Source organism: Coptis chinensis, chromosome 3, assembly GCF_015680905.1.
Source record: "Coptis chinensis isolate HL-2020 chromosome 3, ASM1568090v1, whole genome shotgun sequence".
Classification (NCBI taxonomy): Eukaryota; Viridiplantae; Streptophyta; class Magnoliopsida; order Ranunculales; family Ranunculaceae; genus Coptis; species Coptis chinensis.
Genome location: NC_141458.1, coordinates 26,726,195 through 26,798,283, shown reverse-complemented (window position 1 = coordinate 26,798,283; position 72,089 = coordinate 26,726,195). Strand labels below are relative to the sequence as shown.

The following is a 72,089-nucleotide window of genomic DNA, read 5'->3' as shown; positions in this document are numbered from 1 at the left end:
GTTAGATGTCAGGTTAATGCGTTGCTAGATGAAAACATTCCAGGTGCATCTAATAAATTTAAAGAAAAGACACAGGATATAATTGAACCACCTATATTAATGGAACCACCTAGGCGTGAGTTAAAACCTTTACCTGCAAACTTAAAATATGTGTTCTTAGATGAGGCAAAGGAATTACCCGTTGTGATAGCTTCAAACTTAACTAATAAACAAGAAACTAAACTAATAGAAATTCTAAGAGAAAACAAAGAAGCTATAGAATGGTCCATAGGTGACATAAAAGGGATAAGTCCTTCAGTTGTCCAACATAGAATTCACCTAGAAGAAAATGCCAAAACTTCTCACCAACCACAACGACGTCTAAATCCTAACATGAAAGAAGTGGTACTTGCAGAAATAATGTAACTTCTAGATGCCGATATTATATACCCAATATCAGATAGTAAGTGGGTTAGTCCAGTACAAGTAGTACCAAAGAAATCAGGTATAACGGTTTAGCCAACAATCACAATGAGTTAGTGCCTACTAGAGTGCAAACCGGATGGAGAGTATGTATTGACTATAGAAAGCTAAATAGTGTTACTAGAAAGGATCACTTTCCTTTACCTTTCATAGATCAAATGCTAGAAGGATTAGCCGGCCAAGCATATTACTGTTTCTTAGATGGGTACTCTGGATATAACCAAATCCCTATTCATCCTGACGATCAAGAGAAGACTACATTTACATGTCCCTTTGGAACATTTGCTTATAGGCGTATGCCTTTTGGCTTATGTAACGCACCTGCTACCTTCCAAATTGTATGATGAGTATTTTTAGTGACATGGTAGAAAAAAATTTCATAGAAATCTTTATGGATGACTTCTCTATTTTTGGACCTACATTTGACGATTGTCTACACCATTTATCTTTAGTCTTAAAAAGATGTCGTGACACCAACCTAGTACTTAACTGGGAGAAATGCCATTTTATGGTAAAACAAGGGATTGTTTTAGGTCATTCCGTGTCTGATGCGGGTATTGAAGTGGATAAAGCAAAAGTTGAGTTAATAGCTAAACTCCCTGTCCCAAAATGTGTAAAAGATATTCGAGCCTTCTTAGGACACGCCGGTTTCTACCGTAGGTTCATTAAGGATTTTAGCAAAATTGCACGACCTTTAACAAATCTCTTAGTCAAAGATAGTGATTTTGAATTTGGGGAAGACTGCCTTACCGCATTTGAACAACTTAAGCATGCACTCACAACCGCACCAATTATCAAACCTCCTGATTGGAGATTACCTTTTGAAATTATGTGTGATGCATCTGATTATGCCGTAGGAGCTGTTCTAGGCCAAAAAGTGGACAAAGTACCTTATGTAATATCCTACACGAGTAAAACACTTAATGATGCTCAAAGAAACTATTCCACAACTGAAAAAGAGTTGTTAGCTATCATCTTTTCCCTTGACAAATTTTGTTCGTACCTTATTGGATCTAAAGTTATAGTTTATACTGATCATGCGGCGCTTCGCCACTTATTAGTTAAACAAGATGCTAAGACACGTTTAATTCGTTGGATCCTTCTTTTACAAGAATTTGACTTAGAAATCCACGACAAACAAGGAAAGGAAAATGTAGTTGCTGACCATTTATCTAGGCTAGTGTGTGAGTCTCTCGTAGAATCCCCACCTATTCGAGAAAACTTTCCTGACGAACACCTCTATAATATTTCACAAGTACCATGGTATGCTGACATCGTGAATTATTTAGTGACAAATCAAATCCCATCTCATTGGACCAAACCCGGAGAAGGATATTTTCTTCATCAAAGTAAAAGATTATTTTTGGAATGACCCCTACCTATTTAAGTATTGCCCAGATCAGATAATCCATAGATGCATCCTGGAATTTGAGCAACAATCTATTCTATCTTTTTGCCATGACCAAGCTTGTGGTGGGCATTTCGGTTCAAGAAAAACCGCTGCTAAGATTTTGCAGTGTGGATTTTATTGGCCCACCATGTTTAGAGATGGTATAACCTATTGTAAAGCTTGTTCTAGATGCCAACATTTAGGAAAAATAACCAAACGAAATGAATAGCCCCAACAATCAATTCTCATATGTGAAATTTTTGACGTATGGGGTATAGACTTCATGGGCCCTTTCCCTCAATCTAATGGTTTTCTATACATCCTAGTGGCAGTTGATTATATGTCCAAATGGGTAGAAGCCATAGCAACAAGGACCGCTGATCATAAAGTGGTCATAGATTTTCTTAAAGCATATATTTTACCTAGGTTCGGAACTCCTAGAGCTATAATTAGTGATAATGGCTCGCATTTTTGCAATCGGGTATTTGGAAATCTAATGTCCAAGTACGGAATAACACATAAAGTTGCTCTTCCATACCATCCACAAACAAACGGGCAAGCCGAAGTTTCGAATAGGGAGATAAAAAATATTCTAGAGAAAACAATTAACCCTTCGAAGAAAGATTGGTATTTTAGACTTAATGATGCTTTATAGGCTTATCGTACTGCATTCAAAACTCCTATAGCTATGTCCTCTTATCGTATTGTCTATGGCAAGACTTGTCACCTACCTGTCGAACTAGAACACCGAGCCTATTGGGCTGTTAGAGCCATGAACTTCGAATTAGATAAGGCTGGAGAACAAAGAAAGCTACAGCTAAACGAGTTAGAAGAAATACGGAGTGACGCCTATGAAAGTTCAAAGAACTATAAGAAAAGAACAAAGCTAGCCCATGATAAACAAATTTTAAGGAAAGATTTCTACTCAGGTCAAAAAGTTTTACTCTATGACTCTAGATTAGAATTATTTCCAGGAAAATTGCGGTCTAGATGGTCAGGTCCTTACTTTGTAAGAAACGTTACACACCATGGTGCAATAGAGTTAGAGGATCCAAAACGAGGTACTAGTTTTAAAGTAATGCACACCGTTTAAAACCATTTTTAGAGCTACCCTACACACGATATATAGAGGAAACTTTACTTATAGAACCAATATACAAAGACATACCTGATCCGGAAAACAATCTATGGGATAAACTACCCACGGTGTTGCAAGATTATATCCTTGTACTAGCAGAACCAGTTACAATAAGCTCCATTCATTTCTTATTTTTTGCCGCTAGAAAACGAAAGATAGAGCAAATCAGACCATATTAGAAGATGAGCCTAATTTAGTTAGGGGGGTAAACTTAAGTTTCCCCCTCTGTGTCGGCTGGCGACATTAAACGTAGCGCTTATGGGAGGCAACCCAAGTAGTTTAAATAGATAGTATCTCATGACAAGAAAATCGAACAAAAATAAAATAAAATAGATGCGTACCTGAACCTGTGCTGAAATATAAAGCTAAAGAATTCGGTGAGTTGATGATTCTTGAGCTTTTTATATTTCCAACTGTGAATAGCTTTCTCCAAATCCAATTCAAACAATGATAGAGGACTTAGGATAGTCCAACATAACCCAGTAAATATTTTCGGAAAGGAAAAAGGGGGAGAGTCGCGATAGATTTTGGAATTCGAAGAAGATAGGAGTTGAAATCTACCCAAAGATCGAAAGTCAGTAGCTTCACGATTAGGACTAGTAACGACGTGGAACACTTCTGAAAATTTTCCTATAAAGCTATATTTTGTAGCGTCTCTTGCATTCACTACATCAACACTTTCTACATCTCTGTATTCTCTATCCAATCACCACAAAAGGTTCGGGAAAGAGCTTTAAGTATCAAGAGCACGGAGAATTAATCTATTTTTACTCATTATGGTATAGTATATAGAAGAGTTTACGTAGAAGTTAATTTTATTTTCTACTGTCATGGGATTAGTTGTTTTTAATTTCTTAAAATATCAATAGTTTATGGAGTGAGTGGTTAGTTTTTATGAATAAGAATGAAATTGATATGAGCTTTGAAGTGTATGCGCGACACATATATATGTTAAGTTGTGCTTTAGTAAGGTGGAATTCTTCTCCATTACGGACTAGATCTCTGTTCCTGACCAGTAAGTTAGAATCCCACTTTGTTTTAAATCCCAATCCTAGTCAAATTCTCTAAAATCGATTTTGGGCCTAAAAACTCAAAAAAGCCCAACAACCAAAAAAAAAAAAAAAAAAAAAAAAAAAACGACTTCTTCTTCCAAACCGCACCCTTCCACTTTTTTTTCTTCTTCCGGACACACTTCCAAACTTCCATCACAATTCAAGTACACCCATCACCAGGCTGCAATTCCCAAATTTCTATCCAAAACGTTCAACACTTGCTCACCCGGTGAAGATCGACCCGTCGGTCAATTACCAATTTCGACAAAGATGCTTTCCATTTTAACCGCGATGATCCTGCGTATAACCGCTTAGTTTCGGTCATGGGTGGTTGAAATTCGCGATTTGAATTAATTTTGCAGTTTTTGTTGGCTGTTGATTGAGGAGAATGGGAAAAACATGAAGGTATTAATGGGTGTTGAACTGTGAAGAAGGAAGGGTGTTGTAGTTAGGCTTGAAAAATTCTAGAGAAACAAGTTTTTTTTGTACAGGACGATTTTTTGTTTCTTGAAAGCAACCGCTTTGCGTTGTTCTTCGATAGTGTTGTTGTGTTATTTTACCCTCTGTTTGGCCATACGCATTACGAAAGCTCGAGGATAAGTTCGCAAACAGTTGGACATGGCAGCTAAACGATAAATTCACGCAGAACTCTGTTAAGGAGAGTTGTTTGATAACAATGCCATGAACTGAATTTTTTTTTTAAAACAAGAATGCGAAAATCGGGGTTGGGACTGTCTCTTTTATTCTAAGGGTGACAAATGTCCTGAAGATATATTGTTTGATGTTTTTATGATTGTCGAATCGATTATGAGAAGGCGAGGGGCCTGGGAAAATGGAGTTGTATTAGGATAATCAATCCGAGCTTATTAACTGATTTTCTGGTAGAGAAATTTGGACTCTCGCAGTTCCGTATTTTCTTAATAAATATTTTTGATCACTCGTGTACTTGATTGTCTAATATGGCTTTATTTATTTTAAGACAAAGACAAATCTTGTATCCTGTGCAACAATGAAACTATTGATTTATTATTATTATTATTATTATTATTATTATTATTATTATTATTATTATTATTATTATTATTATTATTATTATTATTATTATTATTATTCATTGTTTAATTTTTATTTTTATTTTTAGTCGTGGCATTTGTACATGTGACTCTTACATTCCACTCTAGTACCTTTTCTCTGTCTTTTTGGAGACGTATAACTCTATGGACATGTACATGACAAATATTTAGTCGTTGTAGTAATTTTATTCCTCACGAATCAGTACTCCTATTTCTTTTGTTAAGGATATAAATTCTACAGATTTGAGCGGATGTAATTTTGCATGCATTTAAGGTAATATCCCTCATTTTCTCTGATTATTTCAATTATGGTAAGCTTTCAGTTATTTTATTTAGTCATTGAGGACAATGCCTAATTTAGTTAGGGGGGTGAGAATTAAAATTTTGCAATATTTTAATTACAATATTTGGAAAGTTTATATGTGAATTATGGTGATTCTAGGTGAAAAGTATATTTTTATCGTTTAAACTGGCTAATGAAATTGGAAATTATAAGTCATGACCAGGATTAGTAAGACTTTTAGACTAAGTTTCTATTACTAGAAATAGATCTCACTGATAAAAGTCTTAGTCTAGAGTAAGTTCATATAATACACCACTAGAGGAATTTCAAATGAAAAGCAACTTAAACTTCTACCAAACTAGAGGATTAGTACGAGACTTAACCTCATGGAGACTTGAGCCTTTCAATTTTAATTTCTTGGAGAGTCTTTACGTAAATCTAAGTCCAAGTTGACTCAACCATTTTTCAGTGCTTAAATTCGTTGTGTAGTCTCATTTATTCTTGATTTGGTCAATCACGAGGTGGCATCAACTGGGGAGATAGCCATTAGGTCTTGTAGTCTATTCAAAGCGAATATCATCATCGATAAGTCAAGTAGTGAACCAATCAGCCTTTATCCCACCTAGTAGGATTATCATATTAACCACTTTTGAGCCTTATATATTAAACCTTTTATTCTTAAACCAATCATCTTAAACCTAACTCTAGATAAGGAGTATATCCCATATTATTAGCCTTATCCATATTTCTGAGGATTTCTAAAGAACTAAAGAGAAAGCTAAAACGAAGAAGATTTTTGAAGGAAATTTTACCAAAGACAAATGAAGAAAATCATTCCTTTTGCTCAAAAAAAAAAACAAAAAAAAGAAAAGAAAGAAAAGAAATATAAATAATTGAGCAGAAGTAGTGATAGAGTTTAAGTGTTGCAGTCTACAAGTGAAGAAAATCTCCAAGAAGGTCAAAAGCAAAAAGTCTTTAGTATATTCTCAGAAATTTTTGAATCCTTTTTACCCTTTTCTTGTTAACCTGTTCTAAGCCCCGTTTTAATACCCAGACTTATCACTAAAGTATGATATGAAGTTTAGAATAGGTGAGAGGATGCTAAAGTGAAGGACCCGACACTTCAAATATGATTGACATTCTTTCAATGAGACTTTATTTATATATTTGCAAATTTCCGTCTTTCTGACAAAATATGTGGGATGTTCTACTTTTTACTCATTTCCCTGCATATGGAAGTAAAATAGAAAACTTATATGAGAAAGATTTCCTTGTGAGTGTATCAAATGGTGAGATTTGAAGTCAAAATACTAATCCAAAGATGAGGTAGAAATTCTGTTGCTTGGAAAAGAGAAAGGAATCAAAATGGTTAAAAATGAATAAGCTCTAGTTAGGATGATTAGTCAGTCTTTTCTATCTTTATGAATAGAACCTTAGCCTAATGTTTTATGATCATGGGTATGATAAGTAATAACTTTTTGATTTAGACATTTTAACTGAAAAAGTTGTTTTCTCTAGATTTCACCATAGTTCATATGTAAAATTGATTTTGTGGGTATATCAACTGAAAACCCTCACGAGGCTATAACTCGTCCTTTAAGGGTAACTTAAAGGTTTAAGGCCTTGTTGCATATGGTAAATGCAACCGCGATGCCTGCGAAAGTGAGTTAGTTTATTATTTAATTAGTATTGTTAGCTTTGAACACTTCTCTAGTATAACATATATTTGCTAAGAGACTAGCAAAATGCTAGTTGGGGGTTGTGATAAGTGCTCAAAAGTAATGATTTATAACCCCAATTATGTGTATGTTAGTCTCCATTTTATATTTAAATATTCTAATATGATGCAATTTGAGTTTTTGCAGGTCAAAGAACCTAAATGTGAAATATGGAGGGAAAAGAAGTCAAACAAGTCAAAAAGGAGTCATTGGGAATTACAGCTAAAGGCCTAGGGCAAAAATGTCATATTTGTCTCCATAAGTGCCAAGCCTAATGGGACTCTAAAAGAGGATAATAATTGAGTTAGAAGAGTCTTCAATCTAATCTCAAAGCCTTAATTTCGACTTCATAGGAAGATGAGATCAACATGGAAAAGAAGTCAGAGTTTCACAAGAATTAGGAAACTGAAAGCTGTCAGAAGCTGCAGCTTGGGAAATAGCCTGCAGGGAAAAGTGGGCCACGTCCAACTTTGGTCCAACCGAATTTAACTTTTCTAGGATTGCTTCTAGAAAGATTACAGAGAGTTTGACACCAAATAAACATAGGATTCGGATCTCTATCCAGACGAGCATGTAAGCCAATATATAAGGCACAAAAATCTCAGTTTACATCATCTAGGAAATTTAGTGTTTGCATCTTAGATCTAGAATTAAGAGAGAAGAAAGTTCAGACCTTTTCACCATTAATAGCTATAAAGATTATTCCTTTTCATATTGTGTTCATAGCATAGTATGAGAGGCTAATCTCCCTTCTCTTGGGAGGGGAGATGAAGCCATTTTCGTATGTTTTAGTTTAGTTCTTCTTCTATCATGTTTTAATTTAAATCCCTCATTGAGTTTCTTCTTATTCATCCATTGATCTAATGCTCCTGTGGAGGTTAGGTCTTAGGGTAATTTAAGATTGTGTAGAGCCAAATACCACAAACCCTAGATTCTTTTCTTCTAGTTTTTAGTGTTCTAGTGTGATGATTGGATTCTTTATGGCACCTCAATTAGTTGTATGGTTAATGCCACATGTGGATTTTCCATGGCACCTAGAGTTGTATATTGAATGCCACTTAAAGCACAATTTGGTTAGATAGAAGATATCATTGGAGATTGAAGAAGTATTTAATGGAAAGATAGAAAGCACGTTAAAAGCCACATATTATCATCATGGTTATGAGCATAAGGTTTGTAGGTATGGTGAGTTTCTATTGGTGATTTATATTAAGCATGATAGGTAGATCTATTAGACTAATTCTATGATTTTGGTGGATTCATCTCTCCCAAGATATTCTCTCTCTTGATTCATATTTATATATTTAATTTAGTTTATCTTATGCATAGTTTAAATCTCAAACTAAATCAACTATATATTCTGCATTACTTAGCCACATCTTTTACTTGCATCCATTAGAGTAATTTAGATTAGGAATTTATATTATCATCACTTAGCTATTTAGAGTAGGATTGATACCTTGCTAGCCACTATACTAATCAATATATATTAGGCTAAGTAAGATTTGCAAAAGATACGTAACACAAACAACGACACAAATAATTACGTGTTGCGTGCTTTTTCACTGAGCAGGATAAACTTCGTCATCACCCCATTGCTCCCTCAAGTTGGGATTCGTCTTGAGGATCTGACGTTAAAAGACTTACTTTCGTCTTGAGGATCTGACATTAAAAGACTCAACATGTATATACTCATGTATTTTATTTTTCCCTTTTCACTAAGCATTGTGCACAAAGAGATTCGTGATGTGCTCCATCGGATGTTCCCTAATTCGGATGGGCAATGGATTTCACCAGGCCAACCCCTAGCTGTTTGCTATTTGATTTCATTTCGGGGCAGTTTGAGGCTATACCATATGTACTAAGGGTAATATTATTATTAAACCATTGCACAACGGTCAGGGATGGTACCGTCCTGCACCCTAGGCCCCCAAAACATAAAAGTTAAGCCACAGTCTAGTTGGATTGGGTTCGCTCCAGAGCCGACATGACAGTTGCCTAATTTTACTGTATGTGGTGATTATTTTGGGAAAAAAATGCATAGATGGGTAATGAACTATACTCTTAATCAAACATTGGGGTTTAAACTTTTTTTGAGCAAGTTTGGGTATCCATGTCTATCACGTTTTGCAACGTTTGGTTCTGTTTCACTTCTGTCCCTTTTTTTCACATGTGGCACACCTTTTTTTTATTATTAAATTATTTTCCTATTTGGCTATGTAAAAGTTGCCTTGTGGTATGCTGACATATAGAATCCTCCAAAATCGACATATATCGATTATTCGGCAGATATCGCCATAGCAACCTAGTGAATATTTCAGGAAGAAAAAATATTATTTCGATCCTTCAAGCTTCTCTAATGGCAAAAAGAGAACTGACGACGGTTTAAGGTGGCGGCTTCATTATTTGAACTACCCCACCATCTTTTGCTTTCAATTTATTAGTTTCCGAAAAAAACATGTGATGCACTATCAAAAAAACGAAAAAACATGGCGATAACAAAAGTTGATTAGTTTAGATAAAGCTATCACTACCCACAATAAATCATCAACTCAAAACTTTTCCGATTCCAATTAGAGATTTGGGTTTTCAATTTTTATTTTCCGATTCCAAAGTCCAAACTATAAGTTTGAAAAGAGGAATCAAGAAAGAAATAACTTTTAAGTGTTTGGGATTTGGATTTGTTTTTATTGGTAAATGTTTGGGGTTTAGATCTTGAATAACTATTTAAGACGCCACCTTTTTCTCAGATCTATTTTTTTTTTTTTTTGGGTCTTCAAGAACCGGGTTTTAATCGGGTTACCGGAAACCAAAACCGACAGAATGCCCGACCTGACCCGAATGAACACCCCCTGCCGTGTGGCAACGATGTGGCAAGTTTTACATAGCCACATAGGAAAATAATTAGAGAAAATGAAAAATAGCATGCCACATGTAAAAAAAAATGGACGGAAATGAGACAGAACCAAACATTGCAAAACGTGGTAGACATGAATACCCAAACTTGCTCAAAAAAAAGTTTGAACCCCTAATGTTTGATTAAGGGTATAGTTCGTTACCCATCTATGCATTTTTTTCTTCTTCTGGACGTCCGGTGTTGTTAACACATTAATATATATATATATATATATATATATAATACATGACTCAACCCCTTAACATATTATATATTCTTCTTCAACCTTTTCAAAAACAAGTTTGAATGTGCCCTTACCATATCCCATTGGATGACATTTTTAATGCTGATCATTTTGGCGCCTCATTTGTTCCATTTGGAGTTGAAATGAATGGAGATTTTAAATTGGATGTGTCGGACATTTCGGGACATAATGGGAATTTTTTGGTTTTCATTTGGGCTTGGGCCAAAAATTTGAAACCGACCCAAGTCGCGAGCCCAGCCAATAAAACCTTCACGCGACCCATACCACGCGTCAGCCCCTCCCATTTTGTCCCCCTAAAAAACCGAATCTTGTTCCCAACTAAAAAACTCGCACACGCAGTACCAATACCCTACATTGACTCGCGCCACGCGATAGTAATCTCACCGAATCAAAATCTTTTCATACAGCGTCTTCTCCTCACTTCGTTCACCTAATATACACCCTCAGCGAACCGATTCGATCTCGTTATAGCTGGAAATAGCCGAATCACAGTAGAACAAAATTTTAAAAATCTATATGATGCCAACATGTTTTACCCATTTTTTGATGCATAAATTGCAAGTAGGGAGTGGGAGTATCTATTGCACCTAATTCCAGAACACTACTCCGAAGATTTAGTGTTGAAGTTCTATAACAATGGAGGTTTCTTGGGAAATGAGTTTTGGATTACGACGGATGGGATGGAACGTGAACTCACGTTGGAGTTATTGTCAGTTATAATGAATATTCCGATCAACTCTGATAGTCCAACCCTGTTGATATCAGAGTATCCTAACACTATGGAATTAATGTTCGACACGCTACTCGAGGGAGAATACAACGATGGCTCGAGATGCGTGTACCAACACTCCCTCTGTTGGAACCAACTTGCAGTCACTTAATGGTTGGCTTACAATGTGATTGGTACATCGAAGAAGTCCGACGTCAACAAGACGTTCTTGCATTTGTTGTGGATCCTCCAGGAGAAGAATGACACATTTTGTATGGTCCATTTCCTTGGCCGTGTCCTTACTACTGCATTCGACAGGTCAACCCCTCTTACTGTTCTTGTTACACAGATTATGATTAATTTAGGGTTCCATTCTGCTACTCTATTAATGGAAATAAGGTCATTCGAAAATTTAGGGATTTTCTAGACTTGTGTCCTGGATCACTGGGAACCTATAGCAAGAGATGATGTTGAGCGTGATAATGTACCTCCTCATCCTCTTTCGCTCACCCCTTAATTGTTTTAATGAGGATACCATGCGTAGAATCAATCATCCCATGGAAGCTTTGAGAACATTGAACACTAGCATGCGCAACATGTTTACTCGCCAAGAGTGCATGGAAACTTCCATAGTTGCTTTTCAGCAACAGATGCAAACTTCCATGGGTGATTTTCAGCAAGAGATGTGTAATCGTCAGAGCCGTTTCCAGTACATGTTAATGGCTAACCAGCATCAGTTTCAGGAACAAGTGGTTCACTCTTTAGGCAACATACAAGACCAGTTAGCTAACTTAGGAGTTCGCAGTGACCGTCGTCATTGGAACCCTGGTTCCTCTTCAGCTAACCCTGAAGATTCACAGTAGCAACTTCCTTCTTTTAGTTTAAAAATTACTTTGTCATTTGTTTCCCTTACATATTGCATTTTATTTATCTAGTGATGTAAAACAGTATGTCGATTAATTTCTCATAATTTTGTATCTCCAGACGGACATAATGGGAAATTATTTATGTTATAAGAATATTGTCTTCCTACTATGAATATATTAGTTTGTTCCTTTATGCATTGGGCGTAATCTTTAAGTCCAACGGACTGATTCAAATAGTAAGTCCATCGGACTTATCCAAAGTAGGCTCAATGGTCAGATACCCCCAACGGTCAGATATCCACAAACAGCCAGATTTTCGCCTATAAAATCCGACACTCCTCATAAAACTTCACTCATCCCATTCTCTCACTCTCCACAACTTAATCTTCACGAATTCTCATCTTCTTCAACATAATGGATCCGATCGAGAAATTCGAAAAGCAGCAACGTGATGCGGCATTCAAAGTCTTCCTGATAACAATACTTATTGTTGTGATACTGTTAATCATGCATAACATCCTCCAGAATATCTAGATCTATGTAACCTACATCTCTTTTTCCCTTTGTCGCTTTCTATATTAGTGTGGCGTGTTAAATAATTCTCAAACATTGGTATGGTTTACGTATTAAATGGAGAAGTCCCCTATTTATTATTTGTGTGTATTAGTTGTATTTTTACATTATCATAAACATAAAAAAATCGTAAAAAACATAACAAATAAATAAAATCAAGAACTCACAAAAATAAACCAATCTCGACTTATTGTGTTCATAGAAAGTCGTGCACGCTACACGATAGGCCTAACACATGTCGTGCATGCAGCTCGATCATTCTATCCATCTGTCATTATTGAGGTTTGCTACATCAATTCAGAATTTACCTGTAAGTCTAACTATACTATGGCTACTTCACCTCTGTATGTTCTATCTTTTTGCATACCTCAGTAACAGTCTTACGGATGTTATTTTCAATACCTTATTTGATAACTCATGATAGAAAATATGTGTTGGTCTAACTGCCATGTGAAACCTTCCTTCGTATTTTCTAACATTGTGAACACCTCATTAATTGTTTTGGGAATCTGACATGAAATGAGCTACTATGGATACCCATAGTTTCTGTTACATAATTATGTGTAACAACGACACATGTTTCACTTGTGTTTTCCACATATTAATTCTGGATCTAACTACACTTGCCATCCTGATTCATAATGGCTCATATATTGGCTATAAATCTCTTCTTTTCTGCCATCTTCATTTCACGCATTCTTCACTATCCTTCCCTCACTTATACTTTCAAATAGATCAACCAAGAAAAATAGTGCCCGAGAAAAATTATTTGAATTTTTTTGATGAAAGCCTATTTTCTCCATATTTTGACACAGAAATTGTACGTCGAGGATGGATGCCTCTTCTATATCATTCAGAAGATGCTATTCCAGAGAATTTATTTTAATGGTCTACCAATTTAGCGGACCTGAACGTGGAAAATTATATTTCCAAGACCATGGACAACGATTTGAATTGACTAGAGAAATTATCTCCGACATACTTCAAATTCTAATAAATAACCCGAAGTTCCATATTCCAGAGTCACCCTTTGATACCGTAAAACAACTACTATAGGCCATTGTCTCTCGTGGCAAAATCGGAAACAGACATCACGTTGTTCTTCAACGCTCTTTGAAACAGAATCAACGAGTTATGCTCCACGAGTTAGGACACAATGTGGCAGGTACATCACAAACATCTGAAATGACAAAACCTCAACTCTACCTAATTGGATTATGCAAAATCAAAGGGATGATTTTTGCATAATCCAACTCTCTGGAACTTGATCACCAGGCCTAAAAAAAGGTTAGCACCTATGCCTACTTTAGTCAAGAAAATTATGATGTGTTGGGGTTATCTAGTTATTTATCCATAAATACCTCTTCAAAAAGCGGCCCTTACTGTAATTCACACAGACTGCACCACTGGTTTTTGGACTCCAGATACTCTGACAGATGAACAAGAAGACCAAAGCTCATACTCTGCACATTTCTTTGATGAAAATGTCATGCAGAACATTTTTAATCCTATGGAAGGCATTCATTTTCTTCACCAAGGCATGTGGGAATTACACGCACGCTAGGAAATCATCATCAAAAGTCTTATTGAATTCCAAGAACATCAAGCAATGTACGACACTGAACAAGAGGCAATCTTGGAAAATCACTCTCAGTCCTTGGAAAATCACGCTCTCCTAATGGAGAATCAAACTACGCTCTCTACTAACCAGGGGGTCATTCAACTTCAGCTCAGCCAACAAATTGATGAACTAAATAGTATGGTGCACGATCTGCGTCCCCATACCCATCATCATCGTCATCCTGGTCCATGATCTTCCCTTCTAAAAAAAAAAAAAGTAAATAAAATAATACTAATAATAATGATAATAAATAAATTATTACTTAAGTTTTTCGTCGTGTGCTCGAATAATCAAAAATTTGTTGTTATCTTTGTGTCTTCTTCTATCAGCAATGTTTAACGAGTATGCCTACCGGGATTGTCATAATTCAAGTTGTTATTAATATCCAATAATCAAATTTTAACCTATGATTTTAAATTTGATTACCCCTATCTTCTTCCATACTATTTTATCTATCCAGTCATACTTTATTGAACATTTTTCTTCATATATATCCTTATCCATTAGGCGTAGGCGACATATTTGATTTCCTTTTGATAGGACCTTCACGTTGCTTTACGCAATGTGGCTACATAATTTTGGACGTTTCCTCACACTGATTGATAGTCTGCCAAGACTCTCTGCCTTCCCTCTCTCTGCTCCTACTGAATTTTCTTCATCAGGCATGGATACACTTAAAATCATTCCTGAGCAATCATTCCAGGCTATGATGGATTCCGATGCTTACGACATTTATTTCCGTGATTACATCATTAACATCGGGTGGTCTTCCCATGTTCTTTGACTGGACCAAACTTACTCTCCAAGTTTGGCTGTATATTTTTATGCCAATATGGGAGACACACAAGCATTCAACTATGCTCACGGCTTCTCCTTAGATGGGTTCACAATCCAAGTTGGTGGCACACACCATATCTTTTCTGAGCCAACGCTTACCCTAACTTTGGATCTTCCATATCACGAGCCGGCAGCAACATGGCCATACATCATCCAGAACTCTACTCGTTCCTTTTCATGGCTTGCTTTTCGCACAACATATGGCGATGGTCTTGCAATTAAAGAAGAAGGAGATGCACCTGGCAGATGGCCAAACATCACCATTCCCTTAGCAAGCATGACCATGAACATGGGAAATGTGATTTTGTTTATCTTTCTGAATATCATGGGAGATTGACATTTTTCTACTGCCAATGATACGACCTGTGTAGTATTCAATGCGCTTGCTCAAGGTCATACATTATTTGATATCTTAAACTGTGTTATCTCCAATCTGAAAAGATCTCGCACTGTTCGGCATCCATATCTACTTTTACCTGTAATCGCTTGTCGAATTATGAGAACACATTTCCCATAGTTCTCGGCTACTTTTCATGACTGGGTTAAAGTAGACTCTATGTGCCCAGCAAATAGAATAATTTGTTCATTAAGGTTTCGACAATGGCGACGTCCTTCACGGTACTTGAGGCATGTTCGTTGTTACACGAACGATGACAAAATGTTGGCACATTTTAATGAATCCGGAGAACAAAAATGGAGCACCATTTGGCAAACCATTATCTTTTGGCTCGATGCTAAGGAAATGCATTTCACGTGGGATGACGCGAGAACATCAGGACCTACTGGATGGTAAATTTGATGATGGCTAATGTAACGCCCGTATTTGTAATCTGTATTTATTTATTTATTTATTTTTATTTTAAATTTGGTTGGATTGGATTTGGGATATGTGGGCCTAATTTCTGGGCCCGAGTCTTTGTTGGGCTTAGGTTTCAAACCCAAGTATATATTCATATTTTTCCAGAGAATAGGGTTTTTAGATAAAAATAAAATAAAATGGAGGCGGAGATAAGGAAACTCGATTGCTAGAGAGTGGAGCGCAACGATTCGAACTATGATGGATTCGTGAAGCTTTTAATACATGTGAGTAATTATGTTTTTCTTTTTCATTGAAACTAGAGTTTTACGTCTACGAATAAAAATCTTTACTGCCGAGTGTTTCCGATCAGTTTTTCTACTTATTTATTTCTATCGATATCTTTTAGTTTTTATTGAAAACTGTTGAAATCCGTAATTAAACTGTTGGAACTCGGAAGAGGTCGGTAATGGTGGCGCGAGCCCCAAACATCGTCCTGTCCTGTATGTTTATTCTGGAACCGTATTTTGTTGTGTTGATATATGGTTTTGAACTGTTGTATTATGTTATGGATGGGGTAAACTGTTGGTGGTATGGGAAGATTGTTGGTTTGATGTTGGGGCTATTGAAGCTTGGAAATGGCGTTAATGGCATCGAACGCCATTGGCGAGCAGTGAGGGTTTTTGGGTTTTGAGTATACCCTAAAGTTTTGCTTGTTGATGGGGATCAAAACCCAATTGTTTGGTGGTGATTGTAGGCTGGACAATGGTGCGGCTGAAGCTCCAGAGGAGCATTAATGGCGCCGACCGTGAATTTTGAAGAGTGGGGAAATCGAGTTTTGTTGGTATCGGAAGTTGGGGTTTTTCAATAAGGTCAAAACCGCTGGGTTGAAAATGGGGAAGGAGGAGAGTTGGTGGCCGAAATTTGAGCTGGTGGTAAAGGAGAAGTGCTGGAGATGAGGGAGACAACTTGGTTCTATTCCTGGTTGGGCTTGGGCCAGACTAGTTTGGTTTAGTTCTATTTTGTTTGGTTGGGCCTAAACATTAGTTAGTGGTTTGGGCCATTTTCAGATTCGGTTTTGGGCTAGTTTCTATTTTGTTTTGGGCTGAAATCTATTAGTTGGCTTGGGCCTTAGTTGGTTTTCTTTGGGGCTGATTTTTAGTTTGTTTCTTTGGGCCAGTTTCTAATTTGGTTTTGGGCCGGTCCATATAACTTAACATATATCCAAATGGGGTATTTAAATATTTAGACTTTTGGGTTTTGGTTTTGAGCTTTGATTGTGGACTTTTGACTGTTTAATTGTGCTACATTTTATGTTGTAAATTGTATGGACAAATCAAATGCTAAAATGATGCGGAAGCCTGCATATTTGGTTAGTCATTATCTAAGAAAGATTTGACGTTGATGTTGTGTAATTTTTGACACGTGATGAGATAGAAATTTTAGGAGACATAATCTTCCTAAAACGCTATAAAAATGTTATGCAGTACGTTTGGAGAAATTGTGACGTTATGTGGTATGTTGATATTGTTGTTCTGTTAAATGATATCATATCTTAGGATATCTATTAAATGCAATATCTTTGAGAAATTAATATAAACGCTCCATTTTTATATATGTGAGATGTTATTAGGAGGTAGTATAGTATTGGTGGATATTTTCCCACGGGATTATGGCTTAGTGCAATAATATATTGGCACGTGAAAGAATGGAAGGTGTTATGAGATGTATTGAGATATTTCTAAATAGTGTGGCTTAGTGCAATAATTAATTAGCATGCACGTGATATAGTGAAATGATTATGAGATAAAAATGTATGACACTGGAATAAATTACGTAACGAAAATCATAGAACCTAGCTACCACAACTCATGTGATTGTCCCATGAGAAGGGCGTATGTGATATGATTGGCCCTTCTGGTGTTTCAGTGAATCTGAATGGCCCTTCTGGCGTAAGTAATTTGATTGGCCCTTTTGGCGTTTCAATAAATTTGAATGGCCCTTCTGGCGTAACCGAATAGTAGCTTGATTATTCCGTTTGCAAAATTAGAACGAGACGCGCGATATTTTATGCCGAATAGTGGCAGTACTCACATAATGGCTTTCGTGTGAGGGTTATCTGGTATGCGATATCCCGCTTAGGGTAGCTGCGCATGGAGTGGTTCATTATGTGAGGGGAGGCATGTGGATGTACATGTTCGGCGTTGGAAAGTGATTGTGGTAACCAGGGAAACTAGGTAAGACATAGAGACAACATGATTCTAGAGACACTTGAAGAAACTCTAAACAATAATTGTGATGATATATTAAAGTGTACTTTAAATCTATAGTAAATTATTGATGGTGGTTGTGAAATTGGTTCAATGAGATGATTGGAATTATGTATATGATATGTTTGTTTTATTGTAATTTATGTTGCATTTACAAAGGTTTTGCAGAAGGGTGGGTTGAATTGATTATTTATGTAGGTGTGACCCACTTTGTGATTTGGCTTACACCAGTGTAAGTATAGAGTAAGTTTTAGTTTGGTTATTCTATTATTAGATACAGTTGATCTAGTACGGTTTGAAGTTAAGGCGCCTCAGTGGAAGAACTAAATGCCTTATTATTATTGAGTTGGAAGCTAAGGCGCCTCAGTAGAGGAACTACCTGCCTTAATTATTGTAATTAAGAATGTTGTATTAGTCGTTGGAAGTTAAGGCGCCTCGATGGAGGAACTAACTGCCTTATGGATTGTGTATATATATGTATAAGTATATGTTGTATTTTAGGGCTACTCACACCAGCATTGTTTATAATGCTGACCTGATGTGCATGTTTGCTTATCGGGTGTGTTCATTAAATGAACATAGTTGATAAGTCTTGGTAGGATTAATATTGAAGAAGGTTGGTTGATGCTTGTGGTTTGCATTAGCGTCGCATTCAGGATATGTTTTGTTTTTCCTTAAGGTGTAATAGATTTTAGTTGAGAGAAATGTTGTTTTGTATTTTCAGTTGTAATTATAATTAAAGAGGGTTGAAAGGAGATTTGTAACTTAATCAGATTTGTGAATTTTTGTAATGAAGAGGACTTTTGTTTATTTGAAAATTTTTATTGGTTTTTAATTATCCGCGTATTTAAATTGATTATGGTTTTTTGGGAGTTGAGAGTGCATCACACCTCGAAAATTGAAGAGTCAGAAACAAATATTGTTTTTCTAAATTCTGTCGAAATTCGGATTGTGACAGCTAATGTGTATATAAATCTAATTGTCTATATTAGTTTTTCCTATGTTATTGTTGTTCTTTGTTATTTCTGTATAATATATTATGTTATAATAACTTTTTGTTCCAACAATCCAGCCCTAATTTTGCTCACAATTCTCAGGTCATTTCTTTCTTTATCTATTGATACTTCGAGGACTGAGCATCATTATGTTTGGGGGTGTTTTAAACCTGTAGCAAAAAGTAGGCAACTTGTAGGCTGTATATAGTTTCTACTTTCTTGTTAGTGAATGTACTTAGTGATAGTCTTGTTTCCTTTTCGATGATAAAAATCATCAAGAAATCTCACATTAGCATTCGAATTAGGATTTGTTTTTAAGAAACTTAAGATAATATGTACGCAATAGTTTTTACATCTTTTCATGAGCATTCATGCACTGAGTATCATCGATTGTACATAGCAGTAAGTTTCTAGAACCCACAGTTAGTTTACTTAAATTATCAATCCAGTGAAAATCTAACCAAAAAGTCTCGATTTGTGTGATATGTGAGTAATGACACAGAGGAGTAGTTCTTCCAAATAGAGAAAATCACGCGTCTACTTACTTGATCACCATCCGAACCCTAGGCGAGAATTTAGGCCGTCTTTGGATTGACATAGCCAAAAATTCATACCTGTTACAAATTTTAACGCTAGTCACTCCACTGAACCTTTCATCAAAACTCACACTTTCACCAAAAATTCCTTACTCATCTATTAACCTCAAATAAAATAACCTACCTACAGGATGAGTATGAGAAATAGGATGGAATGTAGAAAAATAAAGAGAAAGACTTGTCCCAAATAAAAGTTAGTTACTTGCTTCAGGAAAGAAAAATAGAATTATGTTTCTTAAGATTTTGAAAAAAAAAAAGAAAAATCCAAAGGCTTAAGAGCAAAGTAGGAAAACTTAGGTAGAAGCAGGAAAAGAAAACAAAGATTTCTCTAGTGTAAATATCATGAAGACCTTATTCTCTCATACTTGTCATTTTTAATTTTCCATTTCCATTTTCTTCTACACCACCACCTAAGCCCTATAATACCTAATAAAGACTTCTAGCTCAATTACGAGTAGGATGGTGTGATAATAAGTAGTAGATGTGATTGATCGACCTCGGATACTCTGACTGTTATCAAGTATGTGAGGAAATGTGTGCCCACTGCACAATGGAGTTAGCGAAACCTGGGTGGAAAAATTATGAGTTGTGTTTCGACACATACTTGTGAGAACCCATTTAGGGACGCTCTCCAAAGGATCCAGAAATGGCCCTGCTTGTACAGTTCTATATAAGATTCACTGTATGCATGTTCATATATATATATTTTAATTATTGTATGCATATTAACTAGAGTTTTAAAAGAATTATTCCTCGTTCCTCGCTAGGGAGATATATAGATATTTGAGCTTAATTTAGGAAACAAGCTTTTGTTACTGAGTCATTGTAGTATAGATGAAGTTTGTGAGTATCTTCTCTGGAAAACTCTCACGAGGTTATAGCTCGTCCACTACGGAATTCCTAGTGGTTTAAGGCCTTGTTGTATACGGTCAATGAAACCGCACTCTGTGAAACGAGAATTAGTTAGGACTACACTTTTTTGGCCACTTATTTGTATATATATATATGTCTCTTCTTTGCTTGAGGACAAGCAAAATGCTGTTTGGGGGTGGTGTGATAAGCACCCAAAACTGTATTATAAAACCCCGTAGAAACGTAATATTTTGGTTAATTATATGCTTAATAATCATGAAATAATGGTATTTTCGTGCTTTTGTAGGTTTGCGCAACCAACGTAAAAAATGATGATAAAGCCAGTATTTAAGCACGGAATAGTGAGTATACGTAAAGCTTTCTGAGAAAGCCCGTGTGAAGCCCAACAAAGCTGGACTAAAGCCCAAAGACTCAAACAGGACAGAATCAAGTCATAAATGGGATTATGTGCACAGGATCATAAAAATTCCAAAGCTTATATCTCTTGAACCAGAACTCCGAATTCGGCAAGTGAGCTGCTCAGATGATCACTGCGATGAACTCTGTGCAAAGGTGGAAAGTTGTAAAAATGTCAAAAGACGGACTCGCCACTGGACGCAGCACGTGAACCCACTTTGTGACCCACAAGATTTGATGAGTCATCATGCAAGTCAAGACAAAATGTGCAAATAATTTTGCATAAAGTGGACACCTTGCATGACATTAATGGAGTTAGATGGATTTAGGTGCTAATAGTGAAAAAAAATGTAAGGTGTCAATTTGCTTTGGTTTTTAGATAGGATGGAATTTAATGTGGAGGTGGTCTTCACGTGGGATGGAAGAGAGAATGCTCTCATATGTAGTAAATTGGAAAATGAGAGCATTCATTCCTTGTCTTGTATTATTTTTATCTTATGCTTGTTTTATGTTAAGCTTGGGTAATAGTGTTAATGGCTACCTTAGTGTTCTCTAAATAAATCTTGTTTATTACCTTAGTATTCTCTAAATAAATCTTGTTCTTTGAAGTTTAAAGTCAGTTATTTAAACTCTTCTTCTCCTCTTCTTTTAAAACTTATCATAAAATCAAACATATTGCATATAACTCCAAGGATCATGAGCTAAAACCCTCCCAAGGAGAGGGTTAATGATGCTCATGTAAGGATCAGTGTACATTTCAGGAATCTAGATTCACTACTTAGAACTTAGGGTTTTCTTTGATATCCCATCACAAAATGACGGAGTCCGACCAAAAGTAAAGCCTTGAGCTTTAGATTAACTCGTGCACGCGACCCATTTCACCCCTGGACTAATCACGCGCGCGAGACCTGGAGAATTCAGAATTATATGCTTGTCCGGCTGGTGGAAAATAAAACTAGGGGTGTGTTTGTTAAATTTTAACTCATGGAAAGGAAAGGAAATAAAATGGGTGGTCCACTATGGAATGGAATGGAATGGAATGGAATGGAATGGAATGGAATGGAAAGGAAATAATTTTAAATGGTATGTGTTTGGTAAACTGGGGAAAGGAAAGTAAAAACTGGGGAAAGGAATAATCATGTTTGTTTGCAAAAGCTATGGAAAGGAATAATTGTATTGTTGAGTGGAGTGTATTAGTAGTAAGTCCCTATTTATCTATTTCCTTTCCTTTCCTTCCCTTTCTGCAAAATTTTCAGGGGTTAGCTAAAGACACAAAACCTTTTCCATTTGTTTCCATATGGAAAAGCCCATTTCCTTTCCATGGGTAAACAAACGCCTTAAAAACTATGGAAAAGGTGGACCACTCTTATTTTCCTTTTCTTTCCATAGTATTTCCATCAACAAACACACCCTAGGTGTTGGAGTGATATTTCAGAGATTAAATATCATTTTAACTCCACATGCTCGCATGATATGCTTAGAGATAAGTGTGTTGTGCTAGCTAGGGATTCAAGACTCGAGTCCGTTTTTGGGTTTCCTACGAACCAAAAATGGATTAGAGATGTAGTGAATTGATTTCCTAATATGATGTAACTAATTCTTGCATGAGTAGGTTAATCCTTTCCCTATCTTTCTCTATCTATCTCATTTAAGAAAACAACTTGTAATCTCTAGATAGATTGTGTAGTATTTCATTTTTAGGAAATAGAAATCTATTGATACCATCTATCTAGTAAATCCATCTCACTTAGTTCCCCTAAAGGCCGGATAAATTTCAATTGTGATAGCATAGATTCTTGTCTTAGGAGTTGGAACGAAATCCTTACTCAAACTAGAAAAACCGAAAAATAGTGAGTAAGGAATCATTGAGTTTAGCACGTAAGGTAAAGTAATCCAAATTACTAAGAGACTGAAAATTGCAAATATCATAGCCCAACTAACCAGTTAGAAAAGCCCATCATATGAACTACTAAATTGATTTTTTTTTTTTAAGCCTTTAAACATTGACTGTGTGTCCGTGGTTAGGACATGTGCTTCATTGAATAATAGATTGTATAAAAGTTCTTCGCCTACCCAGGTTTTGGTATTAGCTTCTTTTGCATAACAACCGTTCTCCAATGAAGAATTAGTTTTTAAGATTTCTTATATGGCAAGACAATTGTCATTAGTAAAAAGTATTAAGCAACCATTTTGGTGCAACTATATGACTGTATTTCTACTTATAGACGCTGGGGCAAAAAATGAAGAGTGATAAGAGATAAATTGGAAAGGTGAAAACATTGTTTAATTTATATTTATTAAGATATTATAATACTCTCTAATTATGCAATACATGGAGTAATTGTGTTTGATCCACTCTTGTTTTTTATGTACTTAATAGTAAATCTAGAATAAACTAAACTATTCACTAATGATGAGAATAATATTGTATGATAAAAAATAGTAAATTAAAGATGCTAACTAATGATTTAACGATAAGAGAAAGATATAAAGAGGGGTAATCCGCTACGCAATTCGATTGACTATTAATTTAGTCATCGAATTGCTTGTTTTGATCCCTAGCAAACCTATGATTATCTCTAATCATAGCCTTGATAGCACGAGAGATTAGCACCCCCACAAATCTCTTTTATGGGGTTTCTAATCTTTAGTTCACCATTGTGAGATTTATCTCTAAAGTCTCCTAACGATAAACTTGAAATGCTTAACTAACGACAACTATATTAACTGCCAATCATCCTCACGTGGCTTCATAAACCAAGGTCCAAAATATCGCCGATATATCCGATATATATCGCTTTTTTGGTACACCGACATCGATATATCCGATATATATCCACCGAATATTGAACCATTTTTTCCCGATATATATCAGAATTTCCGATATAACGATATATCGACCGATATATACGATATAAATTGTTGACTTTGACCGATGTATTGACGATATTTCCGATATAATCGATGATATTTCTGATATATCGACATACAAAACAACTTTTGACTGGTAACCAAAAAAAGAGATATCTCCGATATTTCCAATATATCCGATATATAACGGTTTTTGGGTACACCGAAATATTTACCGAATTCGATATTTTGGGCCTTGTCATAAACCCCCTTTATTGGAGATTTAGTCTTGTGTCATTGGATGCATCAATCTAAAGCAATAAAATAAATACATAATAAAGTAAAGACAGAATTGAATTGAAGAAACTAAAGTCTTTAATTGAAAAAGGTTTAATGGAGGCTACAATTATAAATCCTAATTACTTAACCCTAAACTAATCTAAATTATACTAAACTAAAGAAAAAGGGGGTTAGGAGAGAGAACTTAAGTTTTGCCTTAATCATCTTTATATAGGAGAGGATTAGGTTTACATTTTCATGCATAAGCTTGGAGGTCAGAATTTGGATTTCTAAAGTGAGCCCAAAGTCTTAATGGTTAAGCCTAAAAGAGCCAATGCTGCGGGAAACTATTTTAGTGTCCTTTGACATAAAGTAGGCCCAATTCCGAGGTCCAAGTCCAAAGATATGCCCTTTTGAAGTTCTGATGGCTTTTTGTCATTTTTCTTTTCGAATTGACTTTAACTTCCTAGCTTTGACTTGGTTTGAAAAAACTTTTTCTTCTTGATTCTTAGGCTTTAGATATAAAACTCTTCTAGCAATCATCTTGACTTGTTTTCTATACAAAATGACGTCTTTAAGCACATAAATAACTTCAAGACCTGAAATACACAAAAATACGTAAACAGTACTAACTCTCATTTATTGTAAACATAATTGGCTTAAATATAATACTATTAAGCGGTTAAAACTATATTTTTGGGTATTTATCAAAAAGCATGCAAGAGCATGTTCCAGTTGAACTGAACAAAGGACTTCAAGGATTTGGTTGTTCCCCATAGGCGACCAAATGACAAAGAAGATGCAAACTAATTCTCAAACAAGAGGGTCTGCATTGGTTTAATAATATCTTAATTCTACTTGCTCTTAATTTGCATTTTTTTTTGTTGGCTTGTATTTAGCTTGATCCTTGTTTTATAAGTGTATTCCATGCATCCTAGTATAGTAGTACTCCCTTGGTTTCTTTTGAGCTTTATTATACCAGGCATAGAACAAAATACTACGACATATATATGAGCCCATTGAGCATACAATTTGAATTGATTTTATCTCAAATCTCCAATCTCCATCCATAAGAGTTGATATATATACAATTACATCAATAGCACCGGATTGAAGTCAAACCTGAAACAATATGCATTTTTGGCTCTTAACATAATTTTCTTCTTTCAATGGTCTATGCGCGCATATAGTAATTAACTATTTTTTGAACCCGTGCGTTGCACGGGGCAGTCTATATGATTACGTAGTAGTAATATTGAACTGAAGACTCAGCATGCTTAGTGTTCATTCGATCAATTCATTGTTTTGCTGTAAGTATAACAAAAATTAATCTGCCGGTTCTACTACTGAATCATTATAGATCACTCAGTAGATTGTTGGTGAACCAACAATTCATCTATGGTGTTTCAGATTGTTCTTATAATGAAGAATGATAAGGTAACTATTTTTTGAACCCGTGTGTTGCACGGGGTAGTCTATATGATTACGTAGTAGTAGTATTGAACTGAAGACTCAGCATGCTTAGTATTCATTCGATCAATTCATTGTTTTGCTGTAAGTATAACAAAAATTAATCTGCCGGTTCTACTACTGAATCATTATAGATCACTCAGTAGATTGTTGGTGAACCAACAATTCATCTATGGTGTTTCAGATTGTTCTTATAATGAAGAATGATAAGGTAGTTTAGTAGGTGTCGTTGCACTGCACTCTTGTCAAACACGGAGGCCAGAACCTACGACATTGAGGGATCTGTGGAAGATTTGATAGTTTATGAAATCTGAGATCTAGAAAGTCTTTCAAATTTTCAAAACAAACATAGAGAATCAAATTGACACAAAAATAAAAATCGTCAGGTGTAATGAGGGAGCTGAGGTGAATGTGAGAGTTGCTTATTTAAAAGGACTCGAGATCTCTACAACCCGGTACAGAAATCATCTATGTAACCGTGTTATCTCGCCGTTGATCCAAATCCGAGATGTGTGTGTGCGCCTCGATACCTATGTGTGTGCTTCGAGATGTGTGTGTCTGCGCCGAGATACGAGTGTGTGGTACAGAGATCAATCTCTCTCTGTACCCGGTTATAGAGTAACCGGTCTCAGTTTAAAAAGGTGTATTGAGAGAGCTGAGGTGAATATGAGAGTCGCTTATTTAAAAACTTGTTACAGTATCACATTACAATACTCTTATCCCTAGGCCCCAAGTAAAACATAATGGATATGGCTAGGACAGTCATTGCTCAAAGCAATTAATATCCAACCAAAGTTTTAAGTCGATATGTTTCAAACTGCTGTGTTTTAAGGAGTATCTTTCATTTTCAGAAAATATTTCAAAAAGAGTAACTACAGTATGCTCTTGAAGCGCTTTTCTTAATGCGTATGGTCGTTCTCCCTTTCCTTACTTTAAACTGTAATGCCAAAACTAAACTCTACCCTGAAACAAAGATTGCATTTGCTTAGGATATAGTTGGATCATAAGACATACAATTGTCTTGTTGTCTTGATAACAAAACTGGAACCATAGTCCGTATACACTACCAGACACGTCATATTAAATAAAAAATCAATTTTCTTTCAAATCGAGTGTCTAAACATCAATTCCATGGATACTCTTCACCAAAAAACAATCATGTGTTCTTGTACATAACATTTCATGTTCTAATAATCTTATCACCAATAATCAAGTGCCAAATGCGCAACAATTGACTGTATATGTATTGTCTCTAAGGGAGGCCGGGTCAATCGCAGGTCAAATAGTGATGGAGTGGGTCGGGGCGGGTCTAGGAAATACAAATCAAGTGGTCCCCAACAGGACGGGTTGAAGTGTCATGTCTTAGTACCATCATCCTGCCTGTTGGGTCAGCTTACGGGGCGGGTTTTAGGTGGGTCATTCGGGTCGGGTGGAAATTATTATTTTAACCCAATTTCACCTAAACAAAAACTTTCTAATTCTTCAAGTAATATATTTCCAATTCACAACATAGAGAAAAAAATTGAATCAATCAATAAAAAATAAACAAAAATAAAAAAACTTGAATTTGAATCCAAAACCATATCTGTAAATTTGAAACTTATTTCTCGTGATTTACCATTTGTAAATTGATTATTTTCCATAGCATAATAAAATGAAGATCGGAACGAAGATCTATAGTACAAAACAATAAAATATAAACTAAAAGAATTCGAAATTAATATAAGGATGAATGATTCATCTTCTCCAAAATTCGAAAGCTAAATTTGAATTTTTGATATTTGTCCAATGTTCAAACTTGAATATTTTAAATTGATGTTGAAATCATAAGTTTGTATTCATATTTCTTAAATTCCTATAAAAGTTAAAATAAAATATAAACAAAAAACAAAAATATTAGAGTTAGAGTCTTGAAATTGTGCAGGTCAACGGCTTTTGACACGGTGCGGGTCGGTTTTGAACATAGAACCTACATCCATAGCCCGATTCTGTAAAAATAGTGGCAGGGCAAGACGGGTCTGTTTTCGGGTCAGTACGGGTTTGGGTGGCGGGTGAAGACCCGGTACCCTACCGGATGATGGGTCTACCGTTTTTCTTTACACTCCTAATTGCCGCTGATAACCAACAATGAGTACGTGTTTGACTGCTGGTTGTATATTCCCTCTCAGAACACCACATCCTAAGAGCTGAACCAAGTGTTTTAGGTTTCAAGCAACCCACATTTGCCGCTAACCCATTGGTGAAGGGGTCGTTGAAGGGACTGAGTTTGTTTATCTGACTATAACTCTTGATTGCGACTTCTTTTCAGATTTGAGGGACCCTTCACATACAACACCAGACGCTCCTTCACCGATGATTCTTTTTCGGTAGAATCCTCTTGTTGCTGCTTTTATCTCAGAAAGTGAGTCTTGTTGGAAAACTTCTGGCAATTTCTCGAGTTCTATTGTGTCCTTCAATGCTCCAATGCCACCTGATATTCAATTATCTTTAATTAGACGACAGATGACAAATAAAATTTTCAGATTTTATAAATAGATTTCCAACAAATACTACCCGGACCAAAATCTGACCAAGAGAAATACTGCTGCTCCTCCCCCGAAACCAAGACCAAAGTCTCCTGCCTTGCTTGTTTTTCTTCTTTGCTGGACAAGAAAATCTGTATATATGAGATCAATATCTGCCAAGCAAGTTGAGCATTCATCGTCATCGATCTTCTTCCCCTTTATCATAAGTTTGTCAGCGATGAATGAAATCCGTATATCTTGAATTGCCAACTCTACACAAGATGACGCGCAGAACCCAATTGCCCATTCGAATTGAAGCAGAGAAACCAATGTACATATACTCTTTCACTACTGGCTCCGAAAGATCAATATAAACATAAATAATTGGATCAGGAAGCTTGAATGGTGAGTAACTATGATCAGTGGCATAGTTGAAACAAGGGTGCCATGGTATGCAAATACCATCAATCTCTATTACCCGATAAACATTGCAGCCCAATTTCCGTAGTCTGCCCACTTTTAGGATCATATGACGCCAAACTTTTGCAATTATAGCCGAATAGAACTTCTCCAGACTTCAAAAGACACGCCAACCGCAGGTATTTAATATCCTCATCACCGGCTTCACATATTGTTTAGTCCAAGACTCTTTCACTCCAAATTGCTTCATTATCCATATCTCCACACAATAAGGGAAAGAAAAGGCCGCACACACACAACCTCCAAGGGTACCAATACATGTATATTTATCGCGTATGATCTCTGGAGGTAATGGAGTAAACTGAAACTCCTCCTTCCCAATATCAAAAGAACCGATTCCTAGATAGAGCAAATGGATGCAACTTTTCACGCGCCAACCAGTGAAGAGCTCCGGTTGTGGAATAATAATCCATAGGAAAGTTTTGCTTGAAAGGAAGGTTTTCAATTCTTCTCCACGAACACGAACCAAGAGTGCACACCTCAACCTCTGTTCTATGGTCTCTGTAAAATAACCATGCTAATACCTAGCTTGTACTCGTTACGAATGGGATTGTGACCAAAACCAAACAAAGTTCTACTATAACACGTGTCATCACTGGAAGACGGAAGCTGTCAGATTTTCCCACTGACAGGATTCCAAACATGAATATTCGTGTCGTCACACAAAAGGTAATAAGCGGTTAGACAAATCAACCCATTACAGGGTTTCCCAGGAAAATGTAATCTCAGATGCGGAGGTAGCACTGGAAGATGCTTGACTACCTCATTCTTACACCCAACATTGTCAACGATATACCACTCCAACGTTGAAGATAACTTATATTGATAAAAAGCGAGTATAATATCTGGATCATTAACTTAATTGGGGCGCGCGCGAGCGAGGTGAATAGGAACTAGTAAAGGGTTAGAGATTAAGGTATGCCAAGATTTGCATACTGCTTTTGTGGGAGAAGAAAAAGACAGGCGCAGGTCGCGCACTTGGCCAGGCAAAGTCGAGGGCGGGGCGCGCTCAATCGCCTGGAGGTTCGTCAAGACAAGAGCGCGGGTCGCGCCTTGACCAAGACTAATATGAGCGTGGGTCGCACCCTAGTCAGTTTTGACAGAGATTATTAGATTCGTATGTTTTCTATAAAAGAAAATCTCCAATCCTTTTAGAAACAAGAGACACGAATATGCACTCATGTTGGGCTATATAAACACCTCTGTAACACAAACCAAAATCAATCAAGCAAAACCTTTCTTCTCCCGTGGACGTAGGTTGCGGCATTGGCACCGAACCACTATAATTCTTGTGTGTTGTCTCTTTAATTAGTTGTTTAATTCTACATGGTATCAGAGTGGAGCACTTAATCTCGCCTCTAAATCAATCTAGATAAACACAATACACTATATCAAATCCAAAACCAAACCCAAAGTCTGTTGTTACAACAGAGACTGATTCTAATCCTGGTTGGAAGCTGTCATCAATTCTCTTGAATGGAACAAACTATATACCTTGGTCTAGGGCTGTTTTGTTATCGCTTGGTGGCAAGAGGAAATTAGGGTTCATTAATGGCGCAAAGGTGTGTCCTACCATTGATGATGCCAAATATGAGAATTGGGTTTCCAATGATCAGCTTGTTCGATCTTGGTTACTCAATTCTATGGAGTCTATTATTACTAGAATTTTTACTTTCTCTGATTCTGTAAAGGAGATGTGGGATTCAATTGAAGATTTATACGGAAACCAGAACAATTATGCCTGTGTGTTTGAACTTCAACTCACAATCAGTGCTTTGCAACAAGGTGAGAAGACTTTTACAGAACACCTTGGGAATTTGAAGAAATTATGGGATGAGTTAAACATATATCGTCCACACACCACAGATGCTAAGACTCTTTTGAAACGGGCTGAAGAGGATAAAATCTTCACAGTATTTTGCAATCTTAAACTAGAATATGAAAATCTGGAAAGCAATATTCTAATGGAAAGCACTCTTCCATCACTTGCTGCTGTTTGTGAAACTATTCAGAGAGAGGAAACAAGAAAGAAAACCATGAACTCTGAGGTAAAGTCCTCAATCTCTGAATCTATTATATTACTTGCAGAAAACGATTTTCTAAAGAAGTCACAGGGGTTCGAAAAAGGTAAGGGAAAAAGGGAACTGTCTCACTGTGATCATTGTGGAAAGAACTGGCACACCAAGAACCGCTGTTGGGAATTATATCCGCATCTTAAAAAGGAAAAGGAACTGTCCAAGAAAGAGCATGCCGCTATGTTGCCAAGACATCAATGTTCAACTCAAATATTAGTCATCAGTTGAGTCAAATTCTCCAATAACTCACTAAGTCCATGTCATCTAGCAGAGGTTAGTTTGCCTCAACTCATGTGTCACGTAATTTACATGCCTATTTTACTATGCCAGAAATAGTAACTCATGGATAATTGATTCGGGGGCTACGGATCATATGGCTAATTGCCCTGCCTCTGTTCATAATTTTGTGTCCAAAACCGAAAAACATAATATTTCCATAACCAATGGCTCTAACGTTCCCATTTTAGGTAGTGGTCAAGTGGATTTTTTTTATCAAAGTCTCAAGAGTGATGCTCTAGTTGTTCCTTCGTTTCCTGTTCAACTTCTATCTGTTTGAAAACTTACCAATTCTTTAAATTGTAATGTCATTTTTTCTCCTAACTCTGTCGTCTTTCAGGATCGAAAGTCAAAGAGGACGATTGGTGAAGAAATTTATTCCAATGGACTCTATTTATTGAAGTCGCATAAGAAGACGTGTCAAACTAGTGATTTACTTGAGAGTCGAATTTTTCATAACAGACTTGGGCATCCATCTAGTCATGTCCTGTCAAATTTGTTTCCGCATGTTTCTTTAAACTCTGATGATGTTTGTGATGTTTGTCAATTTTCTAAACAAACTCATTTATCTTTTCCAAACTCGAATTTTATGTCAAATAAGTTGTTTGAGTTAATTCACTCTGATTTATGGGGACCTGCTCCCGTTAATTCTTATGATGGCTATAAGTATTTTGTGTTGTTTATTGATGATAAATCTCGTGCTACATGGTTATATTTGTTAAAATTGAAAACTGAGGTTGTGACTGTATTCAAGGATTTTAATACTATGATTACTAATCAGTTTGGTGCAAACATCAAGATGTTTAGATCTGACAATAGCACTGAGTTTTGTAAAGGTCTGTTACTTGAGTATCTTCGTAGCCAGGGGATAATTCATCAAACTAGCTGTGTTGGCACACCTCAGTAGAATGGAGTGGCTGAAAGAAATAACAGACACCTTTTGGAGACCACTCATGCTCTTATGTTGAGCATGAATGTTCCTAAGCAATACTGCTCTCATGGCGTCTTAACTGCTGCCTATTTGATTAGTCGTCTTCCTAGTCGGGTTCTTGGTTTTAAATCCCCATTGGAAGTGCTCAAATCTAGGCCACTGGATCTCTCTCATTTGCGAGTGTTTGGGTGTGTTTGTTATGTGCATCAGCAAGCTATTCATCAAGATAAGTTTGATGCTCGGGCTACTCAATGTGTGTTTGTTGGTTATTCTACCACACAGAAAGGCTACATATGTTACAATCCGACGACAAGGAAGCTGGTTGTCTCTCGTGATGTCCGATTTATGGAATCTAAAGCTTTCTTTCACGATTCAGTTGTGCCTGGGAATCGGTCCCAGGGGGAGTGTTTGGCAGATTTGGCACCTCTCCCAGCTGTTACGCCTGATTTGGCTCCTCTCCCAGCAGTTGGTGAAGGCATTGTTCCTGTCCCAACGGTTGGTGAAGGTATAGTTCCTGCCACTGAAGAATTGGGCTCTACTGAAGCAAGGGCGCGCTACCAGAATGAGCAAACTGAGGGCGGTGTGTGCTTTGGTGCTCCTCTAGCTCCTCCAGTTTTTAGACAATCTGAACGAGAGAGATGACCTCCAGTAAATCTCAAGGATTACTATAAATCTGATAGAGAACTGCAACCTCTAGTGACTCACAGGAATTTTTATTCTTTGCATGATGTTTCATATCCTCTACAGGAGTATATAACGTATGCCAATATCACTTCATCTCATCATGCTTTCTTAAGTACAGTCGATGACGTGCAAGAACCCAAGAACTTTAGAAAAGCTAACTATCGTCTAGTATGGAGAAAGGCGATGCAAGAAGAACTTCGTGCTCTAGATGAGAATAAAACTTCGGATATTGTTATGCTACCGTATGGAAATAAAATTGTTGATTGTCGGTGGGTGTTCAGAAACAAGTTCAACAGTGATGGTTCCTTAGAGAGGTCTAAAGCTCGACTTGTTGCAAGGGGATTCACCCAAACTTATGGTCAGGACTACAAGGAGACTTTTGCACCAGTTGCAAAGATGAATACGTTTAGAGTTTTTGTATCTCTAGCTGTAAATCAAGACTGGAAATTATTTCAGATGGATGTGAAAAATGCATTCTTACACGGAGATCTTAAAGAAGAAGTGTATATGAGCATCCCACCTGGACATCCGAAGGAGACTAAGGTTGGATTAGTATGCAAATTAAAAAAGGCTATCTATGGACTTAAACAATCTCCACGAGCGTGGTATGCCAAACTTAGTTCTGTTCTAGCTATGACCGGCCTTAAGCGAAGTGATACTGATCATTCCTTATATGTTAAATCTAGCAGGTCAGGCTTGGTTATTGTTCTTATTTATATGGATGACATAGTTATCACTGGTGATGACCATATCGAGATTTCTAAGCTCAAGGAGTTACTGCACAAGAAATTTGCCATCAAGGATCTGGGTAATATGAAGTACTTTCTTGGGATAGAAATTGCTTATTCAAAAAGAGGTATATTTCTAAATCAAAGAAAGTATGTGTTGGATCTTTTGGGTGAAGCAGCAAAGCTGGGGGTAAAACCATCTAATTCTCCAACTAACAATGTGTTGGATCTTCTTACTGACATTGGTCAATATCAGCGATTAGTTGGTAAACTAATATATTTAACTATTACCCAACCAAATATTTCTTATGCAGTAAGTTTGGTTAGTCGTTTTATGCATACTCCAAGGACTCCACATATGAATGCAGTTTCTAGAATACTGCAGTATCTGAAAGGGTCACCAGGTAGAGGTATTTGGATGCGGAAAAATGGGCATACATCTATTACTGCTTATACAGATGCTGATTGGGTAGGATGTCCAATTAATCGGAGGTCTACTTCCGGTTATTGTACCTTTGTGGGAGGTAATTTAGTCACTTGGAATAGCAAGAAACATAATGTAGTAGCTCGTTCTAGTGCAGAAGTTAAGTACAGGGCTATGACTTCCACTACCAGTGAAATCATATGGCTTCGCGCTCTTCTGAAGGATTTGTGTTTTGGGTTGCATTCACCAACTACTCTTTACTGTAATAATCAAGCTGCTATGCACATTGCTGTAAATCCGGTGTTTCATGAGAGAACTAAGCATATTGAAGTTGACTGTCATTTTGTGCTTGAAAAAGTACTGTCTAACATTGTCACTTCCTCCTTTGTTCGAAGTGACCAACAGCTTGCAGACATTTTTACTAAGGGACTTCCAGCTTCCAAGTTTCATGATATTCTCTCCAAGTTGGGTTCGCTGGATATCTTCGCACCAACTTAAGGGGGAGTGTGGGAGAAGAAAGAGACATGCGTGGGTCGCTCCCTTGGCCAAGCAAAGTCGAGGGCGGGGCGCGCTCAATCGCCTGGAGGTTCGTCAAGACAAGAGCGTGGGTCGCGCCTTGACCAAGACTAATATGAGCACGGGTCGCGCCCTAGTCAGTTTTGACAGAGATTACTGGTTTTGTATGTTTTCTATAAAGGAAAGTCTCCAATCCTTTTAGAAACAAAAGACATGAATATGCACTCATGTTGTGCTATATAAACACCTCTGTAACACAAACCAAAATCAATCAAGCAAAACCTTTCTTCTCCCGTGGATGTAGATTGCCGTATTGGCACCGAACCACTATAATTCTTGTGTGTTGTCTCTTTAATTAGTTGTTTAATTCTACAGCTTTGCATCGAATCAAATCCCTGACGTGCAGGCTAGTCAAAATGGTCAAGGATAATTCCTTGGGGAGATTCCATGAACTCATTGTTGAATGCTTGCTTCGAGGACCTCCAATCCTGTAAATACATACATAAGCATGAATCTTTTATGAACAAAATTTGGAGGACTGAGAATATCAAAGGTTCAACATGACAGTCGAAAAACAACGCATGAGAATCTGTGAGTACCAAAACTTTAGGACTCTATTTCTAGTGATATATAAGCATATACGCCTACGTGTCACAACTGAGTAATGATTGTACATTTTTGTCTATGGAATTCTTCTTCAATGCAAAGGCATTGTCATCATAACTGTTGATGTGTGTTCGTTCAAAATTGGGTACTAACTAGAAACTACTAGACTTGTTTCTAATCTTCAACGTCCAAGTACACTAGCGAAACACAATTTTATTAACAGCAATTCTTGGATATTGGTTCCTGAAATGTACGTGCTCGACTTAGGAGGGGAGAAAAACTGAAACAGATACTAATAGAACGAAGAACATATACCAATTTGTCAACGTAAACCAATTTGAATAATACAACACAAATTATGGAACTGATCAACTGTTGTTGTTTTACTGTGAAAAGATTTACTTCACAAATCTTGGTTTACTGCGGAAGAGTTTTCAGTTTTTCTAGCAAAAATCACTAACTAGACTTTGTCCCTCTTGCACCTATTGGAGTTCTAACTAGTTCTTGAGGACCATTTCTGACTTTGAAAAAATTGCTGAAGAGGGAGTACAATTACTATGGATATGTGCGTTGTTACAGGTTATGTTACACTGATAGATCGATGGAAGTATACAAAATCAAATGCTAAAAATGCTTTATCTATTTTTTTTTTTTGGTAAAATGCTTTATCTATTTCATTTGTACGATTTTGCACTTCAATGGAGTAATGTGACTGCATGTGCTAAGGTGGTCTGGTTGCATTAACGTGCTTCACTCAAATGAAACATCTCAGGCTTCAAGTATTATTAGGTTGTTTAGTACTTCGCTATTCTACCACAAGATAATGCATGAAATCAATCATCTCATGTAATTTGTTTGGATTTGTTTAGATTTAGTTACCAAATTAAAAGATTTTGACAGTTTTTTTTAGGTAATCTAGAAAGTAGAAAGTAAATGGTTATAAAATCTCGATCACAAAGAAAATCTGACCATATTGAGTGCACCACACAAATTGTCTTGTTGCGGGTGGAGTAACTTTGGAGTCATTATAATGTGGAGTTCATATAACCATCCTCATCTTTAAATCACCAACTAAACCCTTATGTTTTTCCTCAAATGTCAAGCAAACCAAGCTGTAGAAAGCTATATTCTGCTTTCTGTGTATAGGGCACGACCTGTGCTCAGATATAGTGTGTATAGACCGCGACCCGCGCTCAGATGTTCAGGATGTCCAGTAGATTGAGCGCGACCCGCGCCCCGTATTTCTCAAGCCACCGAAGTGTGTTGTTTCCTATTTTGTAAACTCTATATAAACAATTGTAATCTCTTTAGAATTCAATCAAGTAAATATACACTGAATTGAATTGAATCCTCTGGTTCTACATGGTATCGGAGCCAAACCATTGAAATCTGCTGCATTGAATCCTTAAATCTTAAACCCATTATTGAATCCTTGAATCTTAAACCCCTCTCACAAAGTTTTATTTTTTATTTTCTTCAAAAACCTAAATTGTTTGTTTTTTTTTTCTTGTAATGGCTGAATTTGACAACAATTCTTCAAGCATCATTCATCACCACTACACCCCACAAGACAACTCAGCGTTCCTAAAAACTGTTCCATTAGATGAGTCTAACTATACCATTTGGGCTCCTCTCATGCGGATGCGGATTGGAGCAAAGGGAAAGCTTGGTTATTTGACTGGTGCAAAGGTTGAACTGCTTATGAATTCATCCGAATATGAAGTTTGGGCAACAGATAATGAAAAGGTAAAAAGCTGGCTTATTGATTCTATGGAAATTTCTCTTATGAACCGTTATATTCGTCTTCCTACTACAAAAGATATTTGGGAGGCTGTGGAGAAAACCTCCTATGATGACTCTGATGAAACTCGAATTTTTGAATTGAATACGAAGTGTTTTGAAGTGAAGCAAAATGGGAGGCTTATTCCTTCCTATTACAACGAATTGGTGGCTATGTTCCAGGAGATTGATCAGAGGGTGACCTCCCAGAATAACAGTGTTGAAGCTGTAGTCCATGAAACATCCACGATGTCCAGAATGCGTGTTCATATGTTTTTACGTGGCCTAGATCAGGAGTATGATCAGGTGCTTGGAGAGATCCTTCGGAAAGAACCTAAATTTTCCTTGGAACAAAGTTATGCTTATATTCGTAAGGTACAATCTGAGAAGCAGGCTATGGGGCACTCTGTATCAACTGAATCATCTGTCTTGGCTGTTCATAGCAAGACAACTCCTCCAGTTTTTTCTGGTCCTCCACGCCATCCTGAAGGTAAATCAAATCCTTGGGCAGATAAAAAGTGTGGTGTTTGCAGAGATTTGGGTCATAGCAAGGAGAGATGTTATGAAGTGATTGGTTATCCTGATTGGTGGGACTTCTCGAAGAGGACACGAAAGAATTTAAGCAAGGCCGCCATTGCTAATGTTGTGAATGGAGACAATGCTTCGCTAAGTAGTGTCGCTTGTCCGTATGAATGGTAAGGTTATTTCGAATAATACATTGATAATTGATTCAGGTGCATCTGACCATATGACAAATGACCCTAACCTTGTGAAAAGTCTTAGACCTTCACCTCAGACCACTGTTTCTACTGTTGATGGTACTCCAACTCCGGTTAGCGGAGAAAGGTCTATTGAGTTATCTAAAACCCTCACTCTTGAATTTGTCTTAGTTGTTCCATCCCTTGCTTATAACATATTGTCTGTTTGTCAAATTATCCTCGCACTTGCATGTACTGTGACATTCTATCCATCTTTCTGTGTTTTTCAGGACATTCTGACTCAACAGATTCTTGGTTATGGTGTTAGAAAGGGGAAACTGTACTACCTGGACTTGACAGAAACTGGCGAGAAACAAAAGAATTTTCTAGGGCAAGCTAATCAGGTTAATAGGGTCGAGAATGCAAAAGAAGTTATGTGGTTATGGCATCGTAGGTTAGGTCATCTATCTTTTAGTTATTTGAAGAGGTTGCAACCTAAGTTATTTTCAGTTGTTAGTGAGTCCGAGTTTCATTGTGACATTTGTGAACTGGCCAAGAGCCACCGTATTTCATATTCACCAAGTATTAATAGATGTCCTGTTCATTTTATGAAAATTCATTCTGATGTTTGGGGTCCTGCCAAAGTTTCTTCATTTTCTAGAGCTAGATATTATGTGACTTTTATTGATGATTGCACTCGCATGACGTGGGTGTCGTTACTGAAAAACAAAAGTGATGTATATGAGATATTTTCTGATTTTTACAAAATGGTGGCGACGCAGTATCAACAATCTATCAGGGTCTTTCAGTCTGATAATGGTGGAGAATTTGTGAATGGCCTCATGTCTGAATTTTGCTGATTAATTGGAATTCGTCATCAAACCTCCAATTCTGGTACCCCCCAACAAAATGGTTTAGCCGAACAGAAGGACAGGCAGTTGTTGGAGGTTGGTCATGCTTCCTTGTTTGGCATGAATGTACCTTGATCCTATTGGGGTGAAGCAGTGAAATCAGCAGCCTATGTTATCAGCCGTACTCCCTCACGGGTAATTGAGTTCCAGAATCCTTATCAGAAACTCCATACACTTTTTTCTATCCCATCTATGCCTAACCTGGAGCCTCGGGTGTTTGGATGTACAACTTATGTTCATATCCCACAACCGAACGGCAAAACTTGATCCTCGTCGCGAAGAAGTGTATTTTTGTGGGTTATGCTGAGTTTCAGAAGGGGTATAAGTGTTATGATCCGATTAATGCCAAGATGTATATATCTCTTGATGTCTCATTCCATGAATCAGACCCGTATTACTCAGAGGGAGTTTCCCAGTCTTTCCTTCAGGGGGAGAGTAGCGGTGAAGGGAATCCTGATGTCTTTGGAGAATTGGAACACTTGGAGGAACGATTTGAAGTTCCCCGGCGTAAATTAATCCCCAACGTAGAGACAGAAGCACATGATCCGAATGTATCTGAAACTATAGTACACGACATTTCCCCTTCTACATCAATAACTGAAGATCTCGATCAGAATGCTCTGCCTCAGGTACCTCCTATAACCTTTAATGAGTATGTTGGGGTAGAAAGTCTTGAACCTAGACAATCACAAAGAGCTAGTAAGGGAGTTCCTAAGAAACAATATGAACTAAACATCAAAGCCAATGCTAAATACCCTATAGCTAACTATATGTCTAACCATAGCCTTTCTGAAACCCATACATTTGTCATAAATCAATTGTCTACTGTATCTATTCCTAGTAACGTGCAGGATGTTTTGAAAAATTCAAAATGGAAAAAAGCAATGAATGAAGAATTGGAAGCCCTTCAAAAAAATGTAACATGGGAGGTAGTTGATATGCCTGTTGGAATGAAGACTGTTGGATGTCGTTGGGTGTTTACCATGAAGCTTAATGCAGATAGAACTATTGATAGATATAAGGCGAGATTGGTTGTCAAGGGATACACACAGCGTTATGGAATTGATTACGAGATGACTTTTGCACCTGTAGCGAAAATCAATACAGTCCAGATTTTAATTTCACTTGCAGCAAATAGAGATTGGCCCTTGCACCAGCTTGATGTGAAGAATGCATTCCTGAATGGGAACTTGGAGGAGGAAGTATACATGGATTTGCCTCCAGGTGTGAAGAACCATCCCAAAGATGTTGGGAAGGTGTGTAAACTGAAGAAGGCTTTGTATGGCCTGAAATAGTCTCTAAGAGCTTGGTTTGGAAGACTTACACAGTCAATGAAAGTGTTTGGGTACAAACAGAGCAATTCTGACCATACCTTGTTTATCAAACACAAGGATGGTAAGATTACAGCTCTAATTGTGTATGTTGATAATATGATCGTTACAGGAGATGATCCGAAGGAAATAAATGAATTACAGAAGTATTTGTCGAAGGAATTTAAAATGAAGGATCTAGGACAATTGAAGTATTTTCTGGGTATTGAAGTTGCAAGGTGTAAAAAGGGGATTTCACTCTCACAGAGGAAGTATGTCCTTGATTTGCTTGCTGAAATCGAGATGTTGGATTGCAAACCGATGGAGACACCCATTGAGATGAATCATGGACTCGCCATTCATTCTGACCAAATTCCTACTGATAAAAGTAGGTATCAGCATCTTGTAGGAATGTTAATCTATCTATCTCATACTAGGCCTGATATTGCTTATGTTGTGAGTGTGGTTAGTCAATTTATGCATTGTCCTAGTGAAGAACATATGAATGCAGTCTTTCGTATACTGAAATATTTGAAAAAAACACTTGGCAAAGGTTTACTATTTGGAAAGTATGATGCATTGGATATTGTTTGATACACAGATGCAGATTGGGCTGGTGATAAAACTGATAGGCGGTCTACATCAGGATATTTCACTTTTGTCGGTGGAAATCTTGTCACTTGGCGTAGTAAGAAGCAAAAAGTTGTTGTCAGATCGAGTGCAGAAGCTAAATTTTGAGGTATGGAACAGGGAGTATGTGAATTGTTATGGATTCATACTGTCTTGATGGAATTGGGCTTCGAACTTCAAAAGCCTATGGATTTACATTGTGATAATAAAGCCGCCATTCAAATTGCACATAATCCAGTTCAGCATGATAGGACAAAGCATGTGGAGGTTGATCGTCATTTTATTAAAGAAAATCTTGACAGGAAGGTTATTCATTTTCCATTTGTAACCTCTGAGGAGCAATTAGCTGATGTTCTTACCAAAGGTGTATCCCACAAGGTGTTTGACATCTCAGTTGACAAGTTGGGCATGATTTACATCTATGCACCAACTTGAGGGGGAGGGTAGAAAGTTGTATTCTGCTTTCCGTGTATAGGGTGCGACCTGCGTTCAGATATAGTGTGTATAGAGCGCGACCCACGCTCAGACGTTCGGGATGTCCAGTAGATTGAGCGCAACTTGCGCCTTTCTCTAGCCTAAACAGGGTGCGACCCCCGCCCCGTGATATTCATCTTTTTGCTATGTTAGATATTTGAATCTCTTCCTTGGCCAAAATGCGAAACAAATATTTTCTTACTCACGATCTTCGTGTTTATATAATTTGGAGTAGGGATTCGAACCAACCTAAATTCTAGGACCACTTACAACTTGGTTTTACTCTTTTAGGAAACTAGTGAGTAAGTTTAACTATGATTGTATAAATATTAAATACTTGGTTTCTTTACTACACAAAAATTTAAACATTAAGTTACGTAAACATGCAACTAAGACAAGATAAAATTTTAGTAAAACGAAAGTGGAGAGTTAATTTGCCTCATGTGAAGATAACTTTTGTTATTTGATTTTAATAAGTGCATTTTAATCTTCCTAGAACTCATAGACAAGTCCTAATAAAAGAAAACTTGATCCCTAACATATATGACTCATCTCTAAGCTCATACATGCTAGCATCTAGAACCAAAGCAATTACTTATCTCTAAGCTCATCACTTTGATCCCTAACTAGACTCTACACTAACTATCATTTTGGGATAGGATGTAGGTCTAGTTGTTCTTCCTATAATGCTTACTAAACCAAATAACAAAGATTTTCCCTCACATGAGTACTATTAACTCCCCAGGCCACAAAGGGAAGGTTTAGCTCATGATCCTTGGGCTAAAAAAATGAGAAGTACAATTTATAATTCTAAAAGAAGAGAGAACTAAAAGAAGAAGAAAATATATAAATGAACTCACTTGCATTTAGATTTTGTTTTTAACTAGAAGAACACAATGTTACCTCCATTAAAACTATTACAAGCTTTCTACCAAAACTAAAAACTAAAAAAAACTAAGGCTAAGGAACTAAAATAATACAAGGTAAAGGAAAAGAAGTCAAGGGAGTAAATGGATTGTCCCCCCCTTTGTTTTGTTTTCTTATCCATTTGAGAGAAATCTCATTTCCTCCCACGTGAAACACCAAACCACATTTACTTCATTTTTATCCACCACATTAAAACAAAGTGACACCTTACCTTTTTTTCACTATTAACACCTAATATAATTAATTACATGCAAGGTGTCAACTTTGCACCAATAATTTGGCATTTTTGTCTTGACATGCTCCATGATTGATGACTCATCAAATCTTGTAGGCCCGTATAGTGGGTCCACGTGCAGTCCAGTGGCGGTCCGGTCTTTTAGCAATTTTACAACTTCCCGCCTATGCGTAGAGTTCATCGCCTTGATTGTCTGCGCAGCTCACTTGTCACATTCGGAGTCCTGGTTCAAGAGGTAAGAGCTTCGGAAGTTTGATGCTTCTGTGCGGATTTGTTGGGCTTTACATGGCTGATTTGGAAGAATTCATATATATGTCGTTCCCCGTGCTTTAACGCAGGTTTAACCAATATTTTCATGTTTACTGCGAATACCTGCAAAAAGTACGAAAATATATTTATTTCATAATTATTAAACACATAATTAACCAAATTTATATGTCTCAATGGTTGGTTTCATATTACAGTTTTGGGTGCTTATCACCCCGTGTTTCTCAAGTCACCGAATTGTGTCGTTTCCTATTTTGTAAACTCTATATAAACAATTGTAATCTCTTTAGAATTCAATCAAGTAAATATACACTGAATTGAATTGAATCCTTTGGTTCTACACAAGCAAATTACAGAGCATATAAAGTACCTAACACTAACACTCTAATAGAGTAAAACGTTAAGAGAATGGAGCAGAAAATCGTCAAAACCCAACAAAAATGGGTCAAATAATTGGACAAGGGGTTTGCTCCATACCAGAACGGCTAACAGTGATGACTGCTTGAAAAATATGAGTAACCCCCCAAATGCCATTCATTAAAAAATAAATAAAAAATCTCACAAATTCACAATGCTCATTGTTTTATTCTATGCTTAATTGAATATCAAGTACCTTTTAACAAAACTTAATCCTGACTACTAAAAGCAAAAACTACTATAAACCATTAAAACATAGTCTCTTTCTCTATTATCAGATACCCAATTCGACAATTTACTTATAAATCAATGTATAACAATTGAATAGAGGAATGTTGGAGGACTTTTGGTCACGAGATGGCGATAGGGAACACAAGAAATATTGCTCCATAATGGTAACTAGATGTCCTGCTTGCAAACAAGTAAGTTTAATGCTTGGCATATCTTAACGGCGGATGCTCTACTTCGTAAAGGTATGGTGGTTTCTCTTATTTGTACTATGTGTAATATGCTCATAGAGAGCATTAGTCATGTGTTCTTGCATTCCCGCTTTGCTTTAGAGGTATGAACTCTCATGCTCCAACCAATGGTTATGGCATTTTCTTTGCTAGCACAAGCCGCTTCAGTCAAAGAATTTCTTACAAATTGGCCAAGAAAGAGAGAGATGAGTTTTGGATCCATCATTTGGAGTCTATTACCATATGTTGTTATGGTTACAAAAATGTTTAACATTATCAAAAGTTCTTTTGAAATTTGAAAAATCTTGACCATTGGATAATTTTATAACTTTGTAAGCAAATTTTGATACGCCTAGACATCTTCAAATGTGCTAATTTTTTCTACGAATGATCTATATTGTGGGGAGAACATCTCCACCAAAAATTAACTTCTAATTCATTGTTTTTCATGGTGGAGTTTTTTTGGAGTTCGTATAAGTAGAGTTCATATAATGGGCAGATAACATAAATCATCATATTTTCAAGAACAAATAATGTTTTGTCTCACAAACGGTCGAGGAGATCAAAGGTGTGTTGTGGTATTAGATGTCTAATTATGAGGAAAGGGGATAATACCAATTCAAAAACTTGGTACTGGATTGGCCTCGTGTGATAATAATGGCTGACCCGAAGGATGTAATATTCTAAGGATGTTATTTTCTTTAATTCCCTTTATGTTTTCCTTTCTGTTGCAGAACTTGTGATGTTCTCACACACTATCTGTAACAGTGCTTTGCACGTCCATTCTAATAAAATCTACTTATCAATATATCAGTGCTTTGGAGGTGTTTCAGTGTTGAATTGGAAGTGTCGGGTTTGGATTTGGAAAAAATTAGAGAGAGAAATAGGATAGAGAAAACCCTTCGTAAGTGTTTTATGTTTGAAGCCAAAAATAGTTTGATTTCAAAATTTCGTGATTTTTCGTGCTTAAGATTCCTGATTTGGATTTGATAAAATCCAACAGTTAGATTTCAGCTGTCTAATGGCAGGTTCCGTTTACAACACTTTTTATACAACATTTTATACAATACCCCCCACCGAACCCTTCAAGATGTTTTAAGGGCTAATTTTTGTCGATAAGATGTTCTTACCATGGATATGACCTCCATAAAAAATTGGGTACTTTGAACATTTCTAAGTTTGCCAAAAAATAATTACAAAATCGATATTTCTAGACCGTTGATAAAAATTCATAGGTTGAGAGTAATTTTTCTCATCGTTAGGAGTTTTCAAATAAGCTAAAATTTTGTGGAGATGATCTCCATGGTGTGAAGACCATACCTACAAGGAATCAATGCTTAATTCATATTTTCAAGGGGTATTGTATAAAACGCTATATAAAAAGTGTTGTAAACGAACCTACCTATATATATATATATATATATATATATATATATATATATATATATATATATATATATATATATATATATATATATATATATATATATATAGCTACCCTTATCCTTATCCTTAGATATATATTATAGCTATACCCTCTTGGCTCTATTTTTTGAGCATTCACGGAGTCTCCAATATTTGTAAAACTCTTTGGCTAATTACGAAAAAATAGGAGACTAATATGGACTTTTACCTCTTTCTACCAGCAAGAGCTCCCGGTTAAATATTTATTTACAGTTCCCACCAAGCAAAACAAAACAACAGTTTTTCAGAGTGACTAAAGAAAGATCTGAGCCCAACAATTTGTCTAGAAGAAATATCTTCATGAAAAAGAACCTCCTCATGGGAACAGCAATGCATAAAACTATTTTTGGTACCTGAAGACAATTTTCGACTAAAAAGGAACATTAAATAACAAAATTTGTTGCTTAAACGCACCAACAATGTAATTCATTGGATTCACTTGCAAGATGTGGCACAGAAAGACACAACATATATGGTTCAAAAAACACATATATTGGTTAACAAAACGTCATTAAACGTGGCAACAAGTATAACTACTATTAGATGGCATGGTTCGAGTGACAACCATACAAAATACTCACCAAATATCTGAAGAAACCCCAAGAATTAGTGAGAGCATCGTTGCTCTTTCGAGGTGGTTTTTGCATTATATCAACATCAGCAGGATTAAAACCAAGAGCTGTTGTAGGTGGGCCGTCAGTAATCAGATTGACCAAGAGAAGTTGAACTGGTATCAAGCATTCCGGTATGCCCAGGGTTACAGTAAGGAAGATAGATATCACCTCCCCTACGTTCCACAATATCATGTACCTGCAATAGGAAACCACAATGTTTATGTAACCGAGTTGAGAAACACAAGATAACAAAACTTAGAAACATACCTAATGAACGCTTTCATGTTATTATATATCGCACGACCCTCGGCAACAAGCAAAACAATGGTGCTGAAATTATCATCTGCGAGAACCATGTCTGATGCTTCCTTGGCAACCTGGAAGATTACACCAAAGTATCACTAAGAACATTCGAAGTCCAAACATCTATAAACCTCACAATACATGTGGATCAAATCCAACTGGATTCAACAGCAAATGATGGATCACATGCTTAAGACCGCATTGCTGAAAATAGTCCTAGATGATACAATGTTTGGAGCTACAAGGGCTCCCATCAAATTGATATTGCCAGAAACATTTTTACCCTTATTGGCTCTATTCACCTTTTTTCTTCCTGCAACCTGGCCTATCATCTCTGATCAGATGCTCACAATTTAGATCCTGTCTTTCATAACCCCCCCTCTACCTCTTATTCCTATTCTTTTATGCTTGACTTAGCACAAACAATAAAATGCAAAAGCTATGCATTCAGTTCACAAGCAGTTTTCAGTCAAGGTTGGTCTGTAGTGATCAATGTAGTACGAAAGCTCTGCAGTCAATTCTCTCTACCGTCCAAGCAGTTTTCAGTCAAGGTCTGTAGGGTTGGTCTTGCCTTTTCCAAGAACTCTTCTTGCACAGACAAAAAACAGCGATGTATTTATATTTTCACAGCTACGAAATCTGCACATTATAGTACAAAAATATTTAAATTCTCCACCAACCTTGACATTGTTAACATTTGCCAATTCCTCTTTATACAGTTTCCTCAGCACCCTCGGACTTTTATTTTCTAATGCCTTTTTTGCGTCTTCAGTTTTTTTTGTGTTGTTCTTTTCTCCAGCCAGCAACCACCTCATCACCCTCAAACTTTTATTTTCTAATGCCTTCTTTGCATCTTCAGCTTTTTTTGTGTTGTTCTTTTCTCCAGCAGCAACCACCTCATTTACTCTGGCTTCTTGACAACTTGCATCCATATTATAGTTGTACCCTCATGGCTCTATTTTTTGAGCCTTTAGAGAGTGTCCATGTCATACAACTAATTATTAAAAATCAGAGCGAAAAACCAGAAGTTTCAAAAAAAGAGTGTCGCGTCACATATTTCCCAAAACCTAATATTTCCTAAACACACCAAAAATATTCTATACAATCATTCTTCATCTCTAGTTCACGGCAGTTTACAATAAATCTTCATCACATTCTTCATCTTTATCCCTCTCTTCCTCCATGTCCATCATGAAGCGTTGGACACCAAAACCAATTCAAAAAAAATTTTGAATGAAATCTTTGATGGAGAGACCTGCAATCCAATAAGTAAAGATAGAATACAAAATATTACCAATGATCTCATACAACATGGTCCTATTTTTGAAAAACAAATAAATAATTGGTTCAAAAACAAGAGACCTAATTTGAAAAGAAAACAAAAAGATATGGTCACATGCCCAAAAGAACCAAACAAGCAAAGTATGTATTCTTTTATTTATTTTCACTGATATATATATATCTTATTTCCTATTCTTATTTTATTTTAATTTTAATTTTTTGCAGTGTCAAGAGAACCAAACAAGCGAAGTATGTATTCTTTTATTTATTTCATCGATATATATATATATATATATATATATATATATATATATATATATATATATATATATATATATATATATATATATATCTTATTTTATATATATATTTTACGGACAAAATTCTAAAGCTTGGAAGTAAACTTTACCTTATGTTATTAAGGATAAGTCCTTGATTTAGATATACATGATAAGGGTGAAGATGAACTTAACTTGAAAATCAGTCATCAAATAGAGTACTTTAAAACAGACAGTAAGTGCAGGTGACAGAGTCATAGAACAAGCCAAGGAAGACAAAATGAGTGCGCCATTTGGTGTAAAGAGATTGAATCATCACATCTTTCCTAAATTAAGGAACCCCATGACTTTAATGGAAACATCAGCAATCTGTACTACCCTAAATCATACATTAAACATTTTTCCTTCACTACTATGTGGGATCAGTGGTGTTGGAAACAAGGTGGGAAGACGGTCATTGCGATTGGGAACCAGCTCAGGGGTTGCCAGGGGTGCAACTGCACTCATTAGAACTTCTTAAAAAAGTATTAGTATACAACTTATATTTAATTGTCTATGTACTGAAATTAGTAGCCCTGTCTATTTTGAAGATTAAACAAATTGTTTCTGCATTTATTGGGCTGCAGACTCCTGTTTTGATTAAGGGGTAATTTTTTTTTTTTTGTACAACAACGAAGGAAAAGGCTGGAAAGAAGACGAAAATAAATCCATCTGGCAAGATTAATCCAAAAAAAAATAGAGGTATGATCAAAATATCACACAATTTACCTTTTAGTTTATTATTCGTGACTGATTAAAAATTTTAAACAGTTATTACTAAAGAAAGAGCTAGAGAACGACGGTTTAAACGAAGTCAAATATTAAGAAATAAGAGACTTGGTATTTCTCCAAATCAGTTCCATTCATATCGACCAGATGATGTTGATATAAATGACGACGATTACCTCTCACAGATTAGTGGGACTGATTTTGAAGATGACGATATCAATGAATTGAATCCATAAGTACCACGTATTTGTGATTTGGAAGTTTCACATACAAGTAAGTGTTCTGACACTAAATTATAATGTATTGCTATTTTAGTGTATGCAATAAAATAATCGAATAATTGTTTTGCAGGAAGTTGTTTTGAGCCTTTAGATATTGGTTGTCCAACTTCAATATGTTCTCATTGTGGAGCTATTGTCTAGTATGAAGAAAGGAATGATATGAGCAAAAAACCTACAAATCCTAAATTCTCAATAATGTGTCAGAACGACAAGGTTCAATTGCCTCTTCTAAAAGAAACTCTTGAATTTTTGAGAAATCTATTAGATTGCAAAGGTGGACAAAAATCTTCAAATTATATGGAAAACATCAGCATCTACAACTCCATGTTTGCGTTCACATCCACTGGTGGTGCAGTACAGAGTTCAATTAACGATGGAAAGGGGCCCTTTGTTTATAAAATAAAATGACAAAATCACCATAAAATAGGAACTTTGCTTCCACCGTGGAAGGAGTCGTCCAAAGGTTTGCAGGTTGTACATACATGATACTGAAAATGAAGTCTCACACAGGTTGAACTCACTCAGTAAGAAAGTTGTAAAGAAGAGGGCAAGAGACGAGTTAGATCCTAGCATTGTTCAAGGACTGATAGATATGTTGAATGTTACGAACAAACTCACTAAGACTTACAAAATGGCAAGGGATAGATTTAAAGAATGTCATGTAGCAGACATCAGCATAAAATTGATTAATAGAAGACAAAAAGATGGAAGACTTTATAATTTACCATCATCAACAGAGGTTGTTGGTTTAATTGTTGGTAATATTGATGAATTTAATGAGCACAGAGATGTTATTGTGGACAAGAAAGGATTTGGATTGAAGAGAATCAATGAATTACTTCCAAGTTTCATGGCAATGCAATATCCACTTTTGTTCCCCCATGCTGAAGATGGATATAGAATTGACATTTCATATAGAAACAATAAAGTAGTTGGAAAAAGAAAAAATATTAGCATAAGAGAATTTTATGCTTTTAGATTGCAACTGGGACACAATGAAGGCCAAACTGTGGTTCGTGGAAAGAAGTTGAGACAATAGTTTTGTGTAGATTCTTATATAGCTACTGAACAAAGTAAAATGGAATGGGTTCGAAATAATCAACAAACAATTCGTGCAGAATTGTATCAAGGATTAGTATATGCTGTTGTTGCTGGCGACCCGAAGCCTGGTTGTGTAGGGAAACGATTAGTTCTTCCTTCATCTTTCACAAGAGGACCCCATTATATGGTACAAAACTATCAAGATGCCATTGCAATATGCAGACACACTGGTGCACCAGATCTTTTCATTACTTTTACATGCAACCCCAAATGGCCAGAAATTCAAAGATGTATAGACATGATAGCTCCTGGTTATAAACCCGATGATTTTCTCGATATTGTTGCAAGAGTTTTTGAGATTAAATTGCATGAACTGATGACAGACTTACAAAAGCGCAAACGATTTGGAAAAGTTTGGGTAGGTATCCTAGATTTACTTTTCTTTTTAATAAGTAAAATTATACTTAACAAAATAATACTCATTTTACTTGGATATAATTTTATTAATGTTTTGCAGCATTATACACTATTGAATTCCAGAAGAGAGGCTTACCACATGCTCACATTTTACTCTTTTTGGACAACACTTCGAAGCCTACTACTCCTTCTCAAATCAATAAGCTCATATCTGCTGAGTTACCCGACCCAATTGAGGACAAAATTACATATGAATCAGTTGTAGAATTCATGATTCACGGACCGTGTGGTGATGAAAACCCAGTTTCCCCTTGCATGGATGAGAAGAAGTGTACTAAGTTCTATCCAAAACCTTTTAGTGAAGAGACAACTATTGATGACAATGAATTCACAATTTACAAGAGGCGGAATAACAATCGGAAGGCAATGAAAAGAAAATAGAAGTTGATAACATATGGGTTGTTCCACACAATGTAGATTTTATAGTAAAGTACCAAGCTCATATTAATGTCGAACACTGCAACAAGGCCAGATCAATAAAGTACCTATTCAAATACATTAACAAGGGAAGGGACAGAGCTACTGCAATTATTGTTGAAAACTTGGTTATAGACAACGACAGTAATCATCAAATAGTAAAGGATGTTGATGAAGTAGCAAATTTCTTAGACTGTCGTTTCTTATCTGCTTCGGAAGTGGTTTGGAGACTATTGAAATTTGATATTCAATACATAAATTCAGGTGTTGAAAGGTTACCATTCCATCTTGAAGGTCAGCATTTGGTTTATTATAGTGAAAGAGATTATCCAAAAGATGTAATAAATAGGGAAAATGCTTCAAAAACAAAGTTCACGGAGTGGTTTACGGCAAATGTTGAGTATCTAGAATTAGCTAGGAATCTTACGTATGTGGATTTTCCTACTAAATTTGGATGGAATAAAAAAGAAAGGAAGTGGAAGCCAAGGAAAAAAGGGAAGAAAGTTGGACGTGTGTACTACACACATCCCACATCAGGAGAGAGATTATATTTGAGGTTATTACTGAATATTGTCAAAGGTCCTTTGAATTATGAGGATATTCAAACTGTTAATGGAAAAGTTTATCCAACTTTCAAAGCAGCATGTCAGGTATGTTTTTAATGACATTTTATCTTTAGTTTATATTGGTTTCTAACATAAATCTATTGTACATAATCTATAAGTTAAAAATAATAAGGACTGGATAAATCTGTTGTACATGCTTTTACTGCAACTTGGGAAGCTTTTCTGATATTCCAGATTTTTAAAATAGACCTAATATTGACTTCTACTCCTACACTGGACTGACAGTAGTAATTTTAGTCTTTTAGCAATGTTCATCCACATGCTTTCACTGTAGCTTGGGAAGCTTTTATGATATTCCAGATTTTTAAAATAGAATTAATACTGACTTCTACTCCTACACCGCACTGGCAGAAGTCATTTTAGTCTTTTAGCAATGTTTATCCAAATTTGATTTGTTATATCACTTAAAGGAAAGTCATGCATAGAGCCTACGTTCATATCACACTAAGACAAGCATTCATTTCTATTATCGAGTCCAGAAATAGATGATTTTATGATAGCTAAAGTTCACTTTATGGGATAGATACAAACCTGACAATTTCTAACTTGATGACGACATCCTACCGTTTGAGACGTTCAAGGTTCAAAAACTGGAAAAAGTAACCATCAAGTATCAAATATATAGTTTTTATAGGATTGCCCTTGCAAAGATAAAGAGGCATTCACTTACCATATTCGTCCAAGAAAAACTACAGTTCATGAATAGGGTGGATTACCTGAAAAATAAAAAACCAAGTTTATCAAGGTAATAATTAGCCAAAAAATTACTATCAAAGATATTCACTGTATCAAAATAAAAAATTGAAATTACCGACTAATTTATATTTTTTATATTCAAATTCTAATGTTTCATTTTGTTAAATTCTTATATCAAGGAGCATGGATTACTAGAAGACGACAGCGAATGGGATGATCCTATGGAGGAAGCAAGCCATTGGCAACTTCCAAAATCTTTAAGACAATTGTTCGTCACTTTGATACTGTTTTGTGGGGTGACTTATCCTGATAAACTTTTTGAGAAACATCAAAAGCACCTCGGAGATGATATTTTGTTTCGATACAGAAAGAAAACAATAATGAGAAGCTCCAACTAACTGAAGACCACCGAATTAGAAATGAGACTCTCAGTGAAATTGAACAAATTATGGCTAAAAAAGGATTATCTCTCACAAACATTCCTGATTTCCCAAAATTTGATATGTCTTCAAGGATCTCCACAGAAAACAGATTGATTGTTGAAGAATTAGACTACAACTGCAATGAGTTGCAAAAGGAATACGAGATTCTTCATAATGGAATGAATACTAAGCCTATTGCTATGAGTATGACGGAAGCACAAATTAGAAGGTTTACCCTTAGGCTTATTTAGTAGTTTCTTATATATAATCACATAAGAAAAACCTAATCACGTATTCGTAAGAACTTGCTACAGTTTTCATTCATCATGCTCGACAATTGTTCTTGAAACTTAAGCACATCATACAACTTCAAGCAACCATAATTGTGTCTTTCAAAGCTAACACCAACATAACATATATACGGATTTATTAATGTGAGTTCTTATATGATTCCCTGCATCCTATTACAATTTTTCCCCCTTTGTTTATTGGTTCTCTTTAGTTGATTTTTGCTTAAATTAAAGTAGACAAATTGGCATCGTATGGAGCAGACGTTGTTGGACTCCGCTTTAATGTTCAGAAGGTATTGACTTCTACTTGCTGATTCAAGTTTATTCTATCTATGTCGAGGGGGTGCTAGAAAGCGAAAAGTTTGATACGGAGAATTGATAGTGAAGGGAGCAGTCTAAGGCCACCGAGCAATAAAATAACAATGGAAACTCATATTAAGTATATTTGTACTAGGTACCTCAATGAAGAGGAGATCGGCCAACGAAGAAATCGACAATGTCGGTATGATTTGATCCACTGGTTATAATATTTGCAACTTTTTTGTATATGCGGTTCTGGAACCTCCTTTGTAGAATTGTAGGTCCTGCGTGAATTTTTTTGGTGATTAGTGATTTTCCATATGGTGTGGATCGACTTTATTCATCTTATAGAGTTACTAAAGTTGCTTTGGACATAATATATTTGTATCCTTAAATAAAAAGTTAGTGCCTAAGGCATATATGTCTCTTGCGTGTAATCTAACAGAGGTGTTGTTAGAAATTAAAAGAGGTGGTGTTAGAAAATATCTTTCAAAGGCTCAAATATGCTACAAATTCAGTTGTTTAATTTGGACTTAAAAATATGTCGCTCAGAGAATTAAACACCAATAGAATGAACAATGTTTTTTTCATATTTCTCAACAATAGTTGATTGAATTGTCTAATCTTTTGACACATTGTTCGAGCTAATGCTTTCTACTCATTATAAAATCTATATATAATGAGGTTCCTTTTGGGAACAAGGATTTAGAAATGGAACTAAGGTTGGTATGCACTGGGGGCTGGCACTGAGCTTAAAGGTATTCCATTTCTAGGGTAACCAATATGTTAACTCTGTGGTGGTTCATTACATATAATGAGTTTTAATTTGAGATGCAAATGCATTGAACTAACATCAAAGAATAATTAACGGAAAATCAGAAATTGGACACAACGACATAAAAATAACATGAAAGAATAATTAACGAGAAATCGAAAATTAGATGCAAACAAACTAACCTCAAAGAATAATTAACAGGAAATACAGAAGCGGATTTGGCGTTGAACTAACCTCATATAATAATTAATGAAAAATCGGAAACTAGATGCAAATGCATTGAACTAACCTCAAAGAATAATTAATGGGACATAAGAAATTGGATGCAACTGAGTTAAACTAACTTCAAAGAATAATTAATGGAAAATTAGAAACTAGATGAAACTGCATCAAACGAATATTTAAGAAAAATTAACAGGAAATCGGGAAAAAAGATGAAATGCACCGAACATCAAATTAACCTCAAAGAATAATTAATAAGAAATCGAAAACTAGATGCAAGTGTAAGAAACTACCCTCAAAGAATAATTAATGGGAAATCAAAAACATGATGCAATTGCAATGAACTAACATAAATGAATAATTAACGCGAAATCAAAAACTGGGTGGAAATACATTGAACTAACCTCTTAGAATATATAACGAGAAATCAGAAACTGGATACAAATGCATTGACCTAACCTTAAAGATCGAATACTCAATAGGAAATCAGAAACTAGGTGCAACTGCATTGAACTAACCTCGAAGAATAACGGAAAATCTAAAACTGGATAACCGTTAATCGGAAATTGGATGCATTTTATGAAAAATCAAAAAATAGATACAAATGCATTAAATTAATCTTAAAGAGTAATTAACAGAAAATTGAAAGCTGGGAGCAACTGCATTGAACTAATCTTGAAGAATAATTAACGAAAAATCGGAAAGTGGATGAAACTTCATTGAACCACACTCATTGAATAATTTATGGAAAATCAGAAACTTGATGCAAATGTATTAAACTAATCTCAAAGAATAATTAATGAGAAATCAGAAACTGGATGCAACTGTGCGCATTGAATTGAACTCACTTAAAAGAATAATTAACATGAAATCAGAGACTATATGCAAATTGTTACAACCTATTCCCTTATGAGCCTATTCCCTAACCCTTACACACTATTCCCTCCGTCAGCTTTCTCACTCACCCCCCCTCCCTTAGGTCTCTCTCTCTTTTTAGGTTAATGAATCCGCCTCTCCTTTTTTCTCTCTCACCCACTATTACCCTTTATACCTTTCTTTCCATCCATCATGGCCCTCCACCTGTCCCTCCATCTTGCGGTCCTCTTAGCTCCATGTGTAGGGTTTTCGTACCGCGACCCCATGCTGTCAGCCCGATCTGGTGGATCGCGGACTTCGAAGTTACGCTGCTTCGGCCCAACTCACTACTCCTATTTCGTTGATACATACTGCCACTATAGATGCCCCCTCTCGAGTCCGCGATAGTATGTCGGTCGGGGAGTCGAGAGCCCTCCACATTCATCTTTTCAACTGTAGCCTTCCGTCTTCCTTTCAGCGCTGGATTCACGAGTTCCCATGTAACTACAGCTGATGCCCCCTCGATTCTTGTGCATCCACGCGTCCTTCATTGGCTGGTTCCTTTTGGTGTCCCCTCAATTTCAGCTCCCCTCAAATTACCTTTTTACCCCCTCCTCTTATAAAAAGCCCGCTCGATTTTTCTTCTCTCACTTAGCCTTTCTCTTGCCTTTCAGTTTCTCTCAACCTCTCCTTCTACCTTTCTTCTTATTTTCCAGCACCGGTTGCTCTCGTGGTCGTCGTTTCTCCGGTTTCCTCTGTGGGAATTCTTACTCCGGCTGCTTTCCTCCTACCTCAGGTTGGTTTTCTCTTCTCTCTAGCTCCCTTTACTTGCTATATTGCACATTTCTCCTTTGTTCTTGGCGTTAGAGTCTGTTCATTTTCCCTTCCTTCTCCGCCTTGTTGTAACTGATTGTCTTCCACTCCGACCACGATGTCGGCAGCGAGATCCGCCACCTCTTCCTCTTCCCAGTCCCATAGCCGTGCTTCCCCCCCTCTCCCCGACCAGACCGAGGCCCCTTCAACCTCTGGACAAGCTTTTGCCCTCCCGCCGCCTCCACCGCGCGGCCGTAGACCTAACCTTGAGGCTGTTAAAGCAGCTTATGGAATACCCGCTGACGTCATCCTAGAGCATGTGCCTGACCTAACTCACTTCCCCCACCTAGTTCCCTACAGGCCGGGGTGCCTTGTGGCCACGGTAGGACAAATCGTTGCCGGCCTGCGTTTGCCCCTCACCCGTCTCGATGTCGAGGTGTGCAATCACTTTAACATCCCCCCTTGCCAAGGCATCGGCAACTTCTGGAGGGTCATGTATGCCGCGAACCACTACAACCGTTCTGAAGTACCCAAGATAACGGTTCGCGACATGACCGCTCACTTCTTCATCAAAAAGAGCACCAAGGAGGTCGGTGTCGGCTATCACTCCTTCTGTGTCCGTCCTAGGAAGCGCCACTTTATTCTTCGTATCACCTCCTCCGACAAACTGTGGCACCACTACCCTATTTATATCTCAGGCAACTTCCTCTCCGCAAATCTTCCATCTGAACTGAACCTTAACCACTTGGCTTTTCTTCCTAGTGGTGAGTCTCTCTCTTTATCTTCACCCCTTGATGCATATCTTTTGTTTTCTCAACTGACTTGACGGCTCTCTTTTTCAGGTTGGCGCCCCGACTCAAAGTCGCGACCTTACGACAACATTTCCTCCACCACCTTTCGAAGCTCACACAGGACCCGCTTTCAGCCATGATACTTGGGATTGACCCTGCCACCGCCACCCCCCTATTGTCCGATCCTGAACTGAAATCCATAGGGAAATACTGCGCCCCATTTTTCCGTCCTCCTCCTCCCAAAGAAAGAAAACCATGTAACAATCCACCCACTAAGGGAAAACGCCGTACCACGAAACCCCCACTCCGCCCCAAGTCTGCTCATAAGAACCCTTCTCCCTCCGCCGCCCCTACTCCTTACCGATCCCTGACCACCTAGGAGGACCAATACTCATCCTCTCATTCCCCTTCCACCGCCTCTCAAGACTCAGACATGGGTGCCCACAAACGCAAACTCTTCGACAGCGACTCGGATGATGATGTCGTCCCCATTACCGCCCCCCTTGCTGCTGCTCCCTCCTCTCCTCCCACCGCCTCCAAACGTTCACGGCCCTCGGCTCCTGAAGAGGGTCCCCCAGCTACAAACGCCTCTCCACCTACCGCTTCCTCGCGTACGATGCGCCCAGAAAGAGGGCGGCGCCGATCGAAGGGGGCCGCAGGGCCCGTTCCTCCATTCTGCCCCGCTTTCAAACTTCGTAACCGCCATCTAACCATCAACGACTCTGCCTTGGAAAATCCAGCTGTGGCTTCCTCCCTATTCTTTGGGTCTCATCTCCCCAAAGACATGGCATATGCTGAGGGTGGCACCTTCGAGTCTCACCGGACTTCGTTCTACACTGGCTGGGAGAAGGTAACCCTCTCTTTTCATTCAAGTATCTCCCTTCCCTTTCTCTGAGTATTCTAACTTCTATTCTCTTCCACAGATGAGTTTGGATATCTCCTTCATGATCCGCGGCCTCTTCGGTGCCCGGGCGCGGATCGATGAACTGGACAAGGAGGTCGCCCAGCTGGAAAAGGATAAGTCTGCCGCGGAAATGGACAAACTGAGGGCCCAGGATGAGCTTAAAGTTGCAGAAGCCGCCCACCTTGCTTACATGGACAAGGTTAATGACCGCTGAGTAATCGGCGCCAGACCCCAAAGCGCACGCCGCTCTGGGCGCCCTCTCCCGAAGCATCAAGAGGAGGTATCGGCTCTTCAATCAACACGGCTGATATGGACGAGCTCCGGGACAGCTTTCGGGCCCAGGCCGAAAATAGGGTGGCCAAGAAGGTCAAGGAGGAATTTGACCGGCTCACCAAAGAAGGTCGTCTCCTTCCCGAAGCCCCTGCCGCGGCTCCCCTACCCGAGGTCTCCGTGCCCATCCCGGACTCCCCTCCTGCCATACAAGATGCCGCTGAGCTGGTCTCTGAGGCGATAAATGAGGCGGCGGATGAAATTATAGCCGAGGCCGCCGAGTCCGTGGTCCGTGAAAGCACTGCAGCTTGGAATTAGCTTGTTTTTGGCCCTGGCTAGGCTTCCTTTGACGCTACTTTGTAACACTATTTTTGCTACAATTTTTTTTTTTTTTTTTTTTTTTGTCTTTCCACCCCCTCTTGTTGGGATGTTTATATTATGTTATGTTTGATTGTCTGGAGTGTTTCTGTTGATACTCTTACTCATGTATGAACAATAACAAGACCCTATTAGTGTATTCGCCCCCATTGGTGGGGAATGTTTGATTTGCTTGCCCCACGCCCAGACCAGGCCTCCGCCACTCTCTCTAACTCTGGCAGGCACTCTGGGCGCGGCGGAAGCCTCTTTGCTTCCGTTCGCCTTTATCCCACATAGGTCCGGGGCAACTCCTCTCACCCCGGCACTGCGGGGAACTCATCTTCGCGAGGCAACTACTTGTGCCTCACTAAAGTTTGGACCTCTCGTCCTTGGAGGGCTCACCCCCTCCCTTCCCTTCACTCTGAGGGGCAATGAAAACTCAAGCAATAATATTTAACTCAAAAGTGCTACGGTTTTATATATGTATAGATAGCTCACGCCATTCCCCCTTTCTCCCATTACATCTACTCGTGAAATTTTTTCAGCAACCTTACATTCCACGGCCTATCCACAGCTGTGCCCTCCACAGTTTGTAACCTGTAAGTGCCTGTTCCCCCCACCTCGACCACCACGTATGGCCCTTCCCAGGTCGGACCCAATTTTCCTTCGCTGGCCTTCTTGGTGCTGGGTGTCACTCGCCTAAGCACCTTGTCTCCCACCACAAATTTCCTCACTCTCAATTTCTTGTTGTACTGCCTTTGCAGACGGCGCTGATATTCTTCCAGTTTGACGCGAGCAGTGTCTTTCCTCTCTTCCGCTAGATTCATGTCTCTGGCCAGGATGCCCCAGTTTGATCCATCATTTACAGCCGCGGTCCTAGTGGTTGCTGCCACCATTTTCGTCGGTATCACGGCCTCTACTCCATACGCCAATGCAAAAGGGGTCTCCTTGGTCGAGGTCCGCGGGGTTGTCTAATACGCCCAAAGCACCCGATTTAGTTCGTCGGCCCAGGCCCCCTTCTTGTCTTCCAGTTTCCTCTTAAGATTGTTGAGTATGGTTTTGTTAGAAGACTCCGCTTGCCCGTTCCCCTCAGGGTTGTAGGGGGCCGAGAACCCCTGTTTGATATGATATGTTTGTAGAAAATTCTTAACCCTTGATCCCGTGAACTGGGTTCCATTATCCGCAATGATAGTGTAGGGCACCCCGAAACGGCATATGATGTTTTCCCACAAGAACTTGATCACTTGCACCTCTTTTACCTGCTGCAATGGCACCGCTTCGATCCACTTTGTAAAATAGTCTATCGCGGTGAACAAGAATCTCCTTTTACCGCGAGCCATGGGCAGCGGTCCCACTATGTCAAGGCCCACATCGCGAACGGCCACGGGTTAGACACGCTGTGCAGCGGCTCTGCTGGGGCCAATATCAACTGAGAAAACCTCTGGCATTTCTCACATTTTTTGGCGAATTCTACGGCGTCTCTTTTCATGTAAGGCCAGAAGTAGCCTTGTGTTAGCAACCTGTGTACCGATGTCCTGCCTGCCGAGTAGCTCCCACAGTCCCCTTCGTGCAACTCACTGAGCACCTCTTGAGCCCGTTCCGGCCCCAAGCATCTTAACAAAGGTCCATTGAAATTCCTCCGATATAATTCCCCTCCCACCAATATGTATCTTCGTGATGTCTGTTCCAGCTTTCGTCTTTCTCTGGGGCAAATTCCCTCACCCCCTGTCAAAAACCGCTTGATTGGCATTATCCATCCATCGTCACACTCCGCGGTGTTCATCACTCCCCATGCTTCCTCGACACTCGGCCTGTCCAACTTCTTCACTTGGAGGGTCCTTTCCTCGGACCTCGGCATGGCCGCCGCTACGTACGCCAGAGCGTCTGCGTGGCGATTCTCCCCTCGATTCAAATGTACAAAGCGGATTTTTGTGAACCTCGACGCCCAGCTTCGCAAGACTCCCAAATATCTCGCCATCCTGGGGCACCTCGCTGTGAACCCTCCATTCGCCTGGCATACTACCAAATTGGAGTCGGAGTATACAGTGAGTTCCTTCACCCCCAGGCCCTCTGACATTCTCATGCCGGTGATTACCGCCTCATACTCCGCTTCGTTGTTGGATGCTGCGAAACCCAATTTCATTGTCAGCTCTAGCCTTTGTTATGCAGGCGCGACCAATACTACCCCCCCGGTCCGCGCCAGATCCGTCCGCGGACCCATCCGCAAACACTCTCCAACCGTTTTTCGTTCGTCCCATGGGTTCAAGCTATCCTCCTCCTCTTCCCTTTCGGTTCCAAAACCATCTCCTCCCCATGTAGGATCCTCTCATGGAACTCGCCAAGAACTCCGCCATCGCCTCAGAGCCTTCTCCACCGTTCTCACCTGATCTTGGATGTCATCACGAACTTAGCATCACGGCCCATTTCAGCATTCTCCCGACTTCTCTGCTTCCTCAAAGCCCGCGGAGGCAAGTTCGTGATTCACGATCATCTGCGTGGGCTTCAAAGTAGGGCTTCAGGACCGACAGAGCTGAAAAAATATCAAAGGCGGGTGTACTTCTCCACCCGGATCAGATCTCGGTTTCTGCATCCAACAACGTCTTACTCGGAAGTATCGCGGCCTTTCTATCTTATCCACTACTTTCGAACAAGGACCGAAATGATTGCATAATCTCAGACCCCGTGTATAAATACAATTTTTCTCCTCCTCGGGCGGCGACAACAAAGAAGATATCTTCTAAATACCTTTTAAGACCCTGAAATGCTCGCTCACACTCCGGCCCATCCATCATCCGAAATCTGTGGTGTTTCTCAATAGTCCGTGCACCGCCTACATTTGTCGGATGATTTTGATATGAACTGTTGAGAGCCGCGACCCTTCCAGCCAACCGCTGCACCTCCTTCACTGTCTTGGGTGATGGCATCTCCACCAACGATCTTATCTGCTCTAGGTTGGCCTCTATACCTCGCTGCGTCACAATATACCCCAGAAATTTCCCTGTGGTGACTCCAAACGTACACTTCTCGGGGTTGAGTTTCAAGTTGTGCGTTCGTAGTATCTGAAATGTCTCCTCCAACCCTTCCAAGTGCTCCTGTTCGGACATACTCTTCTCCACCATATCATCAATGTATACCTCAATGCCCTTTCGGATCTTGCCCTCAAACATCTTCTCCCCCAAGCGCTGGAAGGTGGCCCCCGCATTTTTTAATCCAAATGGCATTCTGGTATAGCAGTATGTGCCCCCCCACACTCTGAAGGCCGTTTTTTCCCCGATCGGGCCCATACATTGCCACCTGGTTGTACCCCATAGATGCATCCATAAACGAAAGAAACTAAACCCCGTCGTCCCGCCTACCAACTCATCCACTCAGCGGCATTGGAACCGCTCCTTCGCCGGACATTCTGAATTTACGTCCGTGAAGTCCACACACATCCGTTACCTTTCCATTTTTCTTCGCACCGCGACCACATTGGACAACCCGATCGTGAACTCCACCTCCCTTATTATCCCCGCCGCTTTAGCCTCGCCACCTCTTCGGATTCCTTCTGCATATTTGGGCCTCATGCTTCTCATCTTCGTCCCACCGGCTTCCTCCTCCCTCATGTGCAGCGATGACACCGCAAAACTCGGATCTAACCCGTGACATCCTCTATCCCCCACGCAAAGACGTCTCTATTCCTCCTCAAGCATTGGACCAACTTATCCTTCCATTCTTCTGTAAGACTCGACCCTATCGATGTGAACTTTTCCTCCTCACCCTCTCCCAAGTTTACTATCTCTATCTCATCTAAAGTCTTGGGATCCTCCTCGACCTCCCCTCCCTCCTCCATAGCCCCGCACTGTAATTGCTATGCTGGCCTCTTTCTAGAGCTCGTCGACTCCTCTTCTGGTCCGCGGGCCATCCTCTTGATTGTATTCTGGTGACTGTTCTTGGATGCCACCTGATCTCCGCGGACCTCATATGTTCCCCGTTGGGGGGGGAATCGGATAACTTGATAGTAAGTCGACGGCACCGCCCTCATCTCGTGTATCCATCTCCTTCCCAAGATTGCGTTGTATTGGGAATTGGAGTCGACCACCATGAACCTTGAGAATACTGTCACGGGCCCCATTGTTACCGGCAGCAGAAATTCTCCCATAGGCTCTGTCACACTCCCATTGAATCCATATAAATTTATCCGCGGAGGCCTCAGTTGCCCCGGGTTGATCCCCATCTCCTCAAGAGCTCCTCTGAATAGCAGATCCACGGCGCTACCGCCGTCTATCAGGACCCTTTTGACCACATAATTGCCTATCGCCATCGTAATGACCAACGATCCTCGTGTGTGGCGATCCACGCCTTCTGAGGTCTGCCTTGAGAACGTGATTTTCTCATCCCCGCCATTGAAACTGCTCAGATATCTCGCCCGCTCACGGTCTCATTGACTTCTGGATACTTCGCCGTCCTTCTAACCTTATCCCAATTGGGCATTGTGACTCGGCCGCTTCCCTCAAAAGATAACATTTATGGTCCCCAATATCCGTCCCTCACGCGGGCCGGGCTCCCGTTTGGGTTTTCCCCCACGAATTCCCTCAGCATCCCCTTCTCTATTAACCTCTGGACTAACCATTTCAAGGCATAACAATCATTGGTTTCGTGATTGCGCACTTGGTGATATTCACAGTATGGCTTGTTGGGCATTTCCGCCGGAATGGTTCGCGGCCCTTCATATCCCTGCACATTCTTAATCAGCGGTAGTATCTCACTCAATGGTTTCACCAACGGGACGTGCTCCACCTCGCAGTATGGCTTCCGCTCCCTTTGCTCTCTCCACGCTATCTCCCTTCCTCTTTCTGGCCTCGCGGACTGTCCGCAGTATCTCTCCCCGCCTCAGCTATTTCCCTCGGCCTTTCTGCGTTCACCCCCTTTCTCTACCGCCGATACTGTCTTGGCTCCTTTCTTCGACTCCTTCTACATGGTGTCTTCATATCTTATATACTTCTCTACCCTCGGATATAACTCGTGCAGTGTTGCTATCTCGTTCTTTGCCACGGACTGGTGAACAGCCGTTCCAGGTCGCAGCCCCCTTTCGAATGCTATTACCGCCGTCCTCTCATCCAGATTCTCTACCTTTATGGTCTCTACCTTGAAACGACACAGGTACTCTCTGACCGATTCCGCGGATCTTTGTCTGACGTTGAATAGGGCCGCGATGTCCACAACCCTCCTTTTCTGATGTATAAAGTGGTCAACAAACGCCTGCTCTAACTCTTAGAAATTGGTTATGCTCTTCAAAGGCAACCGGTAGTACCAGTCGGAAGCTCCACCCTTAAGACTAGCCGGGAACATCATGCACTGCAGACCATCATACCTCGCCTCTTGCCAAAGAGGCATCTGCTGTCTGAAATGATGGATGTGATCCGCCGGGTCCCCCGTTCCATCATATCTCTCGAATCTCGGCTGGTTAAAGCGTTTTGGTACCTCCGAAGTCCATATCGCGATCTGCGCTGGGGTTCATGGGTTCAGCCAGCCCACCACCACTTGGCCGCTACTGTTTGGACCCTTGTCTGATGAAGATTTGCCACTCGGTCACTGTTGATCATTTGTTGCACTTGTTCAGCCATTAACCCGGTCACCAGATTATCCACCAAGGTTGGTCCTTGTTCCCCTTCGTCCTCCACCTTTTCATTCTCTGTTTCTTCCCCTGTTTCTTCCTCGGTCCCCTCCTCCACCCTCTCCTTCTCTCTTCTCAGCTCCCCATTTTCCTCCCTCAGCCTTCAATCTCTTCCCGCATAAGCCGCGTCTCCTCTTCTGCTCTTCCCTCCTCTCGTCCTTCTCCTTCTTCTACCTCCGCTTCCGGCATCTGTTCTGGGACCCTTATCTTTCGTGGCCTACCCGCCGCCTTCTTTGGTGCCATTTCTACTATTCCCCACAGACGGCGCCAAATGTTACAACCTATTCCCTTATGAGCCTATTCCCTAACCCTTACACACTATTCCCTCCGTCAGCTTTCTCACTCACCCCCCTCCCTTAGGTCTCTCTCTCTTTTTAGGTTAATGAATCCGCCTCTCCTTTTTTCTCTCTCACCCACTATTACCCTTTATACCTTTCTTTCCATCCATCATGGCCCTCCACCTGTCCCTCCATCTCGCGGTCCTCTTAGCTCCATGTGTAGGGTTTCCGTACCGCGACCCCATGCTGTCAGCCCGATCTGGTGGATCGCGAACTTCAAAGTTACGCTACTTCGGCCCAACTCACTACTCCTATTTCGTTGATACATACTGCCACTACACAAATGCATCGAACTTAACTTATAGAATAATTATTGAGAAATCGGAAATTGGATGCAAATGCATTGAACTAGCCTCAAATAATAATATTTAACGGAAAATCAAAAACTGGGTGCAAATGCATTGAGCTAACCTCGAAAAATAATTAACGGGAAATTGGAAACTGGATGCAACTATATTAAACAAACCTCAAAAAATAATTAAAGACAAATCGAAAACAGGATGCAACTGCATTGAACTCACTGCAAAGAATAATTAACGGAAAATAGGAAACTGGATGCAACTATATTAAACAAACCTAAAAAAATAATTAACGGCAAATTGGAAACAGGATGGAACTACATAGAACTCACTACAAAGAATAATTAACGGGAAATCGGAAAGTGGATGCAAATGCATCGAACTAAACTTATAGAATAATTAATTAACGAAAATCGGAAACTGGATGCAATTGTATTAAACAAATCTCAAAAAATAATTAACGGAAAATCGAAAACATGATGAAAATGCATTGAACTAACCTTAAATTATAATAAACGGGAAATCAAAAACTTTACGCAACTGCATCGAACTAACGGAAAATTATAAACTAGATGCAATTGCGTCGAATTAACCTCAAAGAATATTTAACGGTAAATCAGAAATTGGAAGCAAGTGCATCAAAATAATAATTAACAAAAAATCGGAAATTGGATGCAAATACATTAAACTAACATAAAAAAAAGAATAATTTAATGGGAAATCAAAAATTGGGTGCAAATGCATTGAACTGACCTCGAAGAACAAGTAACGAAATATCAAAAACAGTATGCAATTGCATTGAACTACCCTCAAATAATAATAAATAACGGAAAATCAGAAACTGGACGCAACTGCATAGAACTATCCTCAAATAATAGTTAATGGGAAATCGGAAATTGTATGCAAATGCATCGAACTAACTTCAAAGAATATTTAACGGAAAATTGGAAACTGAAGCAAATGTATCCAACTAACTAACGTTAAATCAGAAACTGCATGCAAATGCATTGAACTAACCTCAAATAGAATAATTTAATGGGAAATAAAAAAAATTAGGTGCAAATGCATTGAACTGACCTCAAAGAACAAGTAACAAAATATCGAAAACTGGATGCAAATGTATTGAACTACCCTCAAATAATAGTAAACAATGAGAAATCAGAAACTGGACGCAATTGCATAGAACTAACCTCAAATAATAATTAACTAGAAATCAAAAGTTGTATGCAAATGCATCGAACTAACCTCAAAGAATATTTAACGGGAAATTGGAAACTGGAAGCAAATGTATCCAACTAACTAACCAAAAAAAATAGCTAACGGGAAATCAAAAACTGCATGCAAATGCATTGAACTAACCTCAAAGAATAATTAACTGGAAATTGGAAACTGGATGCAACTGCATTGAACAAATCTTAAATAATAATTAATGAGAAATCGGAAAGTGGATACAACTCCATTGAACTAACCTCAAAGAATAATTAACAGAAAATAGAAAATTGGATGCAAATGCATTGAACTAACGTCAAAGAATAGTTAACAGGAAATCAGAAACTAGATACAAATACATTGAACTAACATCAAAACGTAGTTGTATTATATGTAGTGGAAATGTCTCGACAAGTGTAGTTTTGCAAATGATGTTTATCATATCCCTTTTTATATGATTGGGAATGTTATTCAAGTAACGTAGCTTCAATATGATCTTCGCCTCATTGGGCATTATTGCAAATTAAAACTTCAATCAAACTTCCATTATTAAGCAATAAAAAGAAGTTGAAGGGTATCATCAAGAGTGTATTGTTTCTTTTTATGGAGAGTGAGGTTTTCACGTTGCAAGAAATTTGGATGACTAATCAATATAATATCCACATCTCATAGTTATGCATAGTTGCTAATAGTTTTATAAATAATTTAATGTAGCATCACCCATTCGTAGGACGGGTTCGGAAGCTAGTGTATATATATATATATATAAATTATAAAATAAAAAGCAATGGTGTGGGGCCGCAGGGACTCCATCCAATGGTTATTATTGTCTTTTCTAAGTTGTGACATGGCAAAATAAGCCAATCCCAAAGAGTATGCTTCCTTACGCCCTAACACACGGATCTACTGGATCTTATTTCCTCATATCTTCAAACAAAACATCTATGCCCTATTCTTCCTGCCACCATCAAAAGTTGCTCTTTCTAAGTTTTTGCCGGTTAGATTCATTGATGCACCAACTGCGGTCAGGAGCACCAACCACCAGTAGCATTTCAAAGCACCAGATTTCCCAAGTTGAATGGAGCACCAACGAACATGATTCTTATCCTCAACGACTACAAATCTCGACGGGCACATACCTCCGGTGGGAGCTCTCAGCAGGTTGCAGTCCAGTAGACCCCTCAGAGAATTAAGAGAAGTCGCCAAGGTTAGTGGTCATCCGTCATCCACACAAGCAAGTACATATGAATTTTGACTCATTGGAACTGTCTAAACTAAAATTTAGTATATGGCATTGGATTGGTACTAAGCTATCTTGCGTGATATATATTACAGTTTTCACATCATTTGTTGGAATGTACATCCCTTTCTTTGGTGGGTTGTTAGGATTCTTTGGAGGGCTGGTGTTTGCACCAATATCTTATTTTGTGAGTGTGAATATCAAATTCCTTATTTGCAACTCTATTCTCCCAATTGCCAGAGTTTTATTAATACAGCCTTTGACGAAACGTGGTCAAGTTGAACTTCCAAATTTTAGTTCTGATCCTGGATATGTTGCTACACTGTAAAAGTTATTTCTACCGTCACAACTCACTAGAAATACCATCATAATTGTCATATAAATGACGCATAATATGTTGTTCGTGCAGTATCTGAAACATCAGCATCACCAGTGTCCAGCTCCTATTACCATTTTACCTCCGTTATCATTATTACACCCACACACATGTCCTGAATCAAGGCATAGCTTTGATGCACCTGCAAATTTATCGGCCAGGCTGAGCACACGTGAGTTCATAAACTAGTATGGTGGCATTCATGGAAGCCGTAGAGATCGTCAATTTGTCTACAGCAGATTCAGGCCTTGGCATACTTGCCGGGATGATGCCCTTTTGACATGCTTAACTTTCCTAGGGGACTCCTCTCAAATTGCAATTGGTAACCATTCTGGCGACCTCAAGATTTTCGACTCGAATAGTGGTAATATGTTGGAAAGTAATGGGAGTCACCAGTCACATTTGTTCAATCAGCTCCTTCAGGTGGCAACCGTCTGTTGCTCTCTTCTAGGTCCTATGAGGTGCGGTTGTGGAATGCGTCTTCAATATCAGGTGGTTCGACACATTCTTTTGAAGGGTGCAAATCTGCTAGGTTCAGCAACTCTGGGGAGGCATTTGCCGCTTTATCTACAGAACCATCACGTCCTAAAGTTCTCTTGTATGACATTCAGACTTGTAAACTCAAGCTGAAATTGACTGATACATACTTCAACTGCCGTGAGAGGGCATATACCTTCTCCTATACATTTTAACCCCTTAGACACGATGCTTCTGTGGAATGGCGTTCTATGGGATCGAAGAGGATCTGGCCTTGTTCGTAAGTTTGATCTGTTTTCAGACTACGGTGGTGGTGGTTTTCATCCCTCTGGGAATGAGGTATGCTTCACACTTGTACTTGAAAAGTGTATAACAATATTGTTGTGGAATAGGTGTACAAGTTGGCTTTTCGTCGAATCTGAAAATCACTGTGATAAAATAGCAGTATCTGTTAGCTAACTACTTTATTTTTGTTCACTATTAGTGGTTTCACTAAACTCACAAGTGTGGGATCTTCAAACGTTTAAGCTCCTACGGAGTGTCCCTTCTTTGGATCAGACTGTTATAACATTTAATTCTCATGGTGACGTCATCTATGCGATCCTGAGGCGGAATCTCGAAGATGTAACTTCTGTAGTTCATTCATGTTGGGTCAGGCACCCCCTCTTCTCTGCGTTTCGAACGGTGGATGTTGTCAACTATTCAGACATTGCCACAATCCCTGTGGATCGCTGTGTGCTTGACTTTACCACAGAACCAACTGACTCATTTGTTGGGTTGGTAACCATGGATGACCATGAAGATATGTATGCTTCTGCTAGGCTCTATGAAATAGGTCGAAGGCCGCCCACTGGTGATGATTCATATCGTAGTGATGCTGAGAGTGAGGAAGATGAAGATGATGACGATTCAGATGCTGACGGTGACCCTTTATTGGGTGATGGCCTGGATGTTGATAGTGATGTGGATGATATGAGCAATGATGAAGATGATGATAGTGTAGATGACATTGAGGACGATGACGATGATGGTGATTTTGGGATGGACGCTGAATTTACTGGTGGAGGCCTATTGGATATTGTAACGGAGGACGAGGACGATAACTACAGTCAGTTGATGGAGTCTATTAGTAGTGGGGACGAGGAGAACTTTGGCTTCTAAAATTACAATGTCTTCAAATTATCCTCATATTTTGATTGGTGAGAGAAGCCGAGTTCTTTGACGACTCATATTTTGATTGGTGAGAGAAGCCGAGTTCTTTGGCGATTAGGTAATGTAATTAGTGTCAGATTATGGATCAAAATCAATAGTTTCTCATTGGGGAAAATTTTCATGCTTTGGTCCAGTTAGAGCGAATTAGAGATGCCAAGAGCAAAATGTACATAAGATTGGAAAAAGTTAAGGAAGAGAAACAAATTTTTTCGAATGTAATTCTAAATTCGTTTTATATTATTTCCCTTTCATCTTCTTCCTATTGCTGAGAATCACGGCTCTTCAATCAATATATTAGTGTCGTATGTTAAAATATGGAGTGTCGGGTAGCGCCGCCAGGCACGTCGAGGCCTCGTGGGCCGTAGGCACGGGCATTCCCTAGTATATAATAAAACAGCTTTGTCTTTAAGCGCTTTGTGTGAAGCCTACATTGGATGACTAATAGTTAATACAGTCAATACATCTGCCGATAGACCGACACGATTAAAGAGTAAGTTGATTCCAATTAGGAAACAATCTTTATGAAAGCGGACTCAAAGAAATTACTACTAACTTATCTATAATTTATAAAACTTATCTAAATAACTTATCTAACTTATCTAAATTTATCTAAATTCTAACGTAGATATTAATCCTTATAGCCTTCTTATCGACAAACTCTTAATTAATGAAACTTATCTAAATAACTTACCTAATTTATTTAAATTCTAACTTATCTAAAATTATCTAAATTCTAACGTACTGATGATATTAATCCTCATAGTCTTCTTATCGACAAACTCTTCGGAGAGTATTTCTATATAATAAAGCATCTAATATTAATTATAACACTTACTAATACCCACAAAATTAGGAAATAAGAATAAGAATCATTCATCAGGCCAATCTCTCTTTTTCCTTCAAATCACTTTTAGCTACTAATAAACAAATTACTTTTAGTTTTGGGATGATCTAACTAATACCCACGAAATTAGGAAATAAGAATCCTAGGCCAATCTATTTTTTTTCTTCAAATCACTTTTAGTTACCAATAAACACTTTTAGTTACTGACCGGAAAATAAAAATAAAAATAAATAAATAAATAAATAAAATCTAAAGTTATCTAAATTCTAACGTACTGATAATATTAATCTTCATAGCCTTCTTATCGACAAACTCTTCGGAGAGTATTTCTATATGATAAAGCAGCTTGGTTGTTTATGTATTTATATTAAGCGGTCAGGGAGAAAGCAGTTTTGGGACAATTTAACGATAATTATAACACTTACTAATACTTTCAAAATTAGGAAATAAGAATAAGAATCCTTCATCGAGCCAATCTCTCTTTTTCCTTCAAATCACTTTTAGCTACCAATAAACAAATCACTTTTAGTTTTGGGATGATCTAACGGTAATTATAACGCTTACTAATACCCATGAAATAAGGAAATAAGAATCCTGGGCCAATATTTTTTTTTTTCTTCAAATCACTTTTAGTTACCAATAAACAAATCACTTTTTGTTACCAACTGGAAAAAAAAAATCTAAAGTTATCTAAATTCTAACATACTGATGATATTAATCTTCAAAGCTTTCTTATTGACAAACTCTTCGGAGAGTATTTCTATATAATAAAGCAGGTTGGTTTTTTATGTATTTATATCAAGCGGTCAGGGAGAAAGCAGTTTTGGGATAATCTAACGGTAATTATAACACTTACTAATACCCACAAAATTAGAAAATAAGAATAAGAATCCTTTATTAGGCTGATCTATCTTTTTCTTTCAAATCACTTTTAGCTACCAATAGACAAATCACTTTTAGTTTTGGGATGATCTAACGGTAATTATAACACTTACTAATACCCACGAAATTATGAAATAAGAATCTTGGGCCAATCTTTTTTTTTTCATCAAATCACTTTTAGTTACCAATAAACAAATCACTTTTAGTTACCAAAAAAAAAAAAAAAAACTACGTCTTTTACTCTTTCCTCTTCCTCACGAAGATACCTTACAACCCTTTCTTCCTAACCAGTAAGGTAACACCCTTCTTGTCACCCTGTCACGTTTGAGTGCAAGGATCTCCCGATGTGCGCAATCCTCAATTTAAGGTAAAAAAAATCTCATTACTTCGTTGTCAGTGAGTTTTGTTGTTTTTTCCACACTGTTTTTCCAGTAACCTTCTTCAATACTATCTTCTTCTCTTCAGTAAGAATTTTTAACATGATTTATCTATCTCGGTTCTCTCCACTACGTCATGCTCTCTCCACCACTCTAAGTCTCTTCTTCAACAGGTAATATTAATTTGTATTTAGTTTACACAGTGGTGGTTCAGTGCATAGTTTTATGGGTGTAATGAAAACTATGCCTTTAACACTCAATTTGGATTTTGGTGGGATAGGATTTTGACAAAATCCATTGATACGTGAATAAATCTTTTCTATTGAATAAGATTCCTCTGGATTAAACGACAGTTGTGAAGGCAAGTACATTTTAACGTCATTTCCTTCCAATTGTTCAAGTTTATTTCTATACACAAAACAACAAATAATATACATTCATTTCGGTATGTACAGAGTGCAGAGACTTCAACGCTTCTTTTGCAAGATTGAACTATTCAATGGAAGGTTTACGTATTGTTGAATGGGAACTTTTTCAGTCAACATGACTGAGAACATGTCTGAGTTACAAGAAAATGTAAGAGTGAAGAATTAGCTATAATGGAAGCAAGTAAGTTAGTGGAAAAGTTATTTTTCACTATTTATATTCGAAAAGCTAAGTCTTATTTGTCTGTTGATGTATGCTTCATTTGTGCATTTTGTAGTTGTAAAGACATGTTGAGTGGGAGACTAAATGCAGAAGAATGTATCGTTTCCCAATCCCAAATGTTTGTGCTGGACTTATTTTCCATGTTTATTGTGTTGCATAAGCGCATGGTCAAGGATGCAACAACAACCAAAAGAGTATAAGTCAAGGCACAAGTAGGACTTCTACTTATTATGATATCATCACTCGAGTATCAAGGATCAGTATCCTCTCTTCTTATCAAATTTTTGAATCCTCATAATTTCTAATATGATATTTTAGTTTCGATAAATTTTTATATTAAGGTTGTAGTTTCTTGGATGTTTTCAGCCTCTTTGTACTGTGACTTTGTGTGCACTTATTAGGACTTTATAACCGTACCTCACAGTATATGAATTTAGTTATCATTTGACAGTTATTAATTATGTTAAATCCAGGTACAAAGGATTGTGGGTTGAATTGAAACCAACATTTTGAGAATGTGACACATGAAAACTACCTTGCCCTAAGATTAGAACAAGTAGATAAAGGTAGGCAAGAAAGCACCCTCTTCATCAGATACAATTGAGTTGCATATTTAGGTCAGAAGTTTGGAAGTTAATGGTTTATATCCTTGGATTATCTAACGAACATAGCCGGATTGACAAAATATTATATTTTCATCATTGCATTGTGAAAGGTTGGCTATGGCTTTGTGATTAAGATTTAGTTGCAAGAAGTGCCTACAGAAGTTCAGATTTCATTGTGAATTGGGCTCACTTCTTAATAGCTAGCTGCTAAACTGCTCCATGTTGTCTTGAGCATTGGTTGTGGGCTGTCTTTAGCTTCTTATGTAGTAGTGTTGGTTGCATATATGTTGGATTTAGCAAAGATCCATTTTGTTTTTACTTATTAATGGATCTATGACTTTCACTATTATTATATTTATGCAGGAACTATCCAACGAAGGAAATAAAGACAACAATATTTTGGCAACTGATATATTCCCCACCCATTGAAGTTTGCAAATTGGGTATTAGAGGCATTAAGAGCAAATTTTGGAAGTTCATTTGAGTATCAAACTTATTCCCAGTGGTATCTTTGAGTGGCAGATCAAACTATTCCCAGTACAGTAGTATCTTTGAGTAGCAGACTTATAAATTTGTTTACAATATCCATGTTTTAATTGGGCCTATTTGAAGCTCCATGGGCTCTATATTGGTCATTTGAAATATCTTTGTTTGTTCAATGTAATGGCATAATTTGTAGTGCATCTTACATATAATCACTTATGCAATTTTGTAGTAATTGTGAAATGGATGTGATTAATTAGATGCATTGAATTCATTTAGCTACTGTCTTCGAACTTTTGATGTTGACAAAATCAAGAAAACTTGAAAACTTTTTGTTACTTCAACAGTTCATATTAGTTATTGCTTTTGTTGTTGCCTGTTGACATTTCGTTTGGCAGTCCATTAGATTGCAGACTTGCAGACATGTCCTTTAGCATAAAACATTTTATATCAATTTGGG

At 38.0% G+C, this 72,089-nt stretch overlaps 5 protein-coding genes and 1 pseudogene across 5 annotated transcripts; 5 read left to right on the top strand and 1 right to left on the bottom strand.

The window, feature by feature from the left end:
* The first annotated feature begins 30,035 nt into the window (after nt 1-30,035).
* On the top strand, nt 30,036-30,695 carry LOC147508916 (uncharacterized). The gene has a single exon (XM_086597668.1). The coding sequence runs from the start codon at nt 30,036-30,038 to the stop codon at nt 30,693-30,695; it is 660 nt and encodes a 219-aa protein (XP_086453794.1).
* Nucleotides 30,696-36,144: 5,449 nt separating this feature from the next.
* Nucleotides 36,145-37,110, top strand: LOC147508915 (uncharacterized). The gene has a single exon (XM_086597666.1). It carries the CDS (start codon nt 36,145-36,147, stop codon nt 37,108-37,110), a length of 966 nt encoding a protein of 321 aa, XP_086453792.1.
* Nucleotides 37,111-48,358: 11,248 nt separating this feature from the next.
* On the top strand, nt 48,359-48,766 carry LOC147508914 (uncharacterized). The gene has a single exon (XM_086597665.1). The coding sequence runs from the start codon at nt 48,359-48,361 to the stop codon at nt 48,764-48,766; it is 408 nt and encodes a 135-aa protein (XP_086453791.1).
* A 39-nt stretch (nt 48,767-48,805) lies between these two features.
* On the top strand, nt 48,806-51,657 carry LOC147508913 (uncharacterized). Its single transcript, XM_086597664.1, has 4 exons — nt 48,806-49,190; nt 49,286-49,516; nt 49,663-50,312; nt 51,352-51,657. The coding sequence occupies exons 1-4, from the start codon at nt 48,806-48,808 to the stop codon at nt 51,655-51,657; spliced, it is 1,572 nt and encodes a 523-aa protein (XP_086453790.1).
* A 6,680-nt stretch (nt 51,658-58,337) lies between these two features.
* LOC147508912 (uncharacterized) lies at nt 58,338-59,126 on the bottom strand. Its single transcript, XM_086597663.1, has one exon. It carries the CDS (start codon nt 59,124-59,126, stop codon nt 58,338-58,340), a length of 789 nt encoding a protein of 262 aa, XP_086453789.1.
* A 6,786-nt stretch (nt 59,127-65,912) lies between these two features.
* LOC147508911 (DDB1- and CUL4-associated factor homolog 1-like) lies at nt 65,913-67,793 on the top strand (annotated as a pseudogene).
* Nucleotides 67,794-72,089: the final 4,296 nt, after the last annotated feature.

Bases quoted from the DNA above. Each gene is read 5' to 3' on its own strand.
- LOC147508912 (XM_086597663.1), bottom strand. From the start codon at position 59,126: ATGAAATTGGGTTTCGCAGCATCCAACAACGAAGCGGAGTATGAGGCG.
- LOC147508914 (XM_086597665.1), top strand. From the start codon at position 48,359: ATGGCAAGGGATAGATTTAAAGAATGTCATGTAGCAGACATCAGCATA.
- LOC147508915 (XM_086597666.1), top strand. From the start codon at position 36,145: ATGGCTGAATTTGACAACAATTCTTCAAGCATCATTCATCACCACTAC.
- LOC147508913 (XM_086597664.1), top strand. From the start codon at position 48,806: ATGGAATGGGTTCGAAATAATCAACAAACAATTCGTGCAGAATTGTAT. The intron at 49,191-49,285 runs GTATCCTAGATT...AATGTTTTGCAG, and splicing joins ATTTGGAAAAGTTTGGGTAG to CATTATACACTATTGAATTC. The intron at 50,313-51,351 runs GTATGTTTTTAA...GTTTCGATACAG, and splicing joins CTTTCAAAGCAGCATGTCAG to AAAGAAAACAATAATGAGAA.
- LOC147508916 (XM_086597668.1), top strand. From the start codon at position 30,036: ATGGAGTCTATTATTACTAGAATTTTTACTTTCTCTGATTCTGTAAAG.